This window comes from Nuphar pumila, chromosome 4 (assembly GCF_984573655.1).
Source record: "Nuphar pumila chromosome 4, dmNupPumi1.hap1.1, whole genome shotgun sequence".
NCBI lineage: Eukaryota > Viridiplantae > Streptophyta > Magnoliopsida > Nymphaeales > Nymphaeaceae > Nuphar > Nuphar pumila.
The window spans coordinates 21,152,269-21,207,198 of NC_143252.1; the positions used below are offsets into that span (position 1 = coordinate 21,152,269).

Consider the following 54,930-nt stretch of genomic DNA (forward strand, 5'->3'; position numbering starts at 1 on the left):
CTCCACCTTAGCCACGTAATCATCAAATTAAAGAATGGTGTGTCCGGGACGAGCTATGCTGGCAGCAGCACACACGCGTGCCGTGGCTTTCCTTTGGAGATTGCAGTACTAAGGTTCTTCCATCAATTGTTTTGAGTCAGAAGTTGCGTTTACTCTATCTCCTTAGTTCCGGTGACTCTTAGGGTATAAAAAAAAGATTGTCCGCATCCCAAAGCTATTTTTCTAGGGTTTCTTTGTTGTCTCCTTTATCTTTCACAAAAAAAGCCGACGACTATTTTCGGCCACTTTTTTCGACAATTCATCAGTGACACTTCATCATTGAGTTTTTCAGATTCATCGACAATGAGTTTTTTGGTAAGCACATTCTTAACGATTTTTTTTATTATGCACAATATTTTTGATGAGTTTTTCGATAACCATTTTCCTTAAGTTGTTGCGTCTTCTATCTTGTACATTTCTTTATGAGTTTTTTGGTAAACTACAGCAATTAGAGGCATTAATTTTTTTTTCTTATCTAATACAATTAAATATTATTTCATGTACTTGGTTTTTTTTATTACGAGGAACTTGCCTAGGAATAGCTCACTTAATAAGCCTCCCTCCATCCTAAATAGTAAACTTCGAGTGCCCTAGCCTACAGAGGACACCAAATAGGCATGTTAGTTATTGAATCAAGTTCAATGAAGATCATACACTTAATCTACTCCGATCATCTCATTGCTTTCTTTTTCTTTTATTCTTGTTTTTACTCATGAAAAAATATACAATGATCCCATTGTTGTATGCCAAGATTCTAGGTCTATCCTTGATACACAAAGCCTAGTTCTTTAGGAGATGTCATGTAATTGCTACATTTAACCTTTTTTTTGAAAAATTATCGTACTATATGACAAATATGACGTGTTTTTTCAATTTGAAATCCACTCGTTGTCCAACACTGCAAAAAAAATATTAGGACCTTTTGACCTCATAAAGTTCGTACGATATATGGTTTCGCTCATTGGCTAAGGCAAAACCTCACTTAAATGTATATTCACACATTTTTTGTGGTCATCAAGAAGCGTGCAAAAATTAATGTTATTTATGTGGCCTTTCTTGTTAATTGTAAAACCGCAAATACCTTAGTAAAATGGCATATTTCATATCGAAGTTGCAGGAAACTGTGATAACCTCCTTTCTTCTTTTTTTAATAGTCCTTTAAATATATTTTTGTACTTATTTTTTTCGATCTTCACAAAGTGCGCAAAAATAAGTTTTGTGAATCTCCTTATGAACGTAACTTTGCAAATACCTTAGTAAAATCATATATTTTTACCAAAGTCATTGTCTACCATGCAAACCTCCTTTATATAATCCTCACTTAAATGTATATTCACAACTTGTTTTTTGCGGTCCTCACAAAGTGTGCAAATATAACTTATGTAAACCTCCTTTAATCGTAACTTTGTAAATAATATAGTAAAAACACATATTTTATAAGAAGATCGCATACATAATTGTGTAGAGAGACGTAAATATGTTACTAACTACATAATAAAATTGCATATTTTATAAGATCACATATTTTTTATTATTTATTGTGAAATTCTAAAAAATCATACCTTTTGGTTATTGTTTGCAACAATTATTTGTGGAGTTCCCTAAAATCATAAATCCATCATTTTCTATTATAATTAAGTAAATATCTTACAATTCAAAATATATTTTTTGTTATAATTCAATAGACATTTTCTGTTATAATCCAGCAAGCATTTACATTATGTTTTAAAACTATATACAATTCATCTGTAATATTCAAAACTACATACATTCATTCTTAGCATACATTTAGATTGTTATAGGTATTCAAAGTTAAACTGTGAAATAAAAATAAAATTAGAATTTTATTTATAGATGTTTATAAAATATTGTTTACTTAATTACAATGATTTACAATTACACAACATTGTTCACTTTTGTAGATACCTCAGGCATGCTCGTAGCTCTTGGTTGACCCTAGCATAGTTATTGATAAGCTCAGTTTGATTCTATATAACGGACTCCTTTGCAGCAAGCATATCCTTCAACACACAGATTTCATTATAAACAAGAGTCAACCCTGCATATGCTCTACTTGCAGTCCTTATGTACTTTTGACTTATTGGCCTATGTTCCTTCTCCACCTCCTCCTCAATAACCCTCATTTTAGGGGGATTGCTTGAAAAACAGTGAGATTAGCAACTACATCCTTGTCATCATCAGCAAGTACCATGGAGGACAAGCTGATGTTTTCGTCGTTGTTGCATCATTCTTCAAGTTCAGAGAAGAATAGGATGGGATAATCCTTTGTCAAATCATTTATTGTTAGCAGGACGATTTTGTTAACTGCGCCAGGGCAACCAATTGGTTGTTGAATATAGCCAAATTGTTGGACTACTCGACTGACCATTTGTCGTTCAACTTTATTCATATTCTGCAACCAAATGTTCATTCTCACAATGGCCTTTGCTTGCACAACCATATTCTGATTCTCCTCCTCCTCTGTGTCTTCGTAGGAGCACCACTTTACCTACAAAATAAAGATTCATTCATGGTTAGTCCTATGTTGCATTACTTATAAATAAGTATAAAATATTATAAAAAAATAATTGCATTTGCCCTGATTAGCCTTAGCAATAATTTTAAGTAATGGGCACTATTGAGAATGTGATAACCAAATTTTCTTTAATCGGTTTCCTCATTTTTGCTTAATTGATTCCATATTGCAACACATGAAAATATAGAGAATATGTCCTCTTAAGGGCCTTCTAATAGATATTTGCTCTCATATTCAAATCTATAGAGATTCATACAAGGATTAACACATACTAATACATAATATATTACATCATTCATGTTAAATAATATTTTTGTTTAAATCAGCAGCTTAAGTATAAATGAAGGAATAACTACCTCCAACAACACCAATATGTCGGTGATGTTTATTCTTTTAGTTCTCACCCTACTCAAACCTGCATAGAGGTGTATAAGTAAGGTTGCTTCTCATGCGCATTGGTCAACATGATTCAAGTCTCCTACTAATTCGATATACGAACTATGGATCAACTTTCCACCACTATCGATGAATACACGTGCCCAAGAAGTAGAGCAGAAATGATATCAGATCCTTATCCTAGCTACTATCAATACTGGCATTCCCTCCAATACACAATAGTTTTTCTTTCATTCTCTTCATCCTATTGGGGTCAAAGTGATTCCTTAAACATGACAACTTCGGCCTTTCTCCTAAGAACACATCATCCTTTGTTCTTAAATAAATATCACAGATGTACTTGAAATCTCTGTACTGATGTTTACTCACTAGGTCCCCATGACACTTAAATCCAGTGATTTGTGTCATATCCTCAAATGTGATGGTCATATCAATACCTCCAAACTGAAATATGTTGCTTGCCACATTTCAGAACTGTACAACGACCTCTAAGAGGGGATGATTGATGTTTCATTGTGTGATCTCCAAGAATTTTAAAAAATGCATATGATCAAGTTTGTTATTTTCATCCTTCAATAGAGATATGAATCATTAGTGTGATTGAAATAAGTAAAACCAGTGCATGTGGCATATTAGATCACTCCTCTTGCCTTGCGGCTTATACATCATATATATGACAGTTTAATAAATGATTGAATGTAAAATAAAAAATGATTGCAAACATCTTAGAAACATGTATATGTAAAATAACAATTGACCAAAGTACATGTCCAAGAGCACCAAACCTTTTTTTCACTTTAATCTCTTCCTCGGAGCTTGCACTTTCTTCTTTGCACTCTCCTCTTGCTGAGTTGCCTCATCTGCCCCTTTATCATCCACATTGTCTGTGACAACATCTCTAGCTTCATCTATCTAGTCATTGAGGTTAGCAACAACCTTAGAGTAAAGACATGAGTCAAACTTATTATTTGTTGAGTCTCCCTTCACCTCTCCCTCCATAGATGCTTTCGGGATGGAAGACATGATTGTAGCAACAAACTCTTCATCATTTTTTGCACATTCTACTTCAATTTTGCATCAAACAAGAGTTGTTAACTGCAATTTAACCAATATTTTAGGTGTTTTATACTGCTCTTTTATGATTGAATCATAATTGAGCTTGCATTTTTTATGGTAAATGTCAAACAATAAGTGTTTTGGCAACAAAGTAGGCTCTCTCTATATCCATGTGTCAAGCTTCTTATGTACATTATAGTACATAGAATGACAATATATAGTTTTTTTCTTTAGCAGTTCTTGTTTTGCTCCAACACTAACAAACAATGTTAGCGTTAGCTTTTCAGATACATACTTTCAGTTGTCATATTGTGTCAAATCCTATAAACTCTACTTGTAACAAAAGCCAAGTAACTCATAAAATCTTTCTTATAACAGATAGACCTTAAGAAGTTTCAAAAAAATACTTTGCAATAGATATAAAATTACTATCTTTGACATTAAAGTATACTCAATGAGCAATAACACCACTACATACAAAATAACTTTAAAAAATTAAGCATTTCAGAAAAGCTAACTAAAAAACATCAAACAATATTTAATTGTATCATATAAGAAAAAAAATTGCAATGCCTCTAGGCATTAGAAGATGAAAGTGCTCATAGCCATCACCAAGGTGTGGTTAACTCGTTGTCTCACTATAGAAGCAAGAGCCTGAAGCCATTAAACCAAGTAGTTGAACCACTATTCAGTTGTGTCAGTAAAATCCAATGTTTAGGAATATAAACTAATAATGCTATAGTTTCTTATATTTTTTAATTTATTGATTGTAGGCATATATATTTTTTTTATGAAGGATAAAGAGAGGTACAAGAGAGGAGATGCAACAATATAGAAAAATGTTGAAATATGTAGGCTCAATATTCTCGGTATTTTATAAACATTAAGGAAAAAGGTTATCGAAAGACTCGTTGAAAATATTGTGCTTACAAAAAAAACTCATTGTTAAGAATGTGTTTACCAAAAAAACTCTTTAGAAAGACTGCTTATCAAAAAAACTCATCAGAAAGACTATGATTACCGAAAAAACTTGTTATTAAGAATGTGTTTATCGAAAAACTCGTAGTCGATGAACCTGAAAAACTCAATCATGAAGTGCCACTAATGAATCATAAAAAAAAAGTGGCTATAAATAGTTACTGAAAAAGTTGTCAAATTTTGTTGTGAAAGATCAAGAAAGCTAGGAACCACAAAGAAACCCTAAAATATGCGAAAATAGCCTTGGGGTTCGGACACTCACTTTTTATACCTTCAGAGAGTTACAATTATTATAGTAGAAAAACTACAAACATGAAAGAACAACACACATTTAGATATACAGTTTTACTGTGGTATTTGCATAGTTAGGAACATATTTGCATCTCAACACAATTATATATACAATTTTATAAAATATATGATTTTACTCCATTATTTGTGAAGTTACGATTAAAGGAGGTTCACAGAAGTTATATTTGCACGGTTCATGAGGACCGTAAAAAAATAATGTGCAAATATATATTTAAATAAGGGTTACAAAAAAGAGGTTTGCACGGTATACAACAATTTTTAATAAAAAATATATAATTTTACTAAGGTATTTGTGAAGTTATGATCATAAGGAGGTTAACAAAACTTGTTTTTGCGTGCTTCATGAAGACTGGAAAAAATTAGGTTTAAAAATACATTTAAGTGATGGATAATTAAAAGAGAAAGGAGGTTCACACATTTTTTCGTGACTTTAGTATGAAATATATGACTTTACTAAGGTATTTGCAATTTTACGATTAACAAAAAAAACCACATAAATAGCATAATTTTTTGCTTGATGACCAAAAAAAATGCAAATATACATTTAAATGAGGTTTTGCCTTAGCCAATGGGCACAATGATATCATGTAAACTTCATGATCACAAGGTTAGCTTGTGTAAAGGGTAAAAGGGTCCTAAAAAGTTTTTTATTTGCAGTTTCAGTTAATTTCAAAAAATTTTAAGGCATTTGAGAAAACACATCATATTTATCGTACAATACGATTATTTTTATTTTTTATCATGAGGAATGGAAAAATCACCTCAGAAATGAAAGACATAGTTGCGGTGGCTAAGCCAGACGTACTTCCAGTCCTTTTCCCTTGCCGTTAGAGAGTCACCTTGCTTTGACATGATCAAGGGGCATAATAATGCCCTTGCTCCTTATACGAAAGAGGCTGATGCCCATGGGAATGGAACCTTGACCACCAGTCTATTGGCCAAGGCCATCCAATCTGGATCTGGTAATTGGCTCAAACCAATCCCATGCTGAAGCACAAATTCTTGCATATTAATGGTAAATTAAATTGAGTAATATTTGATTATACGTGGACCTCCAACTCCACCCTACCAACATCGCTTTCAACAACAAAAAGAAAAACGAAAATGGCGGATTGCAGTTTAATTAGTTTGTAGGTTTTAATTAATCGGATTTGGGTAGTGTAGCAAACAAACCCGACCTGCCCAACCCAGATACAGCCCACTCTTTTAAACTAACTGGATAGGTGAATAGACCAATACGTGAAGTCCAAAGATCCAACTGAAGTGATTAAAATCCTATTTTCCTTTCCAACCTCTACCTAGAAAGCTTTTGGTGGGACCCTGGGTATTCAAGATCAGATCGAAGTGCTTGGGGTTAGAATGAACATAAATGGAGCCAGGACTGGATTCGAATCTGATCCACCTACTTGCACGTAAAAGTTTTACAGGAGCCGGGCCACAGTATCGGGTCAGATGCACCTCTAACAGATTACCGTCGGAGGTGCCTTGGATGCCGTTCATCATCCATGTGATGAACGGCAACCTAAACACTGTGGTTGGATAGCTTACCTCTCATATGGGCCTCACAAAAAATTTTCAGGGTCGTTCCTCTCGTAGATGAACGGCATGTAAAGCTCAAAAAATGCACGGCTAAAAAACAAGGAAAAATGGTAGTGTTTGGGTTGCCGTTCATCTCATGGATGAACAGCATCCAAGGCACCTCAGACAATAATCTAATAGGGCTTCAATCCCGACCCATAGACATGATCAACTGAACACCTGTGATGATGCCACATGTCACTTGATGATGCCTGCTGAGTGGAGTGGGCCCACACATGTAACGATTCCCGCTTTCCTTGATCTCGTTCAAAAGGAAGCGGGTCGTTTTAATCACTAGTCTTGATGAAGATCCCAATCTCTCTCTCTCTCTCTCTCTCTCTCTCTCTCTCTCTCTCTCTCGGATGGATCGCCAGCCAATTGCATTTCCTCCTCATAGTTAATCACCCCACACGCAGATTCATTTTTCTTCTTTCTTTCTTTCTTCTGTTTCATTTTTTTTGCCTTCTTTTTTGTTGATTTGATCTCGGGGATGTGCCGAATTGTTGAATCTCTGAACAAGTTCTCCTATCGATTTATTCTCCTGACTTTCGTGCTTCCTTTGTCTCTTTTTATTAGTGCAAAATGAACTAAACGCGTGGAAATTGGTTTTGGTTGAGCGCAGACAAAGCTCCGCAGAAGAGCCACGTCGGGATCGGGAAGGGGAAGGAGAAGGAGAAGGAGAACGCACCTGTGAAGACGTTCCTCATCAAGGATCCATCTGTTGCTACTTCTGCTCACAGGCAATTTGATTATTCCCCCCACTTTTCTCTCTTCCTTTTTGTTTCGTATAGCTTTTACCTTCCTAGATAATCGTCAAATGGCTGCTACCGGCTCTTGCTTTCCTTCTCTTGTTTCTTTGTTCCTTCGGGTTCGATCTTGTTATTTCCATTGATTATTGTCTTGATTGCCTTGATCTGGAGTCTTTTTCGCATGCCTCAGGTGGTGATTTTTTGTGGAGACTTTGGTGATTTCTTCAAACAAACTAACTGGAAACTATAACTACCGTCTAGCCGGACGTTTCTTGTATCTTTCCAAATCTCCATGCAATTATTTGTAAACCTATGCAGTTGCTTTGCAAGAGATCTCTGCCAATCAAACCGAAGTAACCAGTTAATTTTAACCCGGAGAAACCGAACTTCCTCTTCAGTTTAACACATCAAATTTCGTTAGAAAAAGAGAGAAGTAAGAAGTACAGGCAAAATCATCCGTTACTAACGCTTAATAGATTTCTCATGTCAGGACTTTCTCAATTATCTTCTGTCGACAATGAAAAAAACAAAAAGAAAATAAGAGGAAAGCAAAACAAGGACACATGCATTTTGTGAGAGATTCTAATATCTATCTCTCGTTTTCTCTCAATTGCTTAGGAAAACCTTGTTAATTACTTAGAGAAATTTATTAGAACAAAAGAAATTATGATAACAAAAACTCAATGATGCAGGAAATGCAAATTCCTGGGACAAGTTAGAAAAAGGGGATGATAGTATGGTGTAAAACGTCAAATAAAAAATAAAACCTGATGATATTTTGAAATTTATTTAAGCTCTTCATTAAGAAATGTCGTTTTGTTTCCTTATAATTCTGTTTTACCTCACTGAGTTGTTGGATTTTAATTATTTGATGTTTCCTCTGAGAATTTAGTTATTGGATGCAAGATTTGGAAGAAGACTTTCATCAACAATGTTCAATTAGAAATTCTATGTTTTTCCACAGGAAAAGGCACGTTCTTGGGGAGAACAAAAGCACCAATGTCATAGGTGCAGCAGTGGTAGAAAAACTCTCAAAACCTTTGGTTAGGAAGATTTCTGCACCATTGAGAGCTTCTGGGCCTAGGCTGAAGGTTGAGAGGCATGAGAATGGCTCAGCAGGAAACACGAGGAAGGAGTCACCTGGATGCATTAAACCAGCCATTAAGACTGAACAGGTGTCCGCAAGCAGTGGTGGCATTTTATCTGATGAGACCAAGTCTACCCAAACCAGTAGTGTCTTATTTGAAGAGCAAGTTGAAGAAAACATTTCAAAAGGAGGAGGAAATATGGAAGGACAGCACATGCTCACAACTGCTAAACTCTATCCTAGCATATTGTGCAATCGATATCAGAGTGCACAGACAGGCGATGGAAGCAGTATGGATGATCTCGAATCCTCAGAATATTGGATCTCTCATATTCATATGGCAGAATCTGCTGGAAAGCATTTTGTTTCTGCTGAATTTTTCTGCCTTGCCCTAGAATGCAAAGCTGAGGCATGTTGCATTGACATGGACTTGCTTTTCTTCTCAATATACTCTAATTCTCAATTATTAATATCTTGATATTGATAATATTTGATTGTGGCATGAAACTTTTTATTTTAAAGTTTTTCCATATGTGTTTATATCACTTTATGTCATGGTGGTTGTTGTCAAGAAGGGTCTCATTGTCGTTTTTCTCTTTTCAGCCATTCAAGAGCCTCCTCGATGAGCTTCAAGAATATGCCAATAGGCATGTTTCTCTGCTTGCAGAAACTGCATGGAAAAATGTTTTTTGGAGTTATGGAAGACTCACTCGAGAAATTAAGTGTACAAATTTGGATACTCCTTTCCTAAAAGTTGCAAACCATGGTAGCAATGAAGATACAAAAAACATAGGTCTGGAGCATTCTTCTTGTGCTACTGGTTTTGATTCTGAAGATACAAACTCTGATGGAGGGGATTATAAAGGTCCAATAGATAGCAGTGAGATTTCCAAATATGGTGCCGTTGAAGCATCACTAATGGTGGAGCATGATTATCTCCATGGATGCAAGAAGTCTGTTGATAACTTGCTGGTAGTAAATAACGCAGTCATTGAAAAATCAGACGAAAATGGAACTAATGCAGATCATGATCTGGGGTTGCAGAAAACAGTCCATTCCCTTTGGTCAGGTATGACTTTTTAGTCCACCAAAATGGAGATTCCAAAAGATATGGCAGAATATGTTAAAACAAAGGATCAGCCACAAAGAGGTGCCCAAGCAGTTGAACAGAACCATAGCCATCAACCAAGTTAGGATTCACCAAATCTTTTCTAATTTCCGACACAAAAAAAATATGATTCATCAGCTGTAAATTTAAAGCCGCCAGTGATAAATCATGTTCATGTATGCCACGAAACATGCTTCTATTTGCAACCAATGAAAATGGTTTTCTATGCTTTATTTGATAGATCTTATTAGCTGAGCATGTGTCTAATTTGGTGGAAATTCTTTCCTTAAAAATGCATATTTTGGGAAGAAAATATCCTATATTCCTGGTGAGGTCATCAATTTTCTTTTTTCTTTTTCAATTTCTTTGTTAAACATGCGTAAGACTAGATGAGATTTAAGCATGTGTTTTCAGCAAGATGTTGTCAATTGTAATACTATACCAAACTTATCTTAAATGTTGTTTGCACATGACATTCATGGGTAGCCTGGCATTTTCAGCTACAGTTCAGGACTGAATTCATCTAGTAAGCCAAGTTCTGCACTATGCTCGCGTTCTCTTTCTTATTTTCATTTGATTTGCCATGTTGGCACTGCAGGTGTAGCTCTGGACCCTACTGAGACCATGACTGTTACACAGGTTTGGAAAACTGTCTTTCTTCAGTAATACATGCAAAACAAATAAGTGTTGAAAAATGCATGGAAGTAAACTTTATGTTGAATCGCTTTGCTTCAATATGTTTATACTCTTTATCTTGCAGCTTGGAAGTAAAAAATATGAAATAACTGAAAATGAGAAACTTCATGGCATGACATTAATCAAACAGGTTGTCTTAAATTATGATCACCACTTTCACTTTTTCCTCGCTGCATTTGTGGACCTGTGGATGCTTAATCATACTCATATTAATCTAATGATGATCTTTATGTGTTTCTTTCTTTTTTTTATCTAGAGATGATCAATTTGAGTTGAAGACTTAACCATGTCTACTTAATAACACACTGCACTTGCAGAATCATAGAGATGATCAATTTGAATTTCAGATTTAATTTAAACCAGAATAATTTGAATTATTCTCATAATCCTCTTCTGATGTTCCTATGATGCATATTTTGCTATATATCTTCTTTGCTATGATATTACTCCTTTTGAAGAGAAATCTGTTTAACTTATTCATTAGGAGGACTAAGTTAATCGTTTGAATCCTTATGAAAGTTTTTGAGGCAGCAAATGTAATTGCTTACTAGAATTATTAGAATATGAGCAGACATGTGAGAATGAACAAGAGATCTAGAAAACCTGGAATACAGAAAAGCCTTCAGGAACAGAGACTGTACTATTATATCTCTTCCAGATTACTAGTTACATTTTTGTTGTTACACAAGCTTAATTTAACTCTAACATGTAAATTTAAGACGAAATAATGAATAAAACTGTTGGGTGAAAAAAGTGACAAGCTCAAAGTACATGGTATCTCCAAAATAAGCACCTTTTCATAATAAAGTTGTTAATGAAATGGTTGTAAACTAGAACACGTGTTCAAAATATGTAAATCTCCAAAAGAAAACTATTTAGGACTGGATATCATGAGATTCATCTTTATCAACCAGTTCTCCGTGGCTGGTGAGTCATGAGCAGACTATACTTTAGCCACTGGATTCTCCTTTTGTGATCCATACTCCCAATACCTGTATACATTTTCAGGTTCTACCCTTGCAAAGTTAACAACCTAGACACTCTAGGTCCAAGCTATTACCTATTGCACTACTAAAGTTGATATCCACATCATTTATCTATTTCTTTGAAATGAAAGTTTTAGTAAAAAATGGCTTTCTAATATTCAGCTTGGTTGCACTATTAAATATCTTGTATTGATTACATGCATTTCAAATTTTAACTTGCATTTATTATAAAATATTTATTAGTCATAGTGGATCATAATTGTGATCTCATATGGACACACACATGCATATTGTTGTGTTTTTTTTGAAGGGGATGGAAAGTTTTTATTAATAATCAGAAAGAGACTTCTTATGTGATACAGGACTGCATTTTTGGTAGTCTTGGTACTGATAATGGTTGAGAAAATGAGAATAAGGAGAATTGGGTCAGGCAGGAAGAAGAGTATGAGAGGAGAGTTTTAGGGCACCAGATGTAATGCCCCAAAATTTTGAACCTTATAATTTCCTTGAAGTAGTTGGAAAATTCCTTTTCTTTACAGAGTTTATTTCTAAAATCAGCGGAAACGATTTCTTTTAAAAGAAAGAGGACATGTTTGACAACCTTGGGCACGTTAGCGAGAAAACAAAGATTTACCATGGACGATCTGCAATAATACTTAGGAAACCATTTCTTCTATTTAAAGAGAGTATCAAGTTTGTACAAAATTTGGGTTTCCTCAAGGGAAAACCGTATCAAAAACCAAAATGTCCAGGAGAAGAACTACGAGCAGAAACAGTGGATCCTTAAATCATCTTGCAGTCGCGTCATCGCCTGATGCACCTAATCGTCACCTGTACCCATGAAATGGGTTAGTTTTGCGAAAAACTAGCAGGAGAGTACAAAGACATAAAGAACTAAATTACGCATAGATAATTTATGCAGCAGGTAGTAACGAGCAAACTAAGCAGATAGACTGGAGGAATAAGCTAAGTACAACAAACTGAAAAGGGTGTGCATGCTCAATTTAGTTATTACTTGATAACCGGCCATGCGGGTACATACATGGCACGTGAGTCGAAACAGTCGAGTCCAAGCCGAGTGTTTATTATGTTAAGTATTTTAATATACCTCGGTTGTCTGACTGAATCCTATTCCTATGGAGACGACCGATGGTCGAGAAAGTAAGTCCCCAAGGCCTGATAGGGATGCATCCAACTTCTGCAGAAGTGTTAGGCTAACTTATGTAGCCCCTATCCCTCCCCCTATCCTCCGATGACTGGGGAAAAACGGGTCTTTTGCCCTTTTTGAAAGCCATAAATGGACTGTCTATCGGAGTTGGTACCCTTCGTCCTCTCTCTTGACGAAGCAAGGTTGAATTGAGCGCGACGGGGTTTCTTAGCCGTTGCCTCATTCTTCATGCTCTGGTCCATTAGACTGAAATGAGCATCTTGCCTATGAAGGCGATCCCACTCATATATGTGTTTTCAACAACCTGCACTAAGCATTAATCGAGGTCATAAGACTCTCTCATCCAATCGTCGTAGTACTAACATGTCTCGCATGTTTAAGAAGTACACTTACGAGGAAAGGGATACAGGTCCTTAATAGGAGCCTCGGGAGTGTGTTTCACAAAGATATAATGCTTTTAAAAGCTATTTTAACATTTCAAATCTTTCGAAATGACACACAACTTGCCAAACATATGGCATGTGATTTTCTCGAATCTGACATCCGATGACGCAGCGTCTGGGTGCTATGTAAGTCACGACACTGGTTTTGGTAAATGGGTTTCACAAAGGAACCTATCACCCAACAACTTGGTCTTGCCCCAGATCAAGGGTTTTCCCAAAACATATTGGGTAGAAAGAGGAATAGGTATTCCTCCCGAATACACTGAGTCTATGGCAAGGCAAAAACAAAAGACAATAATGCGAAAAGGAAGTGCCTGGGCGCGAAGCGCGACGGCAAACAGGAACTGCGAAAGCAAGGGACAAGGATCGCGAAACCGTGTCCTTGAATTAAAAGACAGTAAGTAGTAAATACGAAAGCAAAAGCCTGGGCGCAAAGCCCGACGACAACAGAAACAGGAAATGCGTAAGCAAATGACAAGGACCGCGAAACCACGTCCTTGAATTAGAGGACAGTAAGCAGTAAATACGAAAATAAAAGCCTGGGCGCAAAGCGCGACGGCAAACTGGAATAGGCAATGCGAAAACAAAGGACAAGGATCGCGAAACCGCGTCCTTGATTTTAAAAGTGTACTTATATACGTATATGTATATAAATATATCATTAAGTCCTTTCGATCATCAATTATTTAAGCTTGATTTAATTATTTAAGTCCTTGTGCAATTTCTCCTACCTTGGAGTATTGCGAGAATGAAGCCGTCTACGAACGTAAGTGATCGTCGGTTTAGTTCGCGGGGCGCGAACGGGCTCCGTTGCGTAACACTGCAAAAGTACGTAGTTTAGCATGTATAAAATGAATATAGGTAGGGAGAAAGCTCAGTTTCTCCGCAACTCAATGCAGGGGTCATCGGCCCCTACCGTTACGAAAGAAAACGGGGTAGGGTCCAATGACCCATGCCATTAAAGGAGGTGGGTGCAGGGGCCATCGGCCCCTACCGGATATCTAAAGGAGGGCAGGAGCCATCGGCCCCTGCCGTGATAATAGTAAGAGGGGCAGGGGCCTTCGAGGCCCTTGCTGGGTTTTTAAAATGAGGGGCAGAAGCCTTCGGCTCCTGCCAGCCTTCTTAAAAGAAAGGGGCAGGGGCCAAAGGCCCCTGCCAAGGCAATGCATAGGGGGAGAGTGCAGGGGCCAAAGGCCCCTGCCGAGCCCTTGCTCGCCAGAAAAAGAGACAAGGGCCTCTAGCCCCTGTCGGTTAAAAGAGGGGCAGGGGCCAAATGGCCCCTGCTTGGTTTCCGAGGGGTGGGGCAGGAGCCTTCGGCTCCTACCTCCTCTCTTAAGGAGAAGGGTAGGGGCCATCGGCCCCTACGTGGAAAGGGAAGGGCAGGGGCCATGGCCCCTGCCAGAAAATTAAAAGGGCAGGGGGCTCCGCCCCCTGCCTGCTAAGAAGAGGAAAGCAAGGGGGGCGGAGCCCCCTTGCTTGTTGAAAAAGAGGAAGGCAAGGGGGCGGAGCCCCTTGCCTGTCGAGAAAAGGAGGAGGAAGGCTCGGCAGGGGCCGCCGGCCACCTGCCGGCCTTCTGGCGAATCAGGGGGAGGAAAAAGGGGGAAAAAAGAGGGGGCTACCTGGGCTGCCGTGAAGGGGGGGGTTCGCCGGAGAGGGTGGCGCCGTGAAGGGGGTTGGCCGGCGTCAACAAAGAGAAAGAGAGATAGAGTCGGGGGAAGAGAGAGCAGAGGGGAGAGAGATGAGAGAGAGAGTCGGGGGGTCGGGGGAGGCTCGTATGCCCTCCCCTCTCCCCTCTCGTCTTTTAATAGGGAGGGGGCGCACATAGGGCCCGCCCCCTGTGTCGCCGGAGAAGCCCCCTGCCGTGGGCTGCCAGTCCCCTCGAAAAGGGTTTTCGAGGGGCTGGCACAGGTTGGATCCGGGTTGGGTCTGGACCCGACCCGGGTCCGATCTTAAAATTGTTTTTTTTTATATAACTGGTTTTTACACCAGAAAAAGGGGTTTCCATCGACCTACATTCCTGTGATTCATTATGGGTAAAATAGGCTTTTACATTATAAAAATGCCATGATAATATGAAGATATTCTGAGTCAACTCCATCAGTTTGCAGTTAAACTTGATCAAACCAAAAGTAGAATGAACATGACCCGCCCTATATATATATATATATATATATATATATATATATATATATATATATATATATATATATAGAGAGAGAGAGAGAGAGAGAGAGAGAGAGAGCTTCTAACCACTTTTCTAGCTAACTGGGCCTTCAAAGGGTTTTTTTCATGGATTCCTTGAATCTGACCATACAAATGTGTTCTACGTGCTTGATTTTATAGGAATATACTCTTGGATAATCCGATTCCGATATGCAGGTAGGTTTTTATAGGTTTTAAAAATCGACGGTATAAGATTTTTTTAAATATTCAAGGCTTAAAAAATCATGTTTTTTTATCGAAAAAACATGATCCAATTGTCGTTTCTTAGTAAATCGACCATGCCGAACATATCCATATGGTTAGATTTAAGGAAAACATGGGAAAAACCCTTCAAAAGCATTGTTAGCTAGAAAAGTGGTTAGCAGCAACCACCTTCTCATATATATATATATATATATATATATATATATATATATATATATATATATATATATATATATATACACACACACCATGTATGATTTTTAAAGCCTTAAATATTTATGAACATTTTAGACCGTCATTTTTTAAACCTTATAAAACATTAACTGCAAATCAGAATCGGATGATACAAGAGTTGATTCCTATAAAATCAAGCATGTAGATGTTAAAATATATTCATTAACCAGTGTAATCATATACATTATATATATATACAAAGGTTGATACATATACATATACGGTATATATGTATATACCCAATTATATATATATATAATATATATAATATATTTCTCTATTATTAGCCGTAGGGATAGTTTAGTCATTTCATGTATTTTACGCATATTCCATTTGGAATATGATTGCAATTTCTTTTTATTTTTTATTTTTTTATTTTTCTTTTCTTATTCTTTTTTGTGGTTTGCGCCACCTAGGGAAGCGTGCTATTCAAGAAATTTTAAAGAAAAATGGTGAAGTTCTCATTTCTCTCTTTTGTTTCTTAAAATTATTCGGTATGCATTTAAGTATTGTGCATTATGAAGAATTAGATATGTTTTGCATATGTGTTCTCCTTGTCATTATGAGTTTTGGGCATGGTTGCCAGTTGAGGAAGCGGGAGCGGGAAGCGATACGGGAAGCGGGAGCGGGAAGCGAGGCACTTTCAAAATTTTAGGAAGCGGGGAAGCGTGGGACCACTTAGGACCGATTCGGGAAGTGTCTCGGAAGCGACCTAGGAAGTGTCTCAGAAGCGACCTAGGAAGCATCTCGGAAGCGAGGGGAAGCGAAAAAAAAAAATAAAAAATAAAAAATACAAAAAAATGAAAAAAACAGGGGAAGCGAGGGAGAAGCATGGGGGAAGCGAGGGGGAAGCGTGATGGGAAGCGCGCTTCCCATTAAAGGGAAGTGCGTCCCCCATTAAAGGGAAACGCGTCCCCCATTAAAGGGAAGCGCGCTTCCCAAAAAAGGGGGACGCTTCCCCCACGCTTCGGAAGCGCGACGTTTCGCGCTTCCGAAGCGCGCTTCCCCTTTTAGGTAGGCGCTTCCGGTAACCCTGGTTTTGGGTTCTTAACATTCCTTTGAACTTGTTTTTTTTCAAAATAATTAAATATGTGATTGCTCAAAACATGGTCCATTGGAATTTTTGAATTTATATCTAATTTTGTTTATAAGAATACCGTTTGTATGGAAAATAAGTCTTTTAAGAAAGTTATGTTAAAAGTAAAATGTTTGTGAGATATGTAACATTGCTCACATACTCTCATCATAATTGTTGGTATGTGTTTATCTACTAAAATGTCCTATTTGAGGCTTTTCATAATATCATGTGTCTTTGAAAAATGATTAACATATTTTAACTATGAAAAAATTCTTATTATTTTTGATTTTCGTACCTAATGAGTTCTCTTTCATATGAGCAATATTTGATTAAGAAGGCATTTTATAATACCGGTTGAATTAAGTTTTAAAAATGATCTCATGAAATATGGTTATTCTCTTTACATTTTTTAAATTCAATTTCAAGAATATATTTTATTATAAAATTTATGGTCTTCATTAGTGTTTTATGCATACTTACTACATTTGGAGTTGGTTATAATCTATTAAGTCATATGTTGTTTTTGCCATAACGCAATCCTATTATTCTTTTTTGTTGGGATTTTCTCCACTTTAAATGAAGTTTTCCCTCTTCCTTTTGTATGTACCCTCATTTGGGGATTGTTTTTTTTTTTGTTGGATCTCTCTTTAAGAGGCCTTTTGATCCTTGTGAATCTTCTTATGAGTGTATACTCTTTGAGAAGATTTCATGGTTGTTATAAGCTTTCTTTCAAATAACAATATTGGTTTTTATGAGACTTTTTAAATATTACCCTCTTTATGAATGTTTGAGAGCTCTCTCTCTCTCTCTTTTCGATAAGAGTTGTTTATATTGCCTTTTTTAAGGCTTGTGCTTGTGTTGTCCCTTAGTGGACTTGTGAGATTGTTTCTTTTATCATTATAAGTGCTTCTGCAATATCTTGTTACATGTCCTAAATTTACTCATTTAAGATTATTGTCATTCTACATCTTGGTATGCATATAATTGCAATTTATAAAGGCTTGATTTGATTCTTGGATTATTCCAAATCCGTTCTCACACATGACATTGGTTAAATATTTTATGTTGTGTTTATTAAGTTTTTTGATAATGACCTTTTGTTAAAAGGAATTAATCATGATTGAACATAATTTCGTGTTTATGCAAAATTATTGTTATAAGGCATAATGTTGTGATTAATTATGTTGGACCTTTAAATCAGCCCTCTTTGTAAAATCACATTTTTGGAAAATGATTTCCCTAAGAGTTCATTGCCTTTTTATGACATTTATTTGTATCCATCACAAGTTATATGATGCATCAATCCTTTTTTATGGCCTTATTGTTATATTAGAGATGGTTGTTGAGGTGAGTTATGGGCACCTTGTGTTATGTCATTTTAGATTGTCTACTTGCCATATTAAAGATGGTTGTTGAGGTGAGTTATGGGCACCTTGGGACTCTAAAATGATTTGTTATATGATCTCTAATTATGAGTGTGTCACTCGTTTTTTCTTTTTTGGCCATTGATCTTATGGATGCTCTTATTTATATATAAAATGTGATGGATATATGGTGTTTGAAACCTTAAATGTTTTAAGGTATATTAAAATCAAGGTTTTCGGGATTATTGCCCAACCTTTTATTGTTTATGAATCTTATGAGTGCACTTGCACATTTGTGATTTCGTGTGCACAAGTGTTCCAAGTGTTCTTGGTGTGCGTATTATGTTCACATATATATTTCTCCAAAATGTTATTATTATGGGTATTCTTTTTAAAGAATATTGTTCTATTGATTCAAGGTTTTATTTATATGTTTGTCATTACAAGTTTTATTGTCTCAAAAGTCTTCTCCTTTTATAACTCTTATCTAAGTGTCATCATATGTAGACAAGAATTTTATTACACCTTTGTGTGTTGGTAGCCCTTTGTTGGCTTTATTTTCTTGGTCTAGTAGTTGAACACACTTGTCTTGAGTGTTATTATATGTAGACAAGGCACGTTGATTCACACCATGGTGTGTGATTTTAGTCCATGTTGGCATTTGTGTTCTTGTTCTAGTCGCTGAGATGTATGCCCATGGTTGACTTCTTTCACTCATTTCAAGTGTCATCTTATGTAGACAAGAGATGTATTGTGTTTTTGCCCATGGTTGACTTGATACTCTTGTTCTAGTAGCTGAACATACTTGGTCTTGAGTGTATTTTTACATAGACAAGAGATGCTTTTGGTCCATGTTGGCGTGTATTCTCTTGTTCTTGTTGTTGATGCACTCATTTCAAGAATTATTACATGTAGACAAGAGGTTCCTTTGCATACTTTTGTGTGTGTCTTTGGCCTTTAATGGCATTATATTTATGATTCTTGATCTAGTAGCTTATACACTTGATTTATGGGTTTTGGAGGACTAATGAGGTAGTTGCTTGTGGTGGATGAATTATTGTTGAAATTTGTGAAATTTCATTCATATTTTGTTTTTTAAAGATACAAGTGAATCATATCATTAATATGCATATTTTAAAATCAAATTGATTTTTTGGTCACCTTTTATATTTGATATGCAAAATGCGTTTTTGTAATTGCAATCATTTGAGTGAGATGTTCCTAAATGTGTAAGGTTCTCTACTCAAATAACACTCATTATTTTGCCTCTTAAGTGGACTTAATACCTTTTTGAACTCTTGTGTTTTATACACTCTGTTTATGCTCTTGAGCATTTCCTTCTTGAAATCGCTTTCAAAAGAATTGCTAAAATCAATAACACTTGCCTTTCTATCTTGTAAGCTCAAGTAATATTACTTGACTAAAGTATGATTGGAGCATGTTCATTAATGACTCTTTTAAGTGTTGATTCATTTCATGATATTATATATGCTCATTATGGCCTTTAGACCCTCATTCAAATAAATTATGTGCAACTTATGCCTCTTCATAGGCTTTTTGTGGTGTCCCTTAGTGGACCTTTTTGTTATTCCTCATTATGAGGTTAGGTTTGTCCAATGTTGGACCTCATGAATGCATTATGCACTCTTTAACATGGTATATGATTATGAAAATTGGTTTTCTAAAATCATTTTGTATACATAAGTAATTATCTTGTTCTATCAAAATCCTGTATGCATAGAATATTTTTTTGCACCATTACTTTTGATGAATCATATGATATGATTTTTTGATTGATTCATCTTGTGTGGAATATTTCACTTGATTAAAGTACAAATATATCTTTTACTTGGACCTTTTCTTGGTTTGTTCCACAGGATCTTGAAGATGAGATAGGAAGGAGTACCTTGGATAGATCATGGAAGGTGCTCACCAAGAAAGACTTTTGGAGGAAGACATTTGCTATTTCCATGGCATTCTCTTGTATTTTTCAATCTTTTCGTTCCTCACTCAAAGTTTGAGGGGGGGGTGTTAAAATATATTCCTTAACCAGTGTAATCATATATATTATATATATATAAAGGTTGATACATATACATATATGGTATATATTATATGTATCTACCCAATTATATATATATATAATATATATTTCTCTATTATTAGTCGTAGGGGTAGTTTAGTCATTTCATGTATTTTACGCATATTCCATTTGGAATATGATTGTAATTTCTTTTTATTTTTTATTTTTTATTTTTCTTTTCTATTCTTTTTTGTGGTTTGCGCCACCTAGGGAGGCTCCTCAAAAGAGTCATTGGGGAGCCCCCAACGGTCACAAATGTGACCGTTGGGGGCTCCCAACGACTCCTTTGGGAGCCCCCTATGTGGCTCCTCAAAGGCTTATAAATAGGGGCTTTTCCCCCTTGTATTTTTTACTTTTAGTAGGAGCCTTTGCTCCATTGTAATGGGTGTTATACCCTTCTTCTCTTCAATAATATTAACTTATGCCTTATATGCATTTTTACCCCTTTTCGTGGGTTTATGTGTTAGCACATTATGTGCTTGTGTTTTTCCCCTTTAGTGGGTATATCCGCACTTCATGTGCATGTGTATTGGTTCATTGTTGAACCTAATGTATTCAAAGTCGTTTCCTTACAGTAGAACACATATGTATGATCAGATTTAAGGAGAAAAACCCTTCAAAATCCTGGCAGGATGGCGGTAGGCTACAAAAGTGATAGGTAACTTCCATTTACTGTATATATAGAAGTTCCAACGGCAGAAAACCCTACATGCCTTGAAAAATCAGTGGCGTACAATGCATCAATTTTTCAATCCTGAAAAAAAAACATATTTTTACATCAACTATGATCCAATGATTAATCCTTACTATTTTGACCATGTTAAACACATCCATGAGGTCAGATTTGGTCAAAACAACCTCCCCCTATGAGTTCTAACTAAGAGGTTCCTTACCCATGAGGGTAGCAAATGCTATCCCATATATATATATATTTACACACACACTATGTCACACGGACTCTTATGACAGGGCACTGCACCCGTGTCGTGCACCCAGGCGGGTGCGACACTTGGACACAACTTCCTTTGTGTTAGGTGAAGTCAACCACACTGAGGTCCATTTCTATCCAAAAGTAGATTCAGTTAACCCTAATCAAGTCCATTTTTATCTATATTATATATATAAATACTTAAATGCATACAAATACACAGTGTTAACTTAAAGCTGTTAAAATAAATATATATATATATATTATATATATATATATTATATATATATATATTATACATATATATATATATATATATATTTATATATATATCCTCCCCGCACCCCTGTGTTAGAAAATAACATATATATATGTATATAACTATATATTTAAAATATGTACGTATATTCTTGTAATACTTTTATTTATTTGTTTCTATATTTTTTATTTCCTTTTTATTATTTTGTTTGTCTTTTTCAGCAAACAATTATTGTTAACCTTCAAGGTCTGTCAAACAGTCAGAATGTTGATTGTTTGACTAAGAGTTGTTGGGCCCCTCCCAACAGCTCTAATTAGAGCCATTGGGAGTAGCTCAACGGTTATTCCAACAACTCTTTTCATGTATAGTCTTCTATAAATAAGGACATGCTGCCCATTGTAAAGACATTGATTATAGAGGGTTTCTCCTATCACATATATTAAATTCATAGTGCATTTGATGCACTTTTTTCAGTTGTGTCGTGAAGTGTTTGAATGCTATTTTGGTCTAGCATAGGTTGTGAATGTTTGACTCATCAAGTTATTTGGAAACTTGATTATTTGTAAGTGTCTCTTCACATGGTATCAAAGCAAGGTTTATGATCAATCGTGCATTGGTGGGCTGCCTTGTAAAGCGTGCTTACTCTCCTTCGTGGTGGTGATTTTTTTTCTCTTTTAATTCACCATGGGTGAATTCTTCCCACACAGTACAAGCAACTCCAACTTTATTTTGTCATTCAAACTTGAAGGAAGCAACTATAACATTTGGGCGGGACACTTGGAGACATTCATTAAGGGTCAAGGTTTGTGGGGATTTGTAAGAGGTACTATTCTTTAACCTACTCCAAAAATTACATTAGGTGAAAATGAGGTTGAGACTAGTCTTGAAGAAAGAAGCAAAGCCATAGAAGAATACTACAAAAAATTAGATGAATGGAAAATGAAAAATGCAAAAATTCTTTCATGGATGCTAATTGGAGTGGAGACAAAAATTGCCTCAAACCTATTATGCTACAAAAAAGGCAAATGAAGCATGGGAATATCTTAGAGGTATGTTTACCGAAAAAGATATGGCTCACAAGTATTATCTTCAAGAAAAGGTTAGAAATATCAAACAAGGAGATAAGAATGTAGGAGATTACTTTATGGGGTTATCTTTCATTTGGACCCAACTTGCCCAATTTGAACCCAATTGGGAAGGTAAGTGTATAGAAATGCGAAGAGTTCAAGTTGAAGAAGATAGACTTTTCACTTTCCTTTATGGGTTGAGACCCGAGTTTGAACAAACAAGGGCCTCCTTGCTATCATCTTCATCACCTCCTATTCATGAGATTCTCACTAAGCTTAGTGGAGAAGAAACTAGGCTAAACATTAGTAAAAATGTTAGTGTGCTTGCTATCTCTAGCAATGGTCAAGAAGAGGACTGCGCACTTACTGCATCAAAACCAGGACATTATATTAAGTCGTATAAACCTCCTCACTTTAGTAGGAATAGAGGAGAATAAAAAATAATTTGCTATAACTGTAATGAGCCCTGTCACATTAGGCCTCAATGTCCTAAATACAAATATAGGCCTCAAGAAAAACATGTCGCCGCTACACAATCAAAACAAGATGAGGATACTCTGAATCTCAAAGACCTCACCAAATCATTATCTCAACTGACAGAGGCATTGCAACCATTGCTTAAAGGATCTACCTCAGGAGCGGTCATTGCATCCTCTTCTACTCCTGGTATGTGCTCTTGGCTTCTTGATTCAAGAGCTTCTTTTCATATGACTCCACATAAGTCTATATTATCCGAATATCAATCTAATTCAAATACATTCTTTGTTTCCACTACTGATGGAACTGCCTTGGAAATAGAGGGTGTTGGAACTTTTAAAAATGATTTGACAAAACATAGCAAATTTTATATTCCAAAAATAAGATTTATACCAAAATTTCATCTTAACCTACTTTCAGTTTCTCAAATCTTGGATCATGGATGTGATGTCATTTTCTCATCAAGTAAATGTTGGGTGCAGGATCGCCAGTCCGGGAAATTGATTGGGGAAGGTTCTAGGCAAGCATACCTCTATTATATGGATTTCCTTTGTATTCCAAAGGAATCATTTCGTAACACTGCCAAACAAAAGATATACGAACTTGGCATCATAGACTTGGGCATCCAAATATAAGAAAATTTAATTTTGTACTTATTATCAAGAATCTTTGTAAAGATAATTTTGAATGTAAAGAATGTTTACTTGGTAAAATGGCAGACTTGCCTTATGGTCAAAGAACTTTTTACTCCTCAATGCCTTTTGAATTAGTTCATTCGGATGTGTGGGGTCCTGCACCCGTAGCTTCTAAAGGAGGATTCTCCTAATATATTGTGTTTATCGATGACTTTACTAGATATTATTGGATTTACTTTCTTAAGTTTAAATCAGATGTATTTGCAACCTTCAAAACATTTCATGACATGATTAAAAATCAATTTGAAAGTAAACTCAAAATTCTCAGAATTGACTATGGAGGAGAATATTTGTCAAATGAGTTTAAACAATTTTTAGAAAACAAAGGAATCTTACATCAAAGATCGTGTCCTAGAACTCCACAACAAAACAAAATTTCAGAAAGAAAACATAGACACATTATGGAAACTACAAGGACTCTTCTTATTGCTAAAAATGTTCCAAAAAATCTTTGGGTTGAAGCTTAACTTCAGTATATCTTATAAATAGGATGCCTTCAAAAACATTGTCCAATGAAATTTTTTTTGAAAAATTATTTCAATATCAAACTGACTATCAAAGACTGAGAATCTTTGGTTGTAAATGTTATGTTTTAAATGATAAAGGAGATAAACTATCCTCTAAAGCTATCCCCTGTGCCTTCATTAGTTATTCTGAAACACAAAAAGGATTTAAATGTTACGATATAAAAAATGATAAACTTCTCGTCTCAAGAAATGTTAATTTTGTTGAAAATGAAAGTGGATTTGAAGGAAACATGTTGCAAGATATAAATTATGACTACTCTTTCTTGTTTAAGTTGTTGTCTAATGATGAAAATATTCATGTAGAACCTCCTATTGAGAATAAAACAAAAGTTGAACCAATAGTATACACTAGAAGAAATCAAAATGCAACCAATGAAGGTGTAAATCAAAATAACCATGAAGCATTAGAAATTCCTTCAGAACAAATCACTATTCGTAGATCTGAACGAACCTCAAGGATCCCAAATAAATTTGTGTCTTATGACTCATTCTCTCCTAAACATAGAACATGTCTTATAACTATTTATTCTTACTTTGAACCCTCATGTTACAATGGAGTAAAAAATTTACCCAAATGGATAAAAGCTATGCATATAGAATTAGATGCTCTTAAAGAAGCTAATACTTGGGAAATTCTGGATTTACCCATCGGAAGGAAGACCATAGGTTGTAGATGGGTTTTTAAAGTAAAAACCAAAAGTGATGGATCCTTGGAAAGGCATAAAGCCAGTCTAGTTGCCAAAGGATATTCTCAAGAATACCGAGTAGATTATGAAAAAACCTTTGCTCCTGTTGCCAGGATGACTATTGTTCGAATGCTTGTAGCTATTTCAGCTATTAAAAATTGAAGCATATTTCAAATGGATGTCAAAAATGCATTTTTAAATGAGAATCTCAATGAAGAAGTATATATGGATATACCACCTGGATTAATAATTCCTTCAGGTAAAGTGCTTAAATTAAAAAGGCATTGTATGGCCTCAAACAAGAACCTAAAGCTTGGTTTGATACTTTTAACAATGTTATTACAAGATGTGGTTTTAAACCATGCTATACTGATACAACTTTGTTTATCAAGAACTCTTCTGCGGGTATTATATTTTTACTTTTATATGTTGATGATATGTTGATTACAGGTAGTGACAAAGAGGGAATCAAGAAAGTAAAACAATTTTTGAAAAATTCTTTTGAAATGACAGATCTTGGGTTTGTAACATACTTTCTTGGTATAGAAGTTTCATACTCTAACAGAAGATACATGTTGTCACAAACAAAGTTTGCTTCAGATATTAATGACAGGTTAGAACTATCAGATGATAAAGTTGTTGACACTCCAGAGATTGTCAGAATGAAGATTCGAGCCAATGATGGAGTTTCGTTGAAAAACCCAACTCCCTTCAGACAGCTCGTGGGATCTCTTATGTATTTAAGTATTATAAGACCAGACATAGCTCATGGTGTACATATAACCAGTCAATTTCAACATGCTCCAACATCAGCTCATATGAGTGCAGTCGTGAGAATTATTAAATACATCAGAGGCACTATAAATAAGAGAGTCTTTCTATCCTCCTTAGATCTTATTGCATATTCTGATGTTGATTGGGGAGTGGATCCAAATAACAGGCGCTCAACAACTGGTTTTTGTGTGTTTCTAGGTGAACCCTTGATTTCATGAAGGTGCAAGAAACAACAAAAGGTATCATTATCATCTACAGAAGTTGAATATAGAGCAATAGCAACTACTACTATGGAAACCGTGTGGCTCAAACAACTGATTTCAGTTATGGGGATTCATCTTCAGAATCCTACGAGATTGTGCTGTGACAATAAGAGTTCGATATACATTGCTCGAAATCATACGTTTCATGAAAGAACTAAGCATATAGAGATGGATTGTCATTTTGTTCGTGAAGAATATTTAAAGAAGACTATTGATCTTCCCTATGTGACATCAAAATATCAACTTGATGACTTCTTCGACAAGGCACTGTGCTCACCAAGATTCAACTTTTTACTTGACAATCTTTCGGTGATTTCACCATAAGTTTGAGGGAGACTATTAGAAAATAACATATATATGTATATACTTGAATATATATATATATATATACATATATTCTTGTAATACTTTTTATTTATTTGTTTATGTATTTTTTATTTCCTTCTTTTTATTATTCTGTTTGTCTTTTTCAACAAACAATCATTGTTCACTGTCAAGGTCTGTCAAACAATTAGAATGTTGATTGTTTGACTAAGAGCTGTTGGGCCCCTCCCAACAGCTCTAATTAGAGCCATTGGGAGTAGCTCAACGGCTATTCCAACAGCTCTTTTCATGTACAGTCCTCTATAAATAAGGGCATGCTGCCCATTGTAAAGACATTGATTATAGAGGGTTTCTCCTCTCACATATATTAAATTCATAGTGCATTTGATGCACTTTTTTCAGTTGTGCCATGAAGTGTTTGAATGTTATTTTAGCATTTGTATTTGAATGCTATTTTGGTCTAGCATATGTTGTGAATGTTTGATTTATCAAGTTATTTGGAAACTTGATTATTTGTAAGTGTCTCTTCACACCTCGCACACAAGTTTTTTTAAAGTGCCACATCTTCGCATCTGCACCCGTACCTGCACCCGCACCCGCACCCGCACCTATGTGACATAGTATATATATGAAAAGTGGTAGCTGCCTATCACCAGCCTACCACGAGCGAATGCGTATTTTCAGGTTGTTTTTCAAAAATCTAACCCTACAAATGTATTCGACATAGCCAATTTGCTAAGAAATGACACTTGGATCATTGTTTTTTGGATAAAAAATATGATTTTTAAAGCCTTGAATATTTATGAAAATCTTAGTCCGTCAATTTTTAAACCTTATAAAACCTTACCTGTGTGTCGAAATTGCACGACCCAAGAGTCGATTCCTATAAAATCAAGCATGTAGAACACATATGTACGTTCAGATTTAAGGAGAACATGAAAAAAGCATTCAAAATCCTGGTAGGCAAAAAAAGTTGTAGGCAGCTACCACCTACTATATATATAAAATCGTCCAACCAAAGGAAGGTAAAAAATCTACAACCAACGACGATCGAACAACTCCCCTTTTCAAGTGCTTGAGCATCTCATCGATCGGACCTCATATATTTGTTCTTTATAATTTATTTAGTAAGAAATATGTTTTACATGAAGACTTTACGACATATGGACATGTTTTTTGAAACGTAAAAAATCGACGGCTCACAATTCATTTAAAACTTTACAATATAAATTTGTGGGCCATTGATTTTTACCGTTTTCAAAAACGCATTTAAACATTGAAAATTCATAATCCAAAACATGTTGCTCACTAAATGAATGATAAAAATCCAATATATAAAGTCCAATCGATGAAAAACTCAATCATTAGAGAAGGAATGCCGTCGATTGTCATCGGTTGTAGATTTTGGACCTTCCTTTGGTTAGACGGTCCTCTCTCTCTCTCTCTCTATCTATCTATCTATCTATCTATCTATATATATATATATATATATTGCTGCCTACTCTGATCCGTGCATACCGCCAGCCTACCGAGCTTCTAAAGGGCTTTTTTCATGTTTTTCTCAAATCTGACCATACAAGTGTGTTATGGATGCTTGATTTTATAGGAATGCTCTTGGGTCGTTAAATTCCGACACATGGGTAAGTTTTTATACAACAACAACAACAACAACTACGCTCTACAATTTTCATAAACATTTAAACTAAAAAATCCACATTTTTATCAAAAAACATGATCAAGTGTCATTTACTAGAAAATCGACCATGACGAATGCATCTATGATGTCAAATTTGTGAAAAACACCCTGAAAACCTCTGTTCGATCATGGTAGGCTTCATACTTTGGTAGGCACCTATTCTCTCTCTCTCTCTCTCTCTCTATATATATATATATATAGCTTGCTAATTGTTAAATAAATGATCGAGTTTTGTAGAAGCACTGATCATATCTTCTGTGATGAGAAGTGGGTTCCACTTCTGTTGCCAAGACCATCAGAAGCATATTGCTTTTTGTGTGACTTCTTGAGTGGGACTTAAAATTTCATCTCCTTTATTCTAGCTGTGTTGGCACAATATTGTTTGCCTCGAAGGTCATCTTCAAATATCTGGGATATAAACGGTAGCCTTATTGAAGGGACTGAATTTATACCAAATCGATGATTCCTTCCATGCTATGGGACCTAATTTACACACTTTTATTTGGTTGGGTTGATGAACTCATCTCCTTCCAAATCCGAACAGGAGCTTGCATTAGCCTTCCTCGTTGGTGCCTTTTGTTCGTTGTCCAAAAATTGCAGCAGATTTGAAAGGTATTCTTAGGATGTTGCAACTACTGCAGCTCTATTCTGGTGGATATTGTTCAACAGTCAGCATCAGTACCTAATATATGTTTTGTTGGAATGATATGAAGTGGTTTGCTTAATGTCAAATTTATCACCCCATTAAGTTTATGCAGTTGTAACCTCCTTGCAGAAGGTGAACATAATGAGAGAGGAAGCTTCCTTTTGAAGAATTTAGACAAGCCTTGACATCGGGCACTGTTTTGTATTGTAGCGTAGTCAAACACTGAAAAGTAATTTGTTCGTGTCTAATCTTGATTCCTTCTCATTTTTTACCTTTATTAAGATTGGTTTGATGCACTGTGATAATGTGTGTTGGAGTCAAAAGCATTGCTCAGTAGCTGTAATTGTGCTCTTGATGCATTATTTTTTTTGGTCGTGGATGATGACTGGTTAACTTGTGCTGATTATTTTTATCTTTTATCATGCAGGATAATTCATCAAAGAAATCGGAACAACGTTTTTGTTCGGAACCTTCAGTTCTGCTTTCATTACTTCCATGGTCAATTTGTGCAATTGAATATTTGTTAGTGGTATTATGGATATGTTTGCTATTAATTGTGCTGTACTTGTCTTGTCTGCATTTGTCGTCAAATGAGTTTGAAATATAGTTGCAAGCTCCCTGCTTGTCGTCTACAAGAGGTCTTGTATATGCTTATCTCTATTACTAAATGAGTGTGCTGCAGATGCAAGCTACTTGATTCTATAGGAGTGCATGTCCTGTTTGTCGCTGTGTTCTTCATTAGTAGATAAGTGTGACGTATCTACAAACTGTTTGCACAGGGTTGTACTGGAACATTACTTTGTTTGGAAATAGTTTTGTCCATAATGCCCATGAGTATTGCTTTTAACAATTGAACCATATATGAAATTGTTATGACCCATTGCAAAAATTTGTTCTTGCTCAATGTTTTTGTTCTAATAAGTTGTTTACACTTGATTGCTAATCTGGATGGTGCCAGCAAATAGCAGATAGATATGGCACACATTGTTTAAGCTGATTAATGTGGCTTCGATCTCTATGTTGTTCTGGGGCTTGCTCAATACAATAAGAACTGGGACAACTTGGGCAAGCTTATTTCAGTCTGCAAATTGCAAGTTCTCACAGACCTATTTATAACAGCAGCATGACTTGGCCATTTTGTCGCAATTGACGGATTGGATCTCTCCTTTGATAGGGATCACCAGGCATTTGCATACATAACTATTTTAATAAATCTGCGGATTTTTGCACACAAACATGTGTAAAAATACACCTGCCTACACTTGCATGCAACCACACGTGCACACATATGATGCCAGCATTAGAAAGCATTTACATATATCTTGATGATGCTTATTTAACTATGGATAACGGACAAGTCTTTGGTGCGATATGCATATAGTATCAATGAGTGGAAACTCATATGTTTAAGTTGTTTTGACTCAATCTGGCCCTATAGATGTGTTCAGCACAGTGAATGTCAAAGACCAACTATTGGATCATGTTTTTTCAACAAAAAAAAATAATTCATAAAAAATTGCCCAAAGGGGGCTTGGTGTAGTGGGGTGGGGCCTTGGCTGATAAACGGGCAGTCAAGGTTCGATTCCCATGGGAGTCGCTCCTCTGCGCAAGCCAATGCATACCATAGGCCCCAGGAGAAGGGGTCCTAGCCTCGGAGTTTTACGCTGCTGGCGCGATGATCGTAAGTATGGCAGGTTGAGCCAGCGTGACCAAGTCTTCGTGCTGGGTGTGGTTTCTTCGGGTTACAAATCCAAAAAAAAAATCATAAAAAAATTGGTGCATTTATGTTTGAATCACAAAAAAAAACCTGCATATACACCAAATTCTGGTGATTTGAAAGTTGATCCCTACCAGACTATTTTGATCATATATGTTGGATTAGCTTCACTTAACAAAACATGAATAAGATGCTGCCAGTTTCAACCCATTGATACCAGATTCACATATGAACAGAGCCTTATCCATGGATAACATATGATTTTACGGGAATGATTGCATTGTATGGATAATTTGACATGTTTTCTGAAATGACCGTAATTGTTGATGAAAACAAGTTGGTCAGGAAAGTCAAATTGTGCAGGAGGAAAATAAGCCAAATGAGTATGAATTTTACGAAGATACTTTGATGGCAAGTGACGCAAGTGTTAGGTTTGCACATTCATTTGATTGTTCTTTTGTTATGTTTGTATATATACTTAAATTAATCTAACATAAATGCACCACATATGTAACAATTAACAAGATTTATAAAAGGTCTTCAAAAAATTCACAACTGAAACATGGAAAAAGGACAATTTGCCAAGGACCCTTTACCTTACCCCTTATTTTTTTTAGTCTAAAAACTAATATTTTTATTGTTTTACTACTGACTAACAAAAACTAACTTGTAAACATTGATTGGTCACAACAAATGCTCACAACTAAGGGACAACAAGAGGGGGCAACTGGATGCCTGGATGTTGAAGTCATTTCCTATGTTTGGTTTGAAGCTAACAAGGTATCTCTTGAATAATGTTGTGTGTATAGCAAACATAAATTTGGGGTGCCCAAAGTGATTTTAAACTTGATTTATGTTGTAAATCTTATTTTTTGTCAATTGGGGCAACAAACACTAGGTTCTTTAGGAAATGAACTTGAAGGCACAAAGTTCAAATTGTACGATTCAATTTATAGCACTAGTTATGCACTTAATAACATCTACAACATAGTAAGTTAAGATTACTTATTTAAACGTGATCTTATTGTTCGCTCATACTTAGTAGGTTTAATATTTTGTTGTATGCTGAAGTTTTTACAGCGTGAATGGGCTATGACTGTTACTTTGAGTTGATGGTCTCACTTGTGGATGGTATTCCTCAACAAGAAAATGAGTAATTACTTTGCTTATATATTTGTTAATTCAATTAATATTTTGTACATGTTGTTGACTTGAAATATGATTCTTCTAGGTATTGTTGTATATTTGTCCTTTTGGACAAAAATGAAGAAATGACCCTCACTTAGGTACACATTTATATGTCCTTGTTTATGATGTTTATGGGAGGTAAGCTATATTAGTTGTTTGCTAATAATTTTTTTTCCATAATGATATCACAAACTGCAGGAATCATATGATCTCATTGTATAAGAAAATGAGGAAGGTTGTTGATAAGGATGCAAAGAACTAAAAAAGATCGCAGTAGAAAATAACAAAGACAAAAAAGGCAAAGGCTGCGGAGACCGATGTTGCAAAGATGAAGGCTGCAAAGACATGTTTTGGAACTATGGGCAATTATGGGGACTATATATTGATGAGGAATTACAATTTATGAATTGTTAAGTTGTAAAGATGTAAATTATGAGTTTAAATTTGTTCTTTAAATATTTCATGTTGACAAGTTGCCAAAACTTATAGTTGATTAAATTTTTTATGTTTAATAAGTTTAAATTTGGCAAACTTTATGGATTGTCAAACTTTATGAATTGTCAAACTTTAAAGATACAAATTATGAGTTTCATCATTGTTTTGCAAATATTTCACGTTTGCAAATTTTATATTTGTTAACATCATTTAAGAGGTAAATCATATATTATTTGTTGCGAAAGTCTTGAAATTCTTTATGTTCGCACAACATAAATATAGAGTTGCACATCCTCACAATACTTTGTTGCACATCATTTAGGTTAAAATTGCATATCTTGTGTATAAAATATGTGATTTTATTAAGGTATTTTCCAAGTTACGATCATGAGGTTCACATAAGTTATATTTGTGCCCTTTATGAAGACCGCAAAAAAATAGGTGTGAACATATATTTAAGTGACAAATAAAGAAAGGAGCTTTGTATGGTTTCTCGCAACTTTGGTATAAAATATACAATTTTACCAAGGTATTTGCAAAGTTACGATCATAAGGAGGTACAAACATTTATTTTACAAGTTTTGTTATTTATGTGGTCTTCTTTGTTAATCACAAAATTGTAAATACCTTAGTAAAATTAAATACTTTATACCAGCATTGTTGTATACCATGCAGAAAGAGGTTCACACATTTTTTTGCGAACATCACAAAGTTTGCATAATTATATTTGTGAACATCCTGTTAAACTCAAACCTCAAAAAATCGCAAATACTTAGACTAAGTTTGCACTCTCAAATATGTAAAGGTCCTCCCAAATATGTGATGGTCCACATTATTTGTGAAACTTTGATGTTTAAAATGATACTTTGATATTTAAAAAGTGATGGTTCGTATTTCAAGGTTTGTTTTTGCCTTTAAAAATTGACAGTGGAGAAGATTTTATAACAACAAGGAGATGATGACATGGTTGAGGTGGAGAAGATTTTGAAGAAGATATGAGAGAGAGATGTTGAGGTGGTGAATGATGTTGATGGTCCTCAACAAAAAGTGAAGGTCCTGGTTTTGGATAGTGCGTAGAGGAAGTTGTTTGACCTTAATCATTTGGTTGCGAAAAGAGAGGGTCTACAGACAAAAACAATAATCTGGTTGGCATTAAGAAGCCAAAGATCGAACATAAAATATGATGTGGAGTTGTTTGATTGGAAATGAGCCCTTGGAGGAATAAGTGCATGCTTCAGGGTCAAATTGCAGGATTTGCAGTCTCAAGAGTTGGATTGCAGAGAAGGCAGTTTTGCCTTAATAATTTGCTCAAGAGAAGAGAGGTTTGTGTACAATAACAGTAACTCGACTGGCATTAAGAAGCCAAAGATTAAACCTTTTTATGTTAAGCCTTTTCCTATTTTATCAATTAATGACCCTGTATGACATAGTCCGCCGAACCCAAGTAGAGCACTTTAGAATTCAGGATGCACGTCTTTCAATTGCATTAAAAAACCAAAAATCAAACCATCTAATGTTGAGCTATGTACTATGAATATTTGTAACATGTTTATTTTTTAAATAAATAGAATGAATATATGTATGAACAAATACATTTTAGAATGACTAGAATGAATATATATGTAAGACTAGGTTCATTTTTTAATGAATGTAATGAATGAATATATGTATGTGATCTTTTTATATAATATATGTGTCTCTTTGCATAGTTAGATATGTGATCTTCTTATAAAATATGTGATTTTACTATATTATTTGTGAAGATACGGACATGAGGAGGTTCACATAAGTTATATTTGTGCACTTCTTGAAGATCACAAAAAATAAGTGTGAATATACATTTAAGTGGAACAAGGGGAGGATGTTATTTTTTGTCATTTCTCTTTTTTTTAACCTTCACTTAAATGTATGTTTAAATTTATTTTTTGTGGTCTTCACAAAGCGTGCAAATATAACTTATGCAAACCTTCTTGTAATCGTTCGCAAATACTTTAGTAAAATCACATATTTTATACCAAAGTCACAGAAAATCGTACAAACCTCCTCAAATGTATGTTCACACCTGTTTTTTTTTTCGTGGTATTCATGAAACGAGCAAAAACAAGTTTTGCGAACCTCCTAAAATTTATTCTGTAAATATATTTTAAATATTCGCTCTAGTTTTAATGTTCTTTATATATTGTATGTTTAATTTCATACTGTGAAAGATGTGCGCATTTTAATGTTAGTTTGAACATTCGAAAGAATATATTATGCTCATACATTGGATTCATTTCATTCATTAAAAAATGAACATGCTCATACAATTTTATTTATTCTATTTACTCAAAAAATAAACTTGCTCATATAAATGCATTTATTTTATTCATTCAAAAAATGAACTTGTTCGTACATTATATTCATTTTAAAATGAATCTGCTCGTGTATTTCATCCATTAAAATTTTGAACTTGCTTATACATTTCATTCATTCAAAAACATGTCTTACTCATACATTGTATTCATTTAAAAAATGAATCTGCTCATAGATTGAATTTATTTCATTCATTCAAAAAATGACTTCTCATATATTGCATTCATTTCATTCATTAAAAAATGATCTACTCATACATTGGCCTAGGGAAATGTGGCCCTAGTGAGGATAACTTGAATCTTCTCTTCCTTTCGAGAGGTGACATTGCTCTATTCTAAATTTTCTAGACTCGAGTCCATAAAGAATGGAAACTGGAGTGACTTCCTATGCTTCAGTTAGTGCATGACTGTCCAAGGCACCTGCAACAAGAATCCTTTGATGTGTCCACTTCCAAGGACCCAATAGACTGTCTTTCATTAACTGACATAAATGGAGTAGGAGTTCCTGGGTGATGATTTTGGGTTTCGCCCAATATGGGAGGATGCCCCAGCCCGAGAGACACTCACTAATTCTCTGCAACGATCTCATGTTCTCCTGCTTGGTGAAACTCCAATGAACACCCCCAAACCTCTCCTGTCTCGGAAATAAGACTATTCCCACGCAGGAAAGGACTCTCTCTCTCTCTCTCTCTCTCTCTCTCTCTCTCTCATGTTGACAAGTGACAACAGTCCTTCAGCCGCACCCTGAATCTTTTTCAGTGTGCGTATCATAATTTTTACATAAATTCCTTGTATCTTAAACGTCAAAAGATTTGAAGGATCGATATGCTTTTTATTTTAGCACGTTAAGTCAGCAAAGTTTGACCAACCTTGAAGGCGCCAAGATTTGCTGCTACAAAACCTACGCCTTTATCTCTCTAATGGTCTTTGAATGCGGGAACCACGCCTGTTTGAATGCTGGTCCGACAGAGACCACGAGGCCCATACGTCTAGTGAAACCAACTGTCTTCTGTTATTTTCCTTCAGGCAAACAGACTGGTTAACGTACCAATTACAAAATTCAAAGGTCAAGATTGTCTACTTTGAAACCCTCACTACTAATATCTGTACAAAGAGAAGCTCTTTATTTCTCATAAACTGAATTTTCTAGAGAGGAAAAGCAAACCAAATTGATAAATACAAAGAGAAAGACGGGCCAGGGAAGAAAAAGCACAAAAGTGAAGCGGGGGCAAGGAATCTAAAAAAGCCGTTCTTTCCAGTCATACCACCACCTCCACCTGCAATCCAAAAGAGCAACCCTAATTATTCCTCGTGTTTATGTGAAAAAAATAAAAGTGGAGGAACAGTCATATGAACGTGTTTCAAAATTCAAATATAGCTTAAACAAAGCATTATGAAAGCCATATCCTTGTCGCTAAGACTCGAAAACTTTGCTTAAAATACCTGTTTGCAGTGGTACCCGGTTTCCTTTCACAACCAAGACGATGCCTTACCAATTAGGTGCATCAAAACCATGGTCAAGGAACCACAAGCTTAATATCATTTTGACACAACATGCCCAGCTGAGGACTAGCTAGGCAGAAGATTGACTCTGGTGTGTTTGTGAAATCAATTGATTAAACGCTCTTGAACCAGATGTTCATGATAAAACATTAGATTAGAAGATGGGAGTTTTTATTTTACTTTAGTTTTCAAAAGTAGTTAAAGTAAGCGAAGGAAGTTAAAAAGAAAGGGGGGTTAGTAGTGATGGACCAGTAATAGTCCCATCGGGGGTTGATCTTGTCCATCCGGTTGTCACCGTAGGGATGATCCGTCTCGGCCCTGCGTGAGTTGCGCAGAGAACAACAGCCGATGGAGTAGAGGGCTATGAGGAAGACCAGCATCGTTATGTTGAGGACCGACAGCTTCTGCCAGTTGCGCTTCATGTTCTCGAGCACGGCAGCCTTGCAGGAGTCGCACTCGTAGCATAGCAAGCCCCGCTCGTTGTTCCACCTGTAGCAGTCCTGCTCCGCACCCATCCCAACCACCACCGACCCAGCCCACCCGTACTCGCACGCCGTCGGTGGCTTGCAGCACCCCGACTGCACATGCATTCAGATTAAAATTAAATTTAAAAAATACCATCGTGTGTTCCCAATCTTTTGTTCAGTTGATTATTATGGGGAGGAGATCAGGAGTGAAGGATAATATCGCACAAATTAAATGAGCTATTAACGCAGGGGGATATACAGTATATAGGTACCTACCTGAATAGGTGTCATGCCCCTCCCCAGATAATCGAGGGGCGTCCACTGAGCTATCGCAGCACAGGTCTTAGAGCTGATGATGCAACTCCTGATGCCTCTCCAATTGTTTTGGTTGCTCACCCGGGCCCTGAGCCAGGGGGAGTAGTCGTCAAGGTGATACTCCTTGTACTGCCTGCCCGGCACCTCCACCCCATGCCCTTTGCTCGTCACCACGAAGGCGAAGATTGTGAGGGACAGCAGAGATAATATCAGCACCAACATGGTGACCAGGTAGGCGAAGAGCGCACAAGCGATGTTGAAGCAAGCGCCTACGAAACCTGCCAAGGAGATGATGAGGATCACGAAGCCAATGATGAGGAGGGGCATCTGCAGGAACGCCTCGCAGGTGCTGCTGTTCTTGGCCAGCCATAACCCACCACCTATGAGTGGGATGGAGATTATGAGGGTGAAGAGGTTGATGATGCCCACAACACTGTTGCTAAACCGATACATCTCTCTCTCTACACCATTGTTTCTTCTTGCTTAAGCATCCATATTTTCGCACCGGGCTTGCTACGAAAGGTGTTTATCTCCAACAGGCCAGTTTGAAAAGGAGAAATGCTATAGCTACCGCTTGATGGTGGCCATAGTGGCCACCACCAATGAAATTTATCCACTTGAGAGGCCCTCTCTACCGGTAGAGCCACGCTAGAGTCCGAAGGTGGTCTCTCTCTCTCTCCTGATTCTTGGAGGAACACGAACCGTTTACCCACAAACAAGTTTTGCCACAGTAAAAAAAACTCTCAGCCTGTTTACCCACACGGAAATTATTTTTCCACAGTAAAAAAAAAAAAAAACTCTCTCCCTCTTAAATAGCAAAGGCAAATTCCTGCTTATTAGCCAGGGTTGAATACGTACTGAAGTTACTCGCTTTTTTGTTGCCTTTTTTTATTATTGATTTATTCCAATATTATGGTCTTAATATTTTTTTTCAAAATCTCTATTGTGATATAACATCTGCCTTAAACCCGAAACATCATGCTGCTACTTATGAATAAAAAGACGCAAGAACTAGCATAGGGATTCAAGAGACTTTTGGAACAGGGGTCCAACTGAAAAGAGTTTGGTTTGCTGAAAGGATGGATTATTACATAGTCAAGTGACTCAATTAAGTTGTAAAACCGGTCATGCATGTTGCTAGGGTTATCAACCATTTGAGTCTCAATCCAATGGAATTGCTGAGTGAGGACTGGGCCATGGTTTCTCATCACGTACGGAAACAAGCCACTTAGCAACTCTAATGAGAATCTTGGGCCCATACCCAACAAAAACACACAATGGTGCATCCTCAAGTAACACAAGTATCACCAACATATTGTGTTAATATGTTTATGCAGAAATCCCTTATAATTTTCACCACCAACCACCACATGAATCTATAGACACAAGAGGCCAACCCTAACATTTTTTATTTCTTACATTGAAAATTTTGTGGATCATAATTGGAATCCAGGTCGAACCCATATTTAGTATGAAATTTAACAAACCATATCTAACTCCATATACTAATTGGACTGTTGGGTTGGACCCAAATTCCAGTTAATCTTCTTTTATCACCAAACTCTGGCCCAATAGAGTTTGGTATGAAAACTATCCGAGTGAAACCTAACCCATTGATAGCCCTACTCATATTTCTATTTGCAAGTTTGTTATTGTAGAGAGAGAGAGAGAGAGCTACCGTAAACTTTTTTCGAGTAGGTAAATAAGCCATGCTGGCAACGGATTTTCTCTTTTTTTTTACTGTAGTAAACTTTCTTTCCTAGGTAAATAGGAGATACTGGCATTCTCAGAGAGAGAATTACCTTGGAACTTTAAAGTGGTTCTACCAGTAAAAGCCCTCCCAAATGGAAAAACTCCATTGGTGGCCACCGCCACCAATCGGTAGCTATAGGACTTCTCTTTGAAACTCTAACAAAAATGCGGGGCATATTGGGTATTTATAATATTTATGAAAAGGCGTTTGGGGAGAGAAAATTGGCTCTAGTCATTTCAAAATTTAGTCTTGCTTGCTCCCTCCACCATAGGATAATGAGACCTCACTTTCCTCTTTTTAAAGATGATAAATTAAACTTTCTTTTTATGCATTCATTTGCTTTTAATTTTTTTATGGATAATATCCAAAAAGGTAATATTATTTCATAGGTATTGAATTTAATATGCTCACTAATGAAATTAGTGCTCCACTGGTTAGAGGAAAAAGTGATTGTAACAACTTTGGATTCTTTTACCACCTTTTGAGTAGAGTGCACTTCTTGCACATCTCGACACGGATACGAATTGGCTATGAGAAGTATGTCATGATTTGCTTAAATGTTTTTTTCTGATATTCATGAAATGCAATGTCAATACTCGTACAATGTTTTTAATTGACCGTAGGTATGCTTCGATGAAGTGGCATCATTCGAACTCAAAAATGTATTAACAACATGCTTGATGAATTATGATATAACATGTGCACCTCTCACATCTCGACACAGTTGTGAATTGCCTACGATGTGCATGTTTTGATAATTCAAGTGTCGTAGTTTTGGCGGCATGCTTGCTAGTTTTGATATGTCCACAAGCACGGTTGGCACATCATGTCACTGAAATAAAATATGCTAAGTCAAGCATGTTTTGTTTATCAAGTGTCTTGAGATTATCATTGTTTCTTAACATACTATGTATGCTCAAATGGAGTCATGTACGTTTCATGTTATACACTTGGCACTTGATTCATCACGAAAATGCAAAGGGAACTTGGGGCAACATTGTAGGGGTATAAATTGTCCTTTTAAGACTTGTTGCATGTTGAAACTCCATGGCAAGTTATGTGTGGGTGATGACCCCACTTTATGAGTTGAGCGCACTTGTTCAAGAATGTCATACACCCCTAAAAAGAATATGTTGATGTCGCCTTCACCGACGAAGTGCTCCTCTTGGCTTTGTTGTGCTAGAGCACGTGAATGGGCAGGCTAGACCTCGTTATGGTGTTTGTATTTCCCTGTAAGGAATACAAGGCAAATGTGCCTAAGTACCTCGAAAGGAGGGATTGTTTACTAACTAAAAGCCTAAAAAGATAAATCGCTTGGTTGCCCATTCACAAAACGGTTCACCTTGGAGAGGATGGATTGTACAGCCCTGAGTGACCGGTCAATTTTACGATATGTTTAAGGAGCAAAGGCATCATGTGACCTCCAGTCACTCAGAGTTAGGGAGGTCGAGGTTACCTATTGAGGTACCTCATCTACTACAGTAGTGTGGATTGCAATTTGTTACCTATGTGATGTTTTGTCGACCACAGGCCGCTCGCATGAGGTTTACTCGGTTTGTAGGTATCCTGGTTATCACACTCAATAAAATAATAAATGCCGATGGTATTTTTCCCAGATGCAGAGTGTTCCTTCGCGTACCCGAAGGAGTAATCAAGACAAAACAATTAAACTAACTTGTTAACTACTGACTCATGAGTTTGATGTTTTCTATCATAGTTCATTTCTTAATCGTTTAATTGCTTACTTGCTTAAATGCTTAATTGCATTCAATTATGATTTTAAAAGCATGTTAAATACTTGATGTTGTAGCTCACTGCTCAGTTGTGATTTTTAATCGCATGTTCGTTACGTGATGCATAGTTGCTTAATTTCATTGTCTAAAGCATGCTAGTTACTTGATGTTGTCACTTATTGCTCAGTATCCATCATGCTTACTGTCTCTTTACTTGCTTATAGTTGTACTTATTTAATTATTGCAAAAGAATGATATTGATAATTGCATCATGCTAGCTTTGCTTATGTTTTTTATAAAATGGTAAGTTATAGATTTCATCTCACTAGCTCGCAAGAGTATTGACCTCGTTTTATGGGGTGCAGGTGATTAACAGGTGGTGCTATGAGGGGTGATGTGTTGCGAGGAATGGATCTCACACTTCTAAACCTTTTGCGATTTTGGCAGTCATTTTAGAGAAATGTCCCAATTTTGAGAGACATTTTGTATATATATATATATATGTGTGTGTATATATATATATATATATATATATATATATATATATATATATATATATATATATATATATATATCTTTGTCTCATTTTGTAATTTTGCATTGCTAAACTTCTTGGCCTATAACCCGCTCAAAGATTTCCAACTAGTTTTTCCCTTTCAATTTTTCTGCTTGGCACAACCTTTTTTAAAGAAAAAAAATCTCTAAAATTCAAGGATTTTAAGATGGTATTTTTGGGGCGTTAAAGTTGCATTGGAATCGGAATTCATTTTGGATTTGGTTGATACATTTTATGTTTCATCCTATAGTCAGAACATGATTTCAATTTCAAAACTTGATAAGTTTGGTTTTATTTTTAAATTTAAAAAGTCCAAGCTTATTATTAATAAGAATTCTATTGATGTAGGTTTTGCATATTGTGTGATAGTTTGTATCGGTTAAAAATAGAATTTCAAATTCAAGAATCTCATTCTGTTGAGAACACAATGATTGGCAATAAACATGATTTAAAGGAAGATCAATCTTATTTACTTTGGCATCGAAGGTTAGGACACATCTCGAAAGTGAGAGTCTAAAGACTTGTGAAAGAAGGAATTTTTTGATACCTTGATTTCATGGATATAGAGCCATATCTTGATTGCATAAAGGCTAAGCAGTTTAACACGTATAAGAAAGATGTCAAACGCAGCAATGAAAGGTTGGAGATAGTGCATACGGATGTTTGTGGCTCTTTTTTACCGTATTATACTAGTGAAAAATATATTGTCACATTTATAAATGATTACTCACGATATATGTATTTCTACTTATTATTCACAAAATCAGAAGTCTTTCAAGTTTTTAAGGACTTAAAGAAAAAAATAAAGAAACAAATCGGTAAAGTTATTAAGGTGGTCAGGTCTGATAGAGGTGGTTAATATTATGGTTGTTTCACTGAGACGGGACAAAAGAAAAGGCTATTAGTACGGTTTCTAAAAGAGGAAGGTAATGTACCTCAGTATATCATGTCTGTTAGTGCTTACCAGAATGGTGTAGCTGAAAAAAGAAATTGTACGATTAAAAAAATGGTTCAAGTGATGTTGAATCACTCAAACCTTTTCTTGGCCTTGTATGGTGAAGCGCTTACGACAACAATGCATATTTTGAATAAGATTACTATGAAGGTTGTTAAAAAGACTCCTTACGAGTTATGGACAGGTAAGAAATCTTTTTTGTCATATATGCACATATGGGGATGTCCAGTAAAAGCTAAATTGTATAACCCACATATAAAAGCTTTTGATCCTAAGACGACTAATAGATTTTTCATTGGTTATCCAAAAAGATCAAAGAGCTTTAGGTTTTATTGTTCATCTCATACACCACAGATAGTAGAAACAGATAAAGCGAGATTTCTTGAAAATTATTCTATTGGGATAGATGCATCTCAAAGTATTGAATTTGAAAAAATGCAGGATTTAGGTTTCATACCTACAAAGGATAAAGACCCAGTTTTTACTGTTATTGTTCCTTTGGATAATGTCAAGGAAAGTTCATTCAATGAACATCAATCCCAAATAGAGCAAGTTGTTGATGAGGATGTACAACAACAACATGATACAAAATTTCATTTTGAACCATATGTAGCACTTATATGGAGGTCTACGAAGACCAGGAAATTTGATATCCATCTGAATTATAAGGTGTATTTGCAAAAGTCTAATAATTTCATAGATATTGATGATAATCTCTTCATCTTTGCAGAAACCATTAAAAGTAAAAGTTCAACACATTGGATCAATGCCATGAAGAAAGAGCTTGACTCTATGGTAAAGAACCAAGTGTGGGATCTTGTACATCGACCTGATGGAGTTAGACATGTTGGTTGTAAATAGGTTTCTAAAACTAAGACAAACTCTAAAGGTCAAGTAGAGAGGTACAAGGCTAGGTATGTTGCAAAAGGTTTCACACAGATAGAGGACATTGATTACAATGAGACTTTTTTCTCTGTCTCAACTAAGAAATTGTTGAGAATAATCATGGCCCTTGTAGCTCATTTTGATTTAGAGCTACATCAAATGAATGTGAAAACTATCTTTCTGAATGGAGATCTGGAAGATGACGTATATATGCAACAACTTTCTAGTTTTAATGTAGATGACTCAAATCATTTAGTTTGCAAATTAAAGAAATCAATTTATAGACTTAAACAAGCCTCCCACCAGTGGTATAAGAAGTTCAATCAGGTAATTAAGAACTTTGGTTTCACAGAAAACATTATTGATCATTGCATATACATTAAGACTAGTGGGAGTAAGTTCATAATTTTGGTTTTATATATTGATAGAATTCTTCTCGTAACTAATGATTTGAGTCTACTACATAAGACAAAAAAAATCTTCCTCTTATTTTGATATGAAGGACATGGGTGAGGCCATATATGTTCTTGGAATCGAAATTCATCGTGATAGAACTAAGGATATCATTGGCCTCTCTTAGAAATCCTATATTCTTAAGGTTCTTAAAAGATATGGGATAGAGAACTGTTCTCCTGGTTCGGCACCCATAGTGAAATGGGATAAATTGAGCCTAAAGGAATGTCCTCAGGATGACAATGAAAATGCTCATATGACAATTGTCCCATATGCTTCAACGGTTGAGAGTTTGCAGTACGCACAGACCTGCACATGACCTGATATCGCATTTACTGTGGGAATGTTTGGTAGAAGGTAACAAAGAAAGTCATGCGCTATTTACAAAGAATGAAAGACTACATGTTGACCTACAGAAAAGTTGACCACCTAGAAGTTATTGGATACTCTGATGCGGACTTAGGAGGATGTCTCGACAGTAGAAAGTCTACTATTAGATACATTTTTCTACTAGCAGGTGTTGTTGTCTCATAAAGATGTGGAAAGCAGTCTACAACTGTTGCTCATACTATGGTGGCAGAATTTATTACTCTATATGAGACTTCGTCTCAGGCCATTTGGATAAGAAACTTTATTATGGGTATTTGGATTATAGACTCTATTGAGCGACCACTAAAGATCTTTTGTGATAATAAAGCAATTGTGTCCTCAAATAACAACACGAGCTCAGTCTCGTGTCGACACATAGAGTTAAAATACTTTGTTGTTAAAAAAAGGATTGAGAATCATCTGGCATGTATTGATACAATTGGTACGAAAGAAATGACTGTGGATCTCCTTACTAAAGGGTTAGCACAGGGATTATATTCCCAACATGTAAAGGGGATGGGTTATTTTTATTTCTTCTAATGTATGACAATACATTATGTAATCACATTTGTGAAAATGAATTGGTTTTCTATGACTTTATGTATTGTTGATTTTGCATAAGAGAATAACAAAACAACAATCTTAAAAGGACCAATAGAACGGGTTAGAGACCAACTCATTCATAGAGGTAATCTTAATATGCTTAAGCACTGAAAATGAGTTGTATTGTAATACATGAAAATATGACATTTCATAAAGAGGTGATCATCTCCATGACTCATCATTCATATTTGTAATACAGAATAGCATGTGAACCCACATAAAGAATTAAGTCGAGATAACAGTATAAATCTCAATTTAGTACTCTTTTAGTGTCAATGGATCAAGTTAGAGAGTATTGGATATTTGGGTTTGGGTCCAACCCATAGTGTGACCCAGTTTGACACTGATGAGAGGGTTAGCGGGCTGTTAGTGGGCACTTAATGGGAATTAGTGGGGGTAGGAGTTACATGAATGTGAAGAGTTCATATTCTATAACCACCCCCTTATTTTCCATTATAAATAGAGGGCTTGGTTGCATGATGAGACTAGCCAAAAACCAATATCATGTAGCCTATTGCTCGTGTCCTTGTAATTCTCATTTGGGTTCAGTGTCCTACTCACCATCGACTTGAAGGCTTGGGCTCATCGTAGACGTCGATAGGTTGAGGAGAATGCCGAACACCCGCACATCACATCGACCATGGCATCTACCAATATGTGTGTATTTTTGTATTTCAATTTTGATTTTGTGCATACGCTATCATGGAATGCCACCTGATCACGTTTTCGACAAAGCATCAATCGACTGTAACCGACAAGCCAAGCCAGCCGATGCAGCATCGATGCCAACGCTAGCCATTGACCTTGCTTTCCTCCCTCTTTTGTCTTTGCGACAGACCCACCTGATGAGCCGATCACATGTACCCTCCTGTCAGATGTCGCTTGCGACCTTCCCCATCTACCTTCACCAGAGATGCCCTGCCTGTAACGCCTCTCCCTACCAGGCGATCTGTTGTGCATAGATCATTACCACTACCCTACCACCAGAATAGCAGCATTGTTGCTTTCTGCATTGCCACTACCCTCGCCAATAGTCGGATGACCACTGGCGCCCTTTTGTTGAACCCCCTTGATCTTGTTGCTTCGTTGCCATCATCGGACCCTCTTGTGGTCCTAGACTGCACACTCTCCCATGCTTATGACATGAATCCCAAAATACATGCTAGATTATGCCACACTCGAACCATCGGCAAATATAGTTCATGATATGCTTATCGAGGAAAATCCCTAAGGCATTTTTGGGATTTCTCTGTTCCTCTTAAGACTACATGCATCACGAGGTAGGTTTACTCTAATATACATATATGCATAGTTTTAGGTTATTTGAAATTATTGAACTTCTATGCCCACACAGCTAAAAATATATATAATGTATATATTGTATAGCTTCAAAAATTGTCACATTGCATGCTTTACAAGAAAATTGTATATTTACAAAACCATTGGATTTTATAAATAAATACAAATATATATATATATATATAATTTCAAAAAATATCCATGTAGCACGTTTTACAAGAAAAATGTATATTTACGAAACCATTGGATTTTTTGAATAAAAATACGTGTGTATAAAAGTTTCAAACAATTGTATGAATGTGACTCGGGCTTTTGAATATGCATGCCTAAAAATGTTTATGTAATTTCAAGCATGTGCATGAATGAAAAACCAGATTTTTGATGCATGAATACAATATTGAATTATGATGCATGTTAGCATGATGTTTATGCTCATGACATGATTGAATGATAAGATGGATATTGAATAATGTATGTATATAATGCATAATGTTTCTGATAAAAAAACATGTTATGCAATTGTTATTTTATGATGGCTCGAGCCCGGATGAGTGACTCTTGACCTTGTGCATGGTTAACTAAATCGATATGTAATAAGTGACCCAAATGGGTGATTGAGAACCTTATAATAAGGTCAAATAAAATCATACATACTTATGACCGTTAGAGGCTATTGAATATGTAATAAATTATGTATTGTTTAAAGCATGTATGTCAAGAGAGTTAATCAAATGATAAAGAATGTATATATTAATTCTCTTATAACTTACAATGAGAGAGTAAGTGGCTACGGTGCTCCATGAGATTTTATTAAGGCACGAAAGGTTGTTTTCCAGCCACAGATAGAAGGGAATAGTTGTTATTAGTTTTGCAGGGTGGTAGAAAGATTGTTTCAGCTAAAAGTCAAGTTTGTTCTCCCTCGACTAGAACAACCCTCACCAAAGAATAGGAGAAAAAAAAAGCAAGGTCAAGCTAATAAGATACAAATTGATTGAATATACCCCTGAATTAAACCTCTAATCTAAGTATTATTTGTATTGTACATGTAGAGTATTATAAAAGAGAAACAAGTGTATTATGCATATAGTGAAGCATGACATGTACCATCTAAGCAAGAAAATATAAATGAAAAGAATTACAAGTTATTCATGCCTACGATGATTACTTTACTGGTAAGTCAAGCATGAATGGAATGATCATGCATGAGTAAGATTGCATATGACATTAAACTTTTATTTATCTGCATTGATAATTGTTCATTTACATGAAAAGACTGTCATTTCACGTATGCAGGTTTTTCTTGTAGTGTCATATTTCTTTATTTATCGTCTTGAATTTCAAATGGTAAGTCATGTTTTTGCACATTTTGCTTTGTGCTTTTTTCTTTTATTTATTCATGTTTTTATATGCTATCTATTTTTTCGCTTTGTGATGCCCTTTGTTCATTGAATTTGTCAAATTATTCTTTATTGAATGTGCTTATTTTTTCCTTCTTTTGCAAGAATGAACTTCATCTAAAAGACATGCATCAACCATATGTGAGATTTTGGGGAATATATATTAAAAGTGTCCACATTTTAGCATATGGTCAGGTTCATATTCACTTTGTTCCTTATTCAGCTTTGATCATCGGCTCTCCTTCCTTCCAAGCTTGCATCATAAGTCACAGCAATGATAAGTCGATAAAATGACTTTCATCAAGGCAACCTTTTGTAACGACCTCAAACTCACCTTGAAAATTTGCATAAATTTTTTTTTATAAGTAAAGATGTTTTTTAAATATCTGCGAAAAAGAAAACCCATGGACCTAGGGCACATCATAGATTTTATATCCATCACACAACACCTATTTCAAACCATGAATTAAAAAAAACCATAATTTAATTCAAATTAAAATCAACTTAATAAACCAAACTTTATGTTCATAAGTTTAAAAGCAATTCAATCCCATAACAGTTAGAATCCTAGACACCAAATCATAAATCATCGTCCTCTCCAGCAAACTGGTTCCACCATCACGATGCTAAATTAAGCCTCAATACCTAAAAAAAGTTTTTAAAAATGAGGTAAGAACTGGAGTTCTCGTACAAGACCCTCTCAAAATCTAACAATAAGGAAAAAAACATATATCAAAAAACATGCATAAGTTTAACAACAACTTTTATGCACATGTTATAATGTAAGCAAGTTTGCAATATAAATTAATTTGATGCATACATAGGCTTTTCAAATCAACATAAGAATCAAAGCACAATGCAGATTTCATATATGGCTTTTTATCTAATTGTTAATCATTGCTTTTGAATGCATGCCCATACTCATTGCAACCCATTTAAGTTTCATCTTCCATAAAACCTGCAGATATTAAAAATGTGTTAAAATCTTGAGGTTAAAGGTACCACTCAATTTGTATCTTAATCACATAATTTGTATTTTATTAAGTGGGTCCCACACATGTCCCTCGACCAACATCGGGAATCATCACCCTAAGTCAAAATATTAGGAATCATTACCTAATGTTGGGACGACAATGACATCATCACCCTTTGTTGTCACTTTTATTGGTATACCAATAACTACAGCTGAGTCAAACCACAACAATCTCTGGCAAAGTGGTGAAAAGTTCTCTATAACCATGGTTGAGAATAAAAACCTTCATATTGGGTTCTTGGGGTAAATAGTACACATGGTGTTCATTATCTTCATGGTCCCCCGTGACCATCATCCAAGGATCTCACTATTTCAAAGGGTAACCAAGAAAGAAAATTAATTACATTGTTTGGGTCGCTTATACCTTTCTTAATCTATTAAGGGTTCTTCATACAAGAACGACATGCATTATTCAATTGGGTGTTTACCCTCATCAATTATAACAGTGTAATATTTGTGCCACATTTGAAATTAAATCATAAGCATCATAAACTAATATGCCAATGCATTTCATGATTTTATAACTAATAGACATAGCCTCATCAGGCTCATGAGTGGTTCAACCAAAGCCACACCACAATCAATGTCATTCAAATAGGACAGTTCACATAAATAGACAAACGTATTCACCTCATATGAAATAAATACATTTTCATGTTCTTGGCTAAACCCAAGTTCATATCATAGTCAAAATAAACTGGATTCTCAACCTAATTAATATTATATTCGAAGAACCACTGAAATCCACACAAATTATGGACTAACTAGGAAGTTCAGGTAAATTTTTACAAATAAAGGAAAAATCAAAATTTTATTCACACATGTGAAAAATCAAGTTTTATAATCATGCCCAGAAAATTATTGGATTTATATGCAAAATCCTAGATTTTACCTATTTAAGAAGAACTTAGATTCATTTGACAAGATCCCAAACTTAAATTGTGTTGACAAAAATACAGATTCATATAATTTAAATCCCAGATTTAAATTGTTTAACAAAAATCCAGATTTACTCAATTTAAATCTCATTTAAATTAAACTTGAACTTAATTAAATTCATATTTAACCAATTAAATAAAAACTCAGATTTTTATTTAATCTAATATCACATTTAATTAATTAAGAAAAACTCAAATTGTATTAAATATAAGACCATATTTAATTAAACAAGATAAACTTAGATTTAATTAAATTTAATACCAGAATTTATAACTAATTAAAAACTCTGATTTTAATTATGAAAGGGTCTCCAAATCGCATAGGTTAAAACAGTCCCCTTTTTTTCAAAAGTATAAGTTTATTCAATAAGATTGCAGTTTTAACGTGTCACAAGAGATAATAAACTCAAATTTCTTTTTAAAAAAAATCTAAAATAGATTTTTTTAATCAGAGAAATGCTTTGTTACTACTTAACTTAGAAAAACAATTGGATCTCAAAGGTAACCATACATAAACTGAAAATTTGGACCATAAGATAGCTGCCATCAAAAAAATTTCAGGTCTTATGGTGTCTATAATAAAAAGAAAATCGGATTATAGGGTGAATATGCTAACTGAACAAATTCAGACAATAAAGTGAATGCGATAACAGGGTAATATCATATCACAACATGAATGCAATAACAGAGAAAAAAATATTCCAGTTCATAGGTATGGATGCAATGAGAAATATTTTAGATCATAAGGACGCATACCATACAGGAAAAATATTCAGATCACATGATACATGAGATAACAGGCACATATTTACGTGATACAAGGCAGGGACAAAATCCTCAGATTCACTCTGAAACCCTTTCAGCAAATCGGTACATACACGGTATCGACACAACGTTGTATGGATGATCAATCCAGACAAATATAAGAACAAGGCAAGAATCTAAGCAAATAGATTCGCACAGAGACATGTTCATAGGGTTAATATAAATAAAATATATATTTGTTATGGAGGCCTGCCGTTACCTATAAAGATTACCTATTCAGGCCCACCTCTAACATCATCAGCAACAAAAACTAACTAGAAACTATTGGAGTCATTAAACCCCACAATCGTGAAGATCGGCACAACACTAACATGATTCCAATGCAACATCTTCTCATGAAAAAAAAAATGTATTCTATCGTGCATAGACTAAACTTGTTTTTTTGAAAAATAAAAAACCATATGCCTGATTCAAATCCATGCTAGTCACCTTGCCTATCGAACCATGGAAGGATACCCGTACCTTGGTTGGTGGTTGAATAGAAGCAATCTAAGTGAGCAGAGGCGGAGCTGGGGGGGGGGGGGGTGCTGTAGCCCAGTCCTGCCTCCCGAAACAGTTAAAAAAAAAATTAAAGCCCAGTCCTAGCCCAGCCCTGATTCCATATGAAATAGATTTATATCCATTTTTTTAGCCCAGTCCAGCCCTAGCCCAACCCTGACTGCAGCAAATAGTTTGATTTGTCCATATGAAATAGATTTTTATTAATAATTGTAGCCATTTTTTATTTTATCTCAAAAAAAAAAATCGGGGGCGCTGCCCTGAACCCCCAACTATCACAACAAATTTTGTTTTTTGCTACACCCCTGTTTGCCCCCCACCTCACATGAATCCTAACTACGCCACTGTAAGTGAGGTTCCTCCGCAAGCGTCGATGGCCTACTCCTTCCCCGGTCTCCAAAATGCAGCCTCTCTCTCTCACAACCATGATTTTGAGTAGGGATGGCAGTGGACAGGGGGAAAGCAGAGCCCCCCCCACCCCATCCCCATCTCAATCCCCGCCTTGCCTCGCCCCATCCCCAATCCTTATAAGGGATGACACTAAACAGAGAGGAAATGGGGCCCCGCCTCACCCCCGTCTGGACCGGGGATGGAGGCGGGGTGGAGGTTTGGATTTTGAGACGGGGCGGGCGTGTAGACCTTGTCCCCTGCCCCGGTCCATTGCCATCCCTAATTTTGAGAGAGCGAGAGGGCTTCACGCTCTTTTATAAAGGGGTGTCCCACCTAGATGACATACCTCTTAAAAAAAAAAAAGACCTAAAGAAAGATAAAGCTTTCCTTATCTAGATAAATAGTTAGTTTTTTTTATAGTTATCATTTTTTCCTTTTTTTAGCATTTCCTAATTAGTTTAAAATTTAACACACCTACTAACCTTGGACCATGGATCTTATCTACAAGATCCACGATCCAACCCATGGGTCCACGCAAGTGCTATCTTCTATATATCATTATTATAATATTAATTTATTATCTACCACTAAAATTTTATAAATTATTATTAATTAATTTAAAAAAAAAACTGAAAATTATGGGGTCTTACGCCTTTACTCTTTGGATCATTCTGTAATTTATAGTTTGTCACTGCAACAAACATATTGTATTATGTAAATGCTTTAGTGTACAAGATTGCATTGTCAGTCGAGACACACAAAAAAAAAACAATGAAATGGCACCGATCATCCCAATCCTTACTCTTTGCTTCATTCATATTTCTCTTCAATTATTACTCGATTGCAAAAATTTCCATTTTTGGACTATAAGCTCCCCTGTTGTGCTATTTTAAACTCTCTCTGTCTCCTCTATCTCACTCGTGCCTCTCTTTACACTCCCGCTCTCTGACTATCCATCTCTACGATGTGTGACTCGTACTAACCTAGATGAGATTTTGAAGAATATATTTTAAAAGTGCTCATATTTTTGCATATAATCGGGCTCATATTTGGTCATCGACCCTCTTGCCTTAAAAGATTGCATTGTCATGCGACAACGATGAGTCGACAAAATTGCTTCGATCAAGCAGCCTTTATTCTTTGTAACATTCTGTAATTTGTAGTTTGTCTTCATTATAAACAACTTGTATTATATAAATGCTTTAATGTATAAGATTGCATTGTCGATCGTGATAATGAAATGATATCAATCAACCTAATCTTTACTCTTAGTGTTCTCTCTGATTCATTCATATTTTTGCAGGTTTATGCTTTTAAGTTAGATGATATGTGTGGTTGTTGCCTTGTGTCAGGTACCACTTCTTGTGGGCCTCATCGACATATCATTGTCTTACATAAGTTGTAGGTCCTTTGAAGATATCTGTCTCTTTTTTTTTGTTGTTGTTGATTTTCGCTTGCTTGGGTGAAGCTTTTTCAACATTTAACTGTGTTCTTTTTTTCTCTGTCATCATGTATTTGAGGGTATACATGTCTTATTTTTTTCTTTTTTCTTTTGCAGAGGAGATTATAATATGCTTTAATGGTGCAACTATTAAAAAGAAGAAGGAACACAATGTTTTTTCATGTGTTAATTCATACATCCATACTCAAAAAATGGTATGTAAGTATTAATAAGAATGAAAATGATAGATAATATGATGATCCACCAAAAATGGCTAAAGGATCGACTAATAAAAAACAAAGTCTTGGGGTCACGTCCAAAGCTCGAGTTATCCTAGTTTTATCACTATGCTTAAAGTGACTTTTGGATCCATAAGCGGCACCCTTTTTCCAAACTACGCTCATGCTGACGGGCACCACACGAAATTGTGATGCCGTTCACTTTTCCAGGCATCAATAGCTGAAGAATGAATAGCTTTGAAATTCGCCCAAAAATAGAAAGGATTTGCTATTGTGGTAGGTTTTCTAAGGTGCCGTGCATTTTTTCACGATGAACGGCATCTATGGAGACTCGGACAGAGAAGTGTTGAAGGTTCCTTGCACTCAAATTAGTGCACCGTGTTTTGTCATTCATTCCCTTGACCAAGAAACAAAACCATTTCCTGAATTCACAATCATGTTTCGTTGCTTTTCTTCACAGTAAAAGAAAGTTATCGATCAAACCGTCTTCTTGTAATGGAGAGTTCCGCTAAAACAAAAATGGAGAACGGGATCTGATCTCCCATCTTTTTCTTCTTATTATTTCTCTTGAAAACCATTCAAGAAACTCTGGTATTAATGTATTATTGCATTTAACAGTACAAAACCTCGAGTTTAAATTCTGAAAATTAAGAAGAAAAGCAAAAGAAACTAAGGGTTAATTACGAGAGAGAGAGAGAGAGAGAAATCATGATGTGGCCATCAAATTCCCCTGAAGTGCCGCTAGCCTTCTCTTGGACTTGAGCCGAAGATTTTGGGCAACTGAAACATATATAACGAGAAATCAGACAAAACAACATCAAAAGGATGATGGACTGCAAAATCTATACAGGAAGAGGAACCGAAAAAAACTCACCTAAAGAGGAAGAAGATGGTAAGAGGTGGTGATGGATGAGAAACCAAGCGAGGATGACAAGCCCAACAAGGCAGAGGACGATGTAGAAATGGCGAGTCATTTTCCTAAGAAACGCCTCTGAAAACAGTTAACTTCACCTGCAACTGCAAGCCGTATTCTGTTGTTCCCGGTGGTGGTGGTGGTGGTGACGCTGCCTTTTATTTTTTTCCCTTTCGTTGCAAGGAAAGGAATGATGGGTTTTTTTTTTTTTTTTTGTCTTTCTCAGAGGGTTGGATGATGGAACCAGGGGGGCCATGAAAACTAAGGGTAGCCCGTTGGTTCAGTATTCCTCTCAATGCTTATCTGATGAAGGTAAGGAGGCCGTCGTCATCCCGGAATTGATAGCCACTTTTCTTAGTGAGCCAAAACAAAAGCACTTTACGCATGTGATCATTCGCCATCCATCTAACAGATGAACGGTCCTCAAATGTGAAGAGTAGTTTTTAAAAAGTTTTATGGGCCCCCACTCCTTGTGACGTGTGGGTCCACCAAGCAGTAGTGGTCATGCCGCTGCCATCATGACATTGTCCCACCTCCTCCAATGGACGGAGGGAACCGTTGGGTTGGGATGTCCAGGGGTTCAAATCCTAGTTGAATTTCTCACCGAGAAACAAGTAGAGCAAAACAAAATCCAATTAGTGATCAGATTTGGATTCACATCCGAATCTCATCCAAATCCTAACAAGAATTTGATGAAAATTCCTGTTATGTCACATGTTAAAAACGCGTCCGATTAGCTGTCTAAGCTTGTTTATATCTGTTTTCTTTTTTCCCTATTCCAATGTTACTACAACTCGGAATCTAATTAGGCGGTATCCAATTAAGTCGGGTTTAGTAATAATGCCTAAGTTTAAACTGAATCCAACCCATTTACAGTTTACACCCCTAACTAGCTGCAAACATTTGCTTCTTTTTTCTTTTCTTTTTTACCAAAAGGGGTTTTCTCTTGCCTGCGAGCGTCATTATTCTTTCAACAGAAATATCGGTTGATCAATGGCTCAGCTATTAAATCAGAATCAACCTTGACGTTCCTCATTTCAAGAGCATCAAAGTCGACTATCTACACGGCCAAATTGGTGTTAATTTAAGCATTTTATCATCGATCGAAGTCCATGCCCAATTGTAGGTCAAAAATTAACATTTTTCGGCATCAACTAATTTTTTTTGTCAATCCGTGTGCGTATGATTAAATCTAAGACTAGCATGATGATTTACGTTTTGAGGGTTATTGAATCGACTATTTAAACATCGAATTTTGTTGAGTCTTTGGGTCTGTAGACTTCCCAAAAGGTTACCATGTCAATGGATCCAAAGTTAAGGTAAGAAGTCCTTACCTTTTTACTTTAGCTTAATTAATTTCAAAATTTAATGAATTAGGATATATAATTTATTTTTTTATTTTATTAATAAAAAAGATTAATAATTATTAACCTCTTATATTAGATATGAGATTCTTGTCTAAGCCCATCTATAAATAGAGGCCCTGACGAAAATGGTTAACAAGGTTAGTGCTCCCTCCCTCATCTATTCTCATTAGAATTCTCTCTCTCTCATCTTCTTCTCTCATTTTCTTCATATTTCTTTGAGTTTTTTTAGCAACTATTAAAGCTGCTCCAAGGTGTTAAGATGAGAGGCGAACGTGTTAGTACATCCGAGAACATGTTTCAGGTAGGATTCATCCTATTCGTAGCAAAGATCGGATGCAAACGCATAAATCATGCATCATGTCCATTCTACGGGCTGATCCATGTGGATCAGAACTAGAAAAAGTTAGAAATTATTTGTAAAACAATACAATGTTTTAAAAATATGATTTTGGTAAAACTATGCTTGGACGGCTAAACCAAAAAACTGGGTAATGCAAAACACATTGTTTTGCATTCTTGCGTGATTTAAGATGGCTATATTGTTGTTTCCAACATGATTGAATGAATATTGATTTTCTTTCATGTGTTTATAGTATGAATCATGTTCCTGCAAATTTATTTTATATGTTCCATGATTTCGCAAGCTA

At 35.7% G+C, this 54,930-nt stretch overlaps 2 protein-coding genes and 1 long non-coding RNA gene across 4 annotated transcripts; 1 reads left to right on the forward strand and 2 right to left on the reverse strand.

Annotated features, from left to right (window-relative positions):
• Positions 1 to 8,400: 8,400 nt before the first annotated feature.
• On the forward strand, positions 8,401 to 29,485 carry LOC149839600 (uncharacterized). Of its 2 annotated transcripts, none has more exons than XM_090002671.1 (4): positions 8,401 to 9,140; positions 9,335 to 9,800; positions 10,438 to 10,478; positions 29,088 to 29,485. In XM_090002671.1, the coding sequence occupies exons 1-4, from the start codon at positions 8,544 to 8,546 to the stop codon at positions 29,265 to 29,267; spliced, it is 1,284 nt and encodes a 427-aa protein (XP_089858797.1). In that variant the 5' UTR covers positions 8,401 to 8,543; the 3' UTR covers positions 29,268 to 29,485. The 2 variants fall into 2 exon arrangements, with proteins under 2 accessions (XP_089858797.1, XP_089858798.1); XM_090002672.1 differs by lacking the exon at positions 29,088 to 29,485 and adding an exon at positions 28,790 to 28,854.
• Positions 29,486 to 35,543: 6,058 nt separating this feature from the next.
• LOC149839601 (tetraspanin-6-like) lies at positions 35,544 to 37,089 on the reverse strand. Its single transcript, XM_090004182.1, has 3 exons — positions 36,598 to 37,089; positions 36,104 to 36,432; positions 35,544 to 35,628 (listed from the first exon to the last, which is right to left on the reverse strand). Exons 1-3 carry the CDS (start codon positions 37,087 to 37,089, stop codon positions 35,589 to 35,591), a joined length of 861 nt encoding a protein of 286 aa, XP_089860308.1. The 3' UTR covers positions 35,544 to 35,588.
• A 15,491-nt stretch (positions 37,090 to 52,580) lies between these two features.
• On the reverse strand, positions 52,581 to 53,200 carry LOC149839602 (uncharacterized). The gene is made up of 2 exons (XR_016431500.1): positions 52,878 to 53,200; positions 52,581 to 52,783 (listed from the first exon to the last, which is right to left on the reverse strand). It is a non-coding gene; the product is annotated as an uncharacterized LOC149839602 (long non-coding RNA).
• Between the last annotated feature and the right edge of the window lie 1,730 nt (positions 53,201 to 54,930).

Bases quoted from the DNA above. Each gene is read 5' to 3' on its own strand.
- LOC149839600 (XM_090002671.1), top strand. From the start codon at position 8,544: ATGCAAGATTTGGAAGAAGACTTTCATCAACAATGTTCAATTAGAAAT. The intron at 9,141-9,334 runs GCATGTTGCATT...TTCTCTTTTCAG, and splicing joins CCCTAGAATGCAAAGCTGAG to CCATTCAAGAGCCTCCTCGA. The intron at 10,479-29,087 runs GTTTGGAAAACT...TTTATCATGCAG, and splicing joins AGACCATGACTGTTACACAG to GATAATTCATCAAAGAAATC.
- LOC149839601 (XM_090004182.1), bottom strand. From the start codon at position 37,089: ATGTATCGGTTTAGCAACAGTGTTGTGGGCATCATCAACCTCTTCACC. The intron at 36,433-36,597 runs GTAGGTACCTAT...ATGCATGTGCAG, and splicing joins GGGGCATGACACCTATTCAG to TCGGGGTGCTGCAAGCCACC. The intron at 35,629-36,103 runs GTCCATCACTAC...TTTGGATTGCAG, and splicing joins CCCCGATGGGACTATTACTG to GTGGAGGTGGTGGTATGACT.